This window comes from Quercus lobata, chromosome 5, assembly GCF_001633185.2.
Source record: "Quercus lobata isolate SW786 chromosome 5, ValleyOak3.0 Primary Assembly, whole genome shotgun sequence".
Classification (NCBI taxonomy): domain Eukaryota; kingdom Viridiplantae; phylum Streptophyta; class Magnoliopsida; order Fagales; family Fagaceae; genus Quercus; species Quercus lobata.
This window is the reverse complement of record NC_044908.1, coordinates 78,684,988-78,757,076: the sequence shown is the minus strand read 5'-3', so window position 1 is coordinate 78,757,076 and position 72,089 is coordinate 78,684,988. Positions and strand designations below refer to the sequence as shown.

Sequence of the window (72,089 nt, the reverse complement as noted above, 5' to 3'; positions counted from 1 at the left end):
AAATTATGCTAAAGGCCTTCCTCTAGCTATTGAGGTTTTGGGTTCTTTTTTGATCGGGAGAGGAAAAGAGGAATGGGAAAGTGAATTAGAAAGGCTTAAAGAATTTCCAGAGAAAGAAATCATCAATATATTACAAAGAAGTTTTGATGGACTTCATGAAATAGATAAGGAAATATTTCTACATATTGCATGTTTTTTTAATATGAAGAATAAAGATTATGTGGAAGAAATTCTAGATTATCTTGGCCTTCAGCCTAAAATTGGTTTAAGCGTTCTCATTGAAAGATCTCTTTTGAAAGAATATGAAAGTCTCTTTATGATGCATGGCCTACTACAAAAAATGGGTCAAGACATAGTTCGTAAAGATTGTCCTCAAGACCCTGCTAGGTGGAGCAGATTATGGTTATATAAGGATATTCATAATGTGATGATGAAAAATTCGGTAAGAAATCATTTATTGAACTTGAGCATATACCTTATAATGTTATTCAACATAGTTAAAATTTGAAAATTTCTAACCATCTTATATCTTGCAACTCACCCAATATCTTTTTCTTGACTATCAGGGAACTGAAGCAATTCAAGGCCTAGTCCTAGAGCTTCCTACATTTCCTAAAGTTGAAAAACAACATAAATCCGAAAAGGCAAATTGGAAACTTGAAGTTTTTTCAAAGATGCCTAACCTTAAATTGCTTATAATTAATGGTGTTCACATTTTGCATGCTCCCAAACATCTTCCTCATGGTTTAAAATGTCTTCATTGGAGTGAATATCCTTCAAACTTTTTGCCATTAAGTTTTCAATGGGATGAGCTTGTTGAACTTTGCATGTTCCACAGCAAAATCAAACGACTTTGGGAAGGTTTGAAGGTAAGATTGTTATTTAAGTACTCCTACACATTTAATAAAAAGCAATAAATTATATGGTTTGTGGAACCTAATCTAGCTTTTATTATTATTATTTTTGCCTTTTAACAGCACTATGACAATTTGAAGTCCATCAAATTGAACGATTCCTTGAACCTCATTGCAACACCTAATGTTACCGGAGTTCCCAATCTCAAAAAATTGGTGTTTAAAGGTTGTATAAATTTACATGAAGTTCACCCATCTACTTTAGTTCATAAAAGGCTTATTCTTCTTGATCTAGAAAATTGCAAAAGTCTTAGTAGTCTTCCAAGCAAGTTTGAAATGGAATCTCTTGAGATTCTTATTCTTTCAGGCTGTTCAAAAATCAAGAGAATTCCAGAATTTATGACAAATATGGAACACTTGTGGAAACTTCACTTAGATGGCACTGCTATTACGAAACTTCCCTCTTCAGTTGAACATTTGATTAACATTGCTTCATTGCATTTGGGACATTGCAAGAATCTTATGTGTCTTCCTAGGATCATATGTAGCTTCAAGTCACTTAAAGATATTAATTTGGCTGGATGCTCGAAGCTTGACGGTCTACCAGAGGAACTATGGAATGTTGAAAGTCTAGAGAAGCTTAATGTGAGTGGAGTTGCTTTAAGAGAGCCGCCTTCCTCTGCCGTTACCTTAAAGAATCTTAAAGAACTATCTTTACGGGGATGTAAAGGGCCACCGCCTAAACTATGGAATAAGCTTTACCCCTTTAATTTAATGCCGACTATAAGCCTAAATCCTGTGAGCTTGTTATTGCCTTCCCTTTTAGGTATGTGTTCTTTAAAGAGATTGGACCTGAGTGACTGTAATCTCCAAACAATCCCTAATGATATTGGAAACTTATCCTCAATAACCAATTTATATCTTAGTGAAAATCACTTTAGTTGCCTTCCTGAAAGTATCGCACAAATAACTCAATTGAGGGAAATTTATTTAAGCAATTGCACAAGACTTCGTTCACTGCCACAATTACCATCAACGACTTATCATGTTACAGCAGATGGTTGTACCTCATTGGAAACATTTCCAGATGGAGTAAAACCATTCGATATCACCCAAATACATCTTTTCTTCTTGAATTGCTTCAAATTGGCTGATAATCAAGGTCGGAGTGACATGTTCTTCAAAATGCTATTAACAGTTCATCAGGTCTCTCTCTCTCTCTCTCTCTCTCTCTCTCTATATATATATATATATATATTTATATATATATTTGTTAATTCTAAACATCAGGATTTGTATGTTTCAGGAAATCTGCAAGCAATCTTTAAGATTTAGTTGCATGGCTACCTTTGATATTTTCATTCCTGGAAGTGAAATTCCGAAATGGTTTAACCATCAAAGTGTGGGGGATATAGTGACTACAAAAGTTACTCATCCCTACAAAAATGTGAATATAGAAGTGCCTTCTCGTTCGAGTAATATGTGGATTGGAATCGCTGTGTGTCTTGATTTTTCAAGCCCCAATTCTTTCCTTTCTAATAGAGGGCAATTTTTGGAATGTCGCATTCTAGTCAATGAACATGAAGGTTCAAGATTTTTTGTGGGCCATTGCCCCAGATTGGATCAGATTAAATCATGTCACCTTTGGATGGCCTATTTCCCCTCTCAATCATTTAAAGAGAATGATATCGGATTGAGTCAAACTGATGAGAATGAATTCATACAGATGGAGCTTAGATTTCAATGGGATTCAAATCGAAGCGTGGAGGTTAATAAATGTGGGTTTCGTATGGTATACGAACAAGACATGGAAGATATAAGAGAAATTATATTAGCTCAATCTAGTAATAGCACCTGCATCACTCCATATAAGGGTTTGGATGTTCATCATAATTTTGACAATTCAAAAGAAGGTATCAAATTGAAGCGAAACCGTGGTGAACATGATGGGGTCGGACCTAGTGGTGAAGGCAACTCTAATGATGTCCCTCACTCAAAGAGGATTGAAAGATAGAGAATGTATGGGCTCATGCTAACTCTGATTGCAAGGATTTTGAAGAAGGTGGCCTGGGACTGGTAAGTCATCTTTACAAAGACTCCGTAGCTTCCTATTGGGCATATGTATAACTTTTGTTTTTGTTTTTGTTTTTTTGTTTTTGTTTTTTTTTTTTTGGAATCTTCCTTGTCCACACGATTGTTTACAAGACATCTATAGTCTTTTTTTTTTTTTTTCTTTTTTTGTGGCAAAATGTCATTGCCATTACTAGTTTCTTAAACCATTGAGTGTCAGAAGCTTTAATTACTATGCCATTTTCATATTACCACCTTGTACTAATTTTTCCTTATAAAAGAATAAATCTCCAATTTTTAGTTGATTAGTTTTGAGTCAATTTGGAAAATGACCTATTTTCTTTTGCTTTTGGTTTTGCAGTGAAAATTGTTGGGTTTCTTCTGCTTTTATTTTATTTGGACTCTTTTCCATGATTTTTCATCTTCTTATCCCTTCTTGTTTTGTTCGATTTCAATTATCGTTATTTTTTATTTTTTGATTGCTTAAGTACTCGGCTTAATTTGGGTTAGTTTTGAATCTTGAACTAATGTGGCTAGATAATTGCAAAGACATTGGTTGTATTGCTTAAAAAACCATCCTGATTTTAAATTTCTTTGTATTACATCCCCAGATTGCTTGTTTAACATCCTGAGTAAGCTTACTCTAGTTGAGATTGAAAGTGAATATAGGCTAATTTGGATTACTGAGAGATCAGCAAGATATTCTTGAGCAGGTGCATGGAACTGAATAAGGAAGAAATGCTGCAACTAATTCCAAAGTAATTCCAAAACTGAAGATCATCACTTGGTTTCCCAAAGTAATTCCAAAACATGTGTTTATAGGCTGGCTAAGGGTTCACAACAGATTTTCTACAAAAGATCGAATGCTTTTGTGATATGCTAATCTTGATGCTTAGTGTGTTGGTTTCTAAAAGAAGAATTAAAAGTATGGATCACTTATTTTGTGATTGGTTTCTCGATGAGGATATGGTGAACCATAATGAGCTGCTGCCTAAAACCAAAAATTTTGTTGGCTGAGCATGTTCTATGATGAGAAATCACTTTTGTCTCTAGACTTGCAAACATTGTATTATATTTGGTTTCTGAGGAATGCTAGTATTCATCAAGGCATATAATACTTCATTTCTAGCTACCATTAGTATTGTTATTCCTGGATGTGAAATTCCAAGATGGTTTAGCCATCAAAGTGCAGGGACTACAGTGAATGCACAGGTCACTCATTCTTGTAATAAGTGGATTGGAATGGCTATGTGCGCTGTTTTTTCACTTTATTATCTTCATCAAGAAGTTCTAATGAAGGGCTGTTATATCTCCATCAATAACCCTAGAAATTCCAGATGTTTTGGATTCTTAAATCATAAATTTGTTTAGACTGAATCAGATCACCTTTGGCTGCTCTATATTCACCCTGAATGTTTTTCTGAGAATGAGAGAGCAGACTTGAGTCAACTTGATGAGAATGGAATCATTCATATGGAGGCTGAATTAGATTGTAAACCCACGCTTTGAGTGTAAGAAATGTGGATTTCGTATGGTATACAAGCAAGATATTGAAGAGATCAGAGAAATGATGGCTCAATCTAGCAACAGTAGCTGCATCGTTCCTTTTGAGGGATTGAGATCCCATACAATACCTATACCTCGTTATCATCCTTACGAGGACGTAGATGTAGATGCTCAACATGATTATGACAATTCAACAGAAGGTAGCAAAATTGAGAAAAGCTGTGATGAATGGGGCTGGACCTAGTGGTGAAGGCAGCTCTAATGATGTACCACAGTCAAAGAGGATTCCGTTAGGTAAAAAGGATATATGGCTCATGGCAGCTCTGACAATGGTAACTCTGATTGCAAGCATTCTAAGTAAGGTGGTTCAGGACTAGTAAGTCATCATGTTTCTTTCTATTACAAGTTTTGTTGATTGCTTTTTTTTTCCCCCTCTTTTCTTTGGCATATATATACTTGTATTTTTCAATTTTAAATTCAGAAATTGCATTTATTGCAGCCCCTGATTTAATCACTGTAGCCTTCTCTCTTTGACTTGCTCCACCCACGGTAACAAAGCATACCCCTCTCTCTCTCTCCCTCTCCCTCCCTTTCTGTTCTTCTCTGATGTTCAATGTTCATCTCTTTTTTGAGCTAATCTTTTCTTTGTTGAGTATGTCGGCCTCAGTTGCTCAATATCTACGCTCACCAGTGGTTTATCACTTCGTTCTCACACCCACAGTCAGCAACTCCTTAAGGAGTCGCAAGCAGTGCTGTCTCTGAAAGGTACATAAGTTTTTTTTTTTTTTTTTTTGGTCTCATACCAGAATGCAACATTGTTGTCCCATTTTTTATTTATTAGAATGATAGTTTTGTGTAACTGTGTTTGATGTAATGCGATCAAGACATATATGTTAAAATACAATACGCTATATCATCAATAGAGTAGACCATGCATGGTCCATGGTTTTCTAGCTACCACGATTTTAAGTTTTCCATAATGGGCATAATGTATTCCAATTTATACCATTCATTGTAGCATACAATTCTGCATAATAAAGTTGTAGCAAGTAAAACTACTTCTGTTTTAAAATATTCTAACAATATATGTAAATGTTGGTTTGAATTGATAGGCTTAAATCATGCAATTCTGTTCTTGACAAGTTGCCTACAAGGTGCACATGAATGGGTTCCATTGTAATTTAAAAAAAATGAAATTTGGCCTATTTATTAAGCGTTCTCTGTTGGGTTTACTTTCTTCTATTTATGAAATGGTTTTTTTTTTTTTTTTTTTTTTGAAATCTTATCTTTTTTTTTTTCTGCTTAGCTTGAGTGCAAATTGATTTGGAAAAAATCCCCCATTTTCTTTAGTTTTTTGTTTTTCTATGAATTTTTGTTGGATTTCTTCCACTTTTATTTTATTTGGACTTTTCTCCACAATTTTTCATTTTTTATATTCCTTCTGGCTTTTCTGGATTTCATTTAATTTGTCTAATTTTTTAGTAAATGGTTTAATTTGGGTTAGTTTGAAATCTTGGACTAATGGGGTTAGACAAATGCTATATAGCTTAAAAAAATTGGTCCTGCTGCATTTTTAAGCCAAATGTATAACTGCCCCACCGCAATTCATATCTATTTACTATAACGAATTCTTAAATAGATAGATACAAAAATAAATAATTAAAAACTCTCGTTAAGATGATGGCAGGTTTGTGCATTTTGAAGGATTCTTGACGCTTTCACAATAACTTTGTATGTTATAGTAGCTTCTAATTGCCACAAAATCTTATGCATTTAGATGGTACTTGCAGCTTTTACTGGACAGATTTGGTATTGCTGGAGGCACTTTCTTTGTTATATGTCCCAAGATTGCTTCTTTAACATAAAGAGTAAGGTTAGTCTGGTTGAGATTGGAATTGAAGATATGCTAATTTGGATTATTGAGAAAACAGTGACATTCTTGTGCAGGTGCATCAAGCTGTATTAGGAAGAAATTCCCCAAGTTTAAATGGTGAAGATCATCATCTAGTTTCCCAAAGTAATTCCAAAGCACGTGTTTATAGGCTGGCTAAGGCTAATGGTTAACAACCAAATGTCCACAAAAGATCGAATGTGTAGTGATGGTGTGCTAATCTTGATACTTGGTGTGTTCTTTCTAAAAGGAGAATTGAAAGTAGGGATCACCAGAGATTATGCTAAAGGATGAGAAATCCATTGTGTCTAGACTGGCATTGTGGTCTACTGTGTATCATATTTGGTTTTAGAGGAATGCTAATATTCATCAAGGAAGACTACCTTCTGAAGAGGCTATGGTCAAAATGATCAGGTAGGAAGTGAAGAACAGAGTTGAATTTAACAGTTACTACGATTCTGTTCAAAACAGGAGAATAGTAGCAATTAATGGTCCTTGTTTCTGTTAACTAACAGACTAGGAAATTTCATTTTGTAATGTTTATGGCGTAGGCAGTTTATGTGCTGGTGTTGGATTGTTTGGGTGTGTTTTGGACTGATTGTACATCTATTTCTATTGAAATGAATTGCTCATTCATCCCCCCCCAAAAAAAAGACAAAAAGTTTTACAAAGCTTAAATTATACAAAATCTAATAAAAAAAGAACTTTATATATTGAACAAAAATAATAATAATAATAAACACGCACAAATACATAAAATTTTACAATTTCTTTCTAAGAGATTTTATATTTTGAAATCGTTGCATGATAGTCTAATTATCAATATTGCAAGTTATATCTCTTTCAATATACACAACCAAGCAATTGTTCATGCACAAATCCCCCATTCAATTCCGCAATTCATTCATTATATATTTGTCCATTCTTGTGGTATATGTTTACTTATCAAATATTTTTCCATAGTACTCATAAAAGAAAAAATACAATTCAATCAAAGATATATTTTGGTCCTTGTAATTGTATTAATAAAATTTTTTGTTGTTGTGTCTATAACACTACTCTAATAAGAATTCAACTCAACAATTCAATAAAAAAAAAAATACAGTTTTTTTATTTAACAATTCAACTCAACGTAGTGGTCTTTGGAATTATATTAAGAAGAATTTTGGCTGTGTCCATAGCATTAGTTTATTTAGAATTTAACTCAACAATTCAATCAACAACAAAATAATTGGCATTCACTACCCACTATTCCACTCCCCACTTAAACCATAGTCTATGCATTTATATTTGTCTTGAATGCTTATTTGGAATGCACTTATAAGCCACCTTATTGCTTATTGGTAAACTGTATTAAACTCTGTAATGTAATTATTATTCCTTAGGAATAACCATTTAGGGCATGTTTGGTAGACTGTAATAGGCAATGTAATGTAATAGTTATTCCTATGATTTAGCTTTTCTTTAGTTTGGTAATGTTTTTATTACAAGGAATAATCATTCCTTGTGAATAGTTATTTTTCAAAATAAGGAATAACTATTCATTTTTAAAAGGGTTGTGTTGGGTTAAAATAGATTGACCCCGATTAATTAATTCAATTACCTAAGTCGATTAATTAAATCAAATTACATACAAATCGTGGAGGCACCAACAAATCACCAAATAAATTAAATGCAGCGGAAAATAACTTAACACAATGATTTGTTGACGAATGGGGAAAACCTCTCGCAAAGCAAAAACCCCACCGAGTGAATTTAAGGTCACCACTCCCAAGAATCCATTAATCAATAATCAAGTAGTTACAAGTATAAGGAATCTTACCACTACCCTAACCTATCCCAAAATACCAACCTATAGTTGAACCTTTGCCTCAATATCCAATTGAACTTGATCTTGTAATAGACTTCTTTGCTTTACACAAATCTCCAATCTGTGACTAAGTCCTTTGCACGAATCCTATTACGTGACTAACTCCAGCAACTTGGTTAATTGTTGTTGGCTACAAAGTTCTTCACTTCATGAACAATGAAAATTAAGAAGCACTTAGTTACAAAACCCTAAGGCATTCAAACGCAGTTGCTTTACACAGAGTATCTGAGTTCTAGGTCTTTATTTCTGTACTTAATGACTTTTAAAACAAGTCTTATATATGACTAGGGTTGTAAAGAGAGAAAGCCTAATTATTCAAGTCATCATGGGCCGAATTTCAGATCTGAGAATTTTGAAATCTTAATTCTCAACAGATCGAGCTTCTGTCAAGCTTCTTCATTAATCCTCGATAGTAGCTAGTGTCGAACTTGTGTTGAGATTTACTGAAACAACTTTTCTTCACTTGTTTCTTGGATCAAACTTCATGTCTTTAATAATACCATTTGGTATGTTTGAACAACATACTTCTTGATACATTCAACCCAACTTAGGGCTACATAATTACAAGTAAAGTGCGTTTTGTTGAAAGATTAGCTAATTACATAGAAAATATGAACCTTACAGGTTGTAATAGCTATTCCTTATTATATGCAATGATTTCCAAAATTAATAGATTTCCAAATAAACAAACTTTCCATATATAAATAACAATTATAAAATTAAAAAAATCACTAAAAATATCTCATCTCTCTCTCAAATTTAAAAAATATTGTTTTTAAGGAAATATAATTATATGAGTAAGATATTTTCTAAAATAAATCTTAAGTTTTATTCTAATGTTACAACTTACAACTCGTAATCAAACATACGAATAGATTTAGTTATTCCATTACAACAAATTTTATTCCTAGTCATAAAGATTACAATTCCTGTTGTAATCTTCATTCAGTGTACCAAACGTGCCCTTAGTTGTTGGTTCTACATTCCAAGATCAATGATGGGAGAAGAGTCAAAAGAAACCATTGTGTTGGCGTGTTATTTGTTATGATTTTAGTATTCAAATTTTGAAAATGATAAATTTTATTTAGTTTTTATATTTTTTGTATTTATAAATTGGTTTCTATATGTTGTGATATAAATATGTATATTACTGTGAGTTTGAGAGACAATGTGATCAATTTTTATATTTATTAAGATTAATTTTTAAAATTGATATTAATTGTATATATTTTTTATAGGATAGATATTAAGCAACATATTATATATATATATATATATATATATATATATATATTTATATTCTGGTATTTTAGAAACTTTGACTAAAATATTATGTCATTCCACTATCTTAACACATATTCGGGCTTCTATTACTGTGTAATCACCAAACTAATATATATCTTGATAGGCCAAGAATATATTGACTCCTTGTAATAAATTAACCAATTAATTAGCCAAATTGATTAATTGATCAGATTAACATACAATATGTGTGGCAGCATAAACAAATCACCAATTAAACTAAATGCAGCGAAAATTAAATTGACACAAGTGATTTGTTTTCGAATGGGGAAAACCAACATGGCAAAAACCTACCGGGTGATTTTAAGGAGTTAGTCGTATACTGGAATCCATGCAAAGGAGCTAGTCACAGATTGGAGATTTGTGCAAAGCAAAGAAGTCTACTACAAGATCAAGTTCAATTGGGTATTGAAGTAAAGGTTCAACTGTAGGTTGATATTTTGGGATAGGCCAGGGTAGTAGTAAGATTCCTCATACTTGTAACTGCTTGATTACTAATTAATGGATTCTTGGGAGTGGTGCCTTAAAATCACCCGGTGGGTTTTTGCCTTGTGAGAGGATTTCCACATTTGTCAACAAATCACCATGTTAATTTATTTTCTGTTGCATTTAGTTTATTTGGTGATTTGTTGGTGCCTCCATGATTTGCATGTAATTTGACCTAATTAATCAACTTGGGTAATTAAATTAATTTAACAGTGGTTAATTTATTTTAACCCAATAATTAAGATGTTGTTTTTTTATTTTCTCTTTAAATAAAGCCTAATCCCCTTCAAGCCTTATGGGTCCTTCAACACAAAGATGTGGGAGTTCTTACGCCATCACCACTCTTGTGAGACATACCCATATTGTGCCCTAATAGGGGTTTAGACACCATTTAAAGAAGCAGATAGAATTTTTTTTTTTTTTTTTTTTTGTGTCTAGATATAATACATATGTGTGTATATATATATATATATACACACATATAGTGTGTCTATATATATATATATATATATACACACAGATATAGGAGCAAGGAAAGTAAAGGGCAATGGGGGATGTGCAATAAAATAAATGGGATTGCAAGAATGTAAAGCAAGCAATAAAATCCTAGATGCCTAGGTGGATGGGAGTTCTTCCCCCTAAGGGTACTTCCCATGAATCACCTAGGATGATGGTCCAATACCCATCTAGGATGAACAAGATAAACATAATATACAAACAATAATATTAAAAGCTTCAATTAAAGGGTTAGATAATATATACAAGAACAACATATAAGAGCAAATAAAAACAAGAAGTAAAGAAAAGAGATTTTTATAGATGTGCAAAATGATTACAAAGGTAAAAGGGAGGGACGGGTTTAGTTATCAAGAAACTAAACCCACCCCCAATCCTTACCCAACAAAAAAAAAAAAAAAAAAAAAAAAAAAAAAAAAAAAAAAAAAAACAAGATTTGGAGCAAGGATGGAGCTTTTTGTGTGGGTTTCCTAGAGAGAGAGAGATTTTTTTTTCTTTTTTTTCAATTTCTTACTCAAATCATACATAAATTTCCTACCTTACTTTTAAATCAATTTCTACATGATTTTTCCTAAAATGGGTGGGGGGGGGGGTATTTATAGCAAAAATGGAGGAAAGGGGGGTATTTATAGCAAAAATGGAGGAAAGTGGAGGCTAGCATTGGTGTACCATGGTACACTAATGCTAGCCGCTCCTTCAAAGGGGCAGCTGGCATTGGTGTACCTGGTACACCAATTCCAGCTCCATCCTTATCCTTATCCACTTCATCAGCGCCTCATCAGCATTTTTTGTCTTTTATTTATATATTTAATTTCTGGCCTGATTTTTGCGTGGCTATTTGGAGGCCTTTATGAGCTCCGTTTTCTTGGAATTTTATATGCACAGAAAGCTCTAGATGTCTAGTTTTCAATGATTCTATACTTGTTTGTTTTGGAGCTACAATCTTTATGATATAGCACTCGGAAGGGAGGTGACGCAAAGCTAAAAAATTCTGGACGTCTTCCCTTGAAAAAATCATATCTTTTAATCCAAAGCCGATATTATCGAGCCCTCTTGTTGAAAATTAGCTAAGACCTTGTTCTTCAAGATGGTCCAACCATTTTGTTTTAGTTCTTGCCCAATCGGTACAATATTTTGCGCGAAGTCGAGTCACAAACTGCCAGTTTTTCCTAAAAAAAGTAAAGGTTTTATTAGGGTTTTTTTTTTTAATGTTTTTTTGATATCTTATGTGTTTTAATTCCGATTTTGGCTTGTAAACTATCATTTCTAAGGGAAAAACAAACCCTACAAGACAGTCCAAAATTCAACACGATCTAACAGTCGGATTAATAAGTCAACTTTTTTACCACACCTAATTAGGGTTTTGGTCAAATTTTTCATAAAATGAGTTTTTCAAATGTTGTGACTTTTTGATTCACCGTTCAAACATGTTGTATTTACTTTTTTCCTTTTTGGCTTCAAAACTCATGTTTTTGCACTTTTTATTTTCTTTTTCTTTTTTTCTTTTTTTGGGTCTTTGTTTTGCCGCGTGAATCAGAGTCAGACAAAATACGGTATCAACAAAGACCTTTAGTGGCCTAGGCCCAGTCTCTCTCTCTCTCTCTCTCTCTCTCTCTCTCTCTCTCTCTCTCTCTCTCTCTCTCTCTCTCTCTCTCTCTCTCAAAAAACATTGCATATTCCTTTGAAACCAACAATCACACAATAGAAGCTTCTCGGAAAAAACAACAATTCTCTATAATCTATAAGTTTTCACTTGTTACACGCATCTTTCTAAATCATTTCTTTTTACTCCTTATTTATTTAATTTCTTTTAGCCCTTTAGAAATCTATGCTAATAATTATTGACTAAATTACAGGTTAAATCAAATTATACTAGTTAATTAGATATATAAAATAATCTTCAGTAAGAAACTCATAAAAATTAGATTTATATTAACCTTTTATAATTAAAAATTCTATATAATTACTACAATTAAAATGGACTATTTATAATAAACTTATACAATCTAATATGAAGTCTTTATAAAAATGTTATACACAAGCTAACTTAAATTAAGTTTCGTACTTGTGACTATGGTTTTAGACCGGGACCGTGCATTGAACTATAAAAAAATGAGAGGTTCAAGATTTTTGAGGTCGAACTGAGGTTCAACTAAGGTTGAACCATGATTACGTAATAATTATTTTAATAATTAATGAAATAAAAATAAATTATTTTTTATTTATTAAAAAATAAATTAATTAAATGTACAAAATTTAGCAATATTTATTAAAATAATATAATGTTTAAAAAGATTTGAATATATATATATATATATATATATATCTTGATTAAATAATAAAAAGTAAAGACTAAGAAGAATTTCTCTTGTTAATTTTTAACAAATTTGTACAAGATAGATAATATCTCAAAAGGTTTATTGATAAACTAATTTATTTAAAAATCGTTCAAGAGAAATTAAAAAGAACATTCCAGCATTCCACATGGTTCTTTCCTTTTTGCTGAATAGTCAACATGGCTTTTTAAGTTTTAGAATAAAATAACCAAAACTTAAACCCCACTAGTACGTTTTGCCTCTCTTCCCTAAGAATATAACCCCACTTTACCTTTGTCTCTCTCTCTCTCTCTCTCTCACTTGTTCTGTAGTGACAATTTCTTCTTTCGATGCACGGCTCCCAAGTACGTGACTAACCAATTGCATGGATCCCAGTACGCGACTTCAATCACCAACTAGAGAAGTTTGTTGGCTGCAAAGTTCTTCAGTTCATCCCAACGAAAAAGATCCAAAAGATGCTTGGTCACAAAACCTTACAGTGCACAAACACAGCAACTTCTTCACAAGAACAATGAACTAGGGCAAAACTGTGTCTCCGATCACAAATTTCTTGAACAAACTTGGCTCAACACTTGTGCAACTTGTGTACCCTTTGAAAGCCCTTAAAATAATCCTTTTATATGTCTAGGGTTGTGAGAAAAGAAGGCCCAAAACACATAATTATGGATTAAAGTCAAAACAGAACTGAAATTCTGTTTTTCATAAGCCTCGACAGATACCCTATCTGTCGAGCCACGAGGCTAAACAACTCTTTTAAGCTCGATAGATGGCTAGCTGTCGAGCTTTAATGATAGGCACTTTTCAGCTTGAATCTTGGACAGACTTGCATAGTTTTAACACTTGATCTTGAAACACAGTTGCTAGAAGTGTTAAATACATCCTAGATCTACCAAAATACAAGTAAAGTGCGTTTTGTTGTCAAAAGATTAGCCAATTACATATAATAGTAACATATATTCCTAACAAGTGAATCACATATGTCCTAACAATCTCTCTCTTTGGCAATCCGTGACAAAACCACAACAAAAAAATGAGATATGAGAGAAGTCATAAATCACTAAACTCATGTTCACTTGTTGAATACAATAATATCTATCCTAACACAAACTTTTGAAAAACTTTGCAAGAAGAGAGTTTATGGCAAAAAGACTTTGACAACCTATATTTCTGAAACGCTTTAAACAAAATTCATCAAGGCATCTTTGTGTGAAACAGAAATAATAGATTGCATACAAGTAATAAAAACCATGTGTATAAAGAAAGAAAAGAAACAACACATGCAAGGATAGGTGAAAGAAACATACAACAATATATAAAGAAAATAAGTACAATGTATGTCAATAATGGTCACAAGACCTAAGGTACAAGAATAAATGTATCTAAAATAGAGAAAAGAAGAGAAAAGAAAAAAGATACATGTAATCCTCACTACATCCCTTATAATGCACTCTCCCCCTAACAAAGATCTCCTATGCTAATCCTCCCCCTAAGTATGACTACTCTCATAACCAAAACTACTCCCCCTTTTTGTCACGAATGACAAAGGGTAAGAGTGTCAAGTAGACATCTCATCATCACTGGGTGAGCTAGCATCGCCATCATCCTCATCATCAGAATCAGCATCATCATCATCATCAGCATCATTAGCATCACTCTCATCCGCAGGGACTATAAGAGTGGAAGGCATAGTATAACCATCCATCTCAGCCTGACGTCAAGCAATGTGTCCAACACGGGTGTTCACTTGACACAACTCATCACTGAGAGTGTCGAGGAGAGCATCCATGCACTGAAGTTGTGCCATGATGTCCTCTAGAGTCACTCCACTCATAAAAGAGGAGGGAGTGGATGTTGATGGAGCAGAAGGAGTGGGAGGAGCTGTCATACCAAACCGCCTTGATCGAAACTGTACCTCACTCTGTTTAACGGTAGCATAGTCAATGGCACATATAACGGGGAAATGGTTGAAAGAGGGAAAAGGAACAGAAAAATGGCATAAAATCCGCGTGATAGCGAAAGGGAAAATGAGCTTATCACAAGAAGTCATATCCTTATACACATCTATAATGGAAAGAATAAAATGTAAAGGAAAATCTATAGTGAGGTGCTCTAACAAGGAAAGCAAAAATCGAGCACAAGGCTCTGTGATAGAGTTATAGTGAGAGAGTGGGTGCAAAACAAAAGTCATCACCATGTTCATGAATCTCGGACCTTTAGCAAAGGTCTTACATGGTGTAAATTGACAATTACCCCAATCAAAAGGCACCGCAAAAAGCAAAGATCATCTTGTCTTTGGACACAGTCCTCAAACGCTCACATCCGGGGTAATCAGGATGCTTTACCCTCAGAACATAGAGCACATCCATAACAAGCTACGGTGTGACAACAATGCGCGTACCTCGAACGCGAGTATGAAAGAGAGGTACTAAAGAATCAATTCCATGCATGTTGGAGTAAAACTCCTAAATCAGCACGGAAGAACAAGTGACCGGGATATCACACAGTGATTCCCAACCCCGACTATGAATGACATCGGGTAGGTCAGTGTCGGTGAAGTCCGCCAAAATGATTTGGCGTTCCGAATGAACACCTCGTCGAGAAAATTTCTCTGAGAAGTCCTTTCGGGCATCCTCATCACAAAACCGAATAGAAGAAAGGGTAGGATCAGAAGATGAAGTGGAGGCTCTAGAATGCAAAGGGTTATGGAACAGAGCAGATTTACGTTTTGGTGCCATTGACGCACTAACGTAAACTAGAGAGTGAGGGGGAAGAATGAAACACTCAAAAAAGCTCCAAACATTTCAAATAGAGAAATAAACTGGATGTAAGGTATGTATGCATGAAAATGCATGACCATGTGACATGCAAAATAAATTACATTATGAGCTCAGCCCAATCCAAACCTACCAGCACACAATCAGTTTAACATATATAACACACATCTAAATGCATAAAAATATAGTTATAATGCATGTGTGATGCAATGTATGAGGTTTTAAACTCATTTAATCAAAAACCCATCCCAAAATTTCAACAAAAACTCAACAATTTTGAAAAACCCCAAAATATTTCAAAACCCCTAAAACCTAGGTTTCAAAACATGAAAATGCATGTAAATGAGAGATTCGAAGCTTACCAAGTGAAGAAAAACTTGAAAAAACTTGAAGAAACCTTGAGGAAGAAGTTTGGAGTGAGTGAGAGAGGTTTGGGAGGAGAGAACACGAAGCTATCGAGAGAGAGATCGAGAGAAATGAGATCCGAATTGCGCTTGACCTTTATATAGAAGGTCAGTAAATCTCGACAAATAGAGGTGTTGAGCCATCTGTCGAGGAAGGTGTCGAGAAAAACAACGTCATCAAATACTGCTGTCGAGAAGGTGTCGAGGAACAAAGCAAAGACAGAAGAACAGAAGCTCGATCTATCCACCAGTTGTCGAGAAACTATCGAGGGCCCAGGAACTTTCTCGATCAATCCACCAGTTGTCGAGACAGCTATCGAGATTACGATAAGAAACAGCTTAAGATCTCAACAGAAAGGCCAGATGTCGAGAAGGTATCGAGGTTGCTTAAAAACTGTTTTTCAGGAAGAGAAAAACACATATATGAATGCAATAAAGCATGCAACACAACCAAAGATCCAATCAACATTTTAAACTCTCAAAAACATCTCTCAACAACAATTTCTAAGCACATGGATCCCAAACACACACACAATAAACAAGTCTTACCAAATTTATATTTCAAAAACAAGTCAAGACAGTTTAGTAAGCATACATTAACACATGTAAACCTTGTGATGGCTAAATCACATTGTACCTGCACCTGTATCAAGAGTAGCAAAGAATATTGCGTGTTGTGTGTGAAAAACATCGCAAGATTACATAAGTGTATACATGTTATAACAATTTGAGATATGAGAAAATCACTTTAACTCACACACAATCATAACTGTTTGATGGGGACTATCGCCTTCGAGGTACATCCTATAACTCCTACATTTCCTATAATACACGCTTGCAATCATATTTAAAGCATTTTGATTCTTTTTGCTTTTAATTTTTCTTTGCATATTTTTCTTTTTAAGCAAATCATGTATGGGCATATAAGAGAGAGAAAATAAATACTCAATTATGTTAAGCTAAACATCACAATTTTGCTATGCCCAAGTATACAGATGTTATATTATGATTGGCGGGCAACAATGGTGAGATAGTTATTGATGCCTTTCTCTTAGGATTTTTTAGTCCTTCCCATCAAAAAGAGTGATACAAGTGTTAAGTACAAGAGATTACTTAATCTTACTCATCACAAACAAGAGTCACAAAGCTCACTTGCTTAGTTGTGCATGGAGATGCTCATCTAAGATACAAGAGATACAAAGTTTAGAAAAAATTGTTCCAATGGCCATCCAAGGTACACAAGTACCAACGTATACAAAAAAACACACTGTTTTTGTATTTTTCTGATTTTTCAATTTTTTATTTTATTTTTATATGAAAAACAAAATAAACAAAACTAAAAACAAACAAAAACATGTTAAACAAAGCAAAGCATAAAACTAGACTAACTCAAAACTTGAAATCAAAACACACAAGTAATGCACATACAAAAACAAGTAGAGAGAAAGGGAAAAGTTATAGAATCACTTGGAGTCCTTTTCCTTCCACGCATTGGAAGAACCTTTGCTTTGAATGAACCTTTGAACTGGCGGTGAGGGGGAAGAATTGAAACCGTTCAAGTTTGAAAGGATCATGAGGGCTTTAAGAAGATCTCCAAGGGGAGCAAGAAAGGATTGAAGTTGATTCTGGCTTCTAGATGCTATCATGTCGTTGCTCTGTTGAGTGGCTAACCACTTATAGCAATTTGGTCTAGTATGATTAGCAACTCCACAATAATGACAAAGATGCTGCTTCTTCTATTTAGGCTTTTGAGAGTTAACCTTCTTAGTCCTAGGGTTTTTAGCTTCCTTCTTATCTTGCTTAGGGGGTGCTCCTAAGACAAATTTACCCTTGTCTATGTTCTCACTAGCTAAATCAGTTTTAACATCATTGTTCTCAATTTCAACATTATTACTAGGAGGAATAAAAACAGTAGTACTAGTAGAAGCAGTATTAGAAAAAGAGAGACCATACCCTAAACCTGTTCGATCAGAAGCAGATTTTTGAAGACTGAGCATCTCATCAAGCTTTGCACTTGAAGTCCCCTCCAATTGAGTTCTGACTTGAAACAGCTCCGCTTCAAGCTTCTTGGTCTTCTCAGCCAAGAAATTGTTCTCGAACCTCAATGCTCCAATAGTTTGATTAACTTCATCAAACTTTGTAGAAAGCTCTTCACGATCAAGTTCCACATCGCTAAGCTTCTTGGTGGCCAGCTTATAAAGTTTCTTATGTTTCTCAGAAAGCTTATATAGTTTCTCATATGCTGTATGGATATCATCTTGATCATCCATCTTCTTAAACTTGGACTCCACCAATTCCACTTCTTCATCCACATCTTCAACAATCCCCTCAGTAGGATTGACAGTGGCAGTGAAGACATTCAGGATTTCGTCATCCTCATTGTCGGAATCATCCTCAAGCTCAGTGTCGCTCAAAGTAGCAGCAAGTGCCTTGCTCTTACCCGACTTACCAATCCTTATTAACCCTAGCTCGTAAGTCTGCAAATTACCAACCAGCATTGTCAAATGAATCTTATCAGTGTCTTTTGATTGCTCAATCACTGTAATCTTGGCATGAAATCTCTCAGGTAGAGATCTGAGTACCTTTCTCACAATCTTGGGTTCAGAAATGGTTTCCCCAAGATTGAAAGATAAGTTCACTATGTCCTTGAGCTTGGCATAAAACTCATCAAACAACTCATCCTCCTCCATCTTGATCTCTTCGAAGCTTGTAGTGAGCCTCTGAAGCTTCAAATCCTTAACAGCCTTAGTTCCTTCATAGGTTGTCTAGAGGATGGTCCATGCTTCCTTCGCAATTTTAGTGGAGGATATCTTTTTGAACTCCTCACTAGTGACTGCACTGAATAAAGCATTCAATGCCCTGCTGTTGAAGTTTGCCGCCTTGATCTTGGCATCATCCCAATCGGCCGGCACTTCTATAGGCTTAGTCCAACCTATCTCCACAGCTTGCCACACTTTCTCATCTAAAGACTACAAGAAATCTCTCATACGTACTTTCCAGTATGCATAGTTAGTGCCATCAAATAAAGGAGGTATAATTAATGATTGTCCTCTATCCATGACAAACAAAGGTCAATGGATCAACACAACAAAAATTAACCCTAATCAAAGTGTGCTTGCTCTGATATCATTTGATAGGCCAAAAAAAAATTGACCCCTTGTGATAAATTAACCAATTAATTTAACCAAGTGAATTAATTAAGTTAATTAACATACAAATACATGGTAGTACAAATAAATAACCAATAAACTAAGTATGCAGCGGAAAATAAATTTGACACGGTGATTTGTTTACGAATGGGGAAAATCAACACGGCAAAAACCCCACCGGGTGAATTTAAGGTCACCACTCCCAAAATTCCACTATTATCACAACAAGCGGTTACAAGTAAAGGAATCCCAATACCTTATACCAACCTACATTTGAACCCTTACCCCAATACCTGATTGGACTTGTTTTGTAGTGATAATTTCTCCTTTCGATGCACGACTCCTAAGTATGTGACTAACCAATTGCGCGGATCCCAGTACGTGACTTCAATCACCAACTAGAGAAGTTTGTTGGCTGCAAAGTTCTTCAGTTCATCCCAATGATGAAGATCCAAAATATGCTTGGTCACAAAACCCTACGGTACACAAACACGGCAACTTCTTCACAAGAACAATGAACTAGGGCAAAATTGTGTCTCCGGTCACAAATTGCTTGAACAAATTTTGCTCAACACTTGTGCAACTCGTGTACCCTTTGAAGACCCTTAAAATAATCCTTTTATATGTCTAGAGTTATGAGAAAAGAATGTCCAAACACATAATCATAGATTAGAGTCAAAACAGAACTGAAATTCTGTTTTTCATAAACCTCGACGGATACCCTATCTGTCGAGCTGCTGTCGAGCCACGGGGCTGAACAGCTCTTTTAAGCTCGATAGATGGCTAGATGTCGAGTTTTAATGACAGACACTTTTCAGCTTGAATCTTGAACAGACTTGCATGGCTTTAACACTTGATTTTGAAACACAGTTTCTTGAAGTATTAAATACATCATAAATCTACCCAAATACAAGTAAAGTGCATTTTGTCAAAGGATTAGTCAATTACATATAATAGTAACATATGTTCCTAACAAGTGAATCACATATGTCCTAACAACAAATAGGCCCTTACTGTAAGGTTTACATGCTTGGTCATTGGTGTATCATGTATTGCTATTATATGATTGATTATAATAAAAACACCACCTAAGCATGTGTTCCTAGCTGAGTAGACAAGTAGACAACCACCAAGTCCTACTTAATTTTGATTTTGAATCTCTATTTACCAACAAAAAAGAAATTACTCGATTTATTTATTTTATGTAAACAAATTTTTATCAATTCTTTTAAAGAAAACAAAGCACACATTTGTTTAAAATGGATAAGTAAATAATAATAATAAAAAACTATAGAAAATATCTCATTTCTTTTTTCTGAATATAGAAAATATCTCATTTCACCTTTCATTGTGCTCACATTTGCATTTTATTTAGCTTTGCCTTAGCACTAGCAGACTAGCAATAGGAAACAACGTGTGAATCCCACCTTCAGTCCGCGTGAGAATCTAGGTTGCACCGACACGCCATTTTTGGCGAAGTACCGGTGTCCGACAAGTAAGACTCACCAGACTCCAGTGTCTCTCTCTTTTTTTTTTCTTTTTTTTTTTCACTTCTCCGACACGCCAGTAGTGAAAAAAAAAATCACAGATTTTGACAGATGGACTTACCAATACCATTGATTTTGTGATATACCCTAAAACAAAAAAGCAAGCTTAGAGTCTAAGAAGTCATTACACTGAAAGTTGAAACCCACATCTCAAGTTCTTAACCCACCCTCCCTCTGACCTTTGCCCACTGCCCTTTGTCCCTCACCGGAGCTAGATCGGGCTGATCGGCAAGTTCCATAGATGTCGACACCGTGCCCTATCCCTTCCTCTCTCTCTCTCTCTCGGCGTGGACAACAAGTCTGACCTCTTCTCTTCTCTCTCTCAAGTCCGACCTCTTCTCTTCTCTCTTCTCTTTTTTTTTTTTTTTTTTTTTTTTTTGTTTCTTTCTTTTAGATATTTGGGTGAATGGGTGTACTGTTACTCAAGTGGGTATCCCTAATTTTTCTTCTATATGGATCGAGTTCCATTATGGCGAATCCGATCTTGGACCGGCCAAGGATTGGGCGGTGTACCTAAATTGACACCTAAATTTTTTTATTTCACCTTCAATTTTATCTTTGTGAATTATCAAGATGAGATCACCCTCATGTATAATATAACTGATCTCAAAGCTCTCCCTAAAACTAGATTTGTTCTGCATGAATTAGGAACATTACAATTCCTCACCTGGTCAGAGAGTAGATGGGTGGGGATCCCGTTCACAGTCGAGTTATGCAATAAGTATTTGTTTTGCGGTCCAAATGGTTACTGTGACCCGTATAATGTCAACAAGTTTGTGTGCATGTGCTTACCTGGGTTTAAACCCAAGTCGCCCCGTGATTGGTTCTTAAGAGATGGGTCACATGGGTGCAGGAGGAAGCAAGGAGTGTCCACGTGCAATAGTGGAGAAGGATTCGTGAAGTTGGCACATGTGAAGGTGCCCGTCACTTCAAAAGCACTTGCAAACATGAGTTTAAGTTTGGAAGAGTGTGAGTGAGAGAGTGCTTGAGGAATTGTTCGTGTATGGCTTACTCGAGCACATGTGAGAGTGAAGGGATTGGATGCTTGAGATGGCATGGGGAGTTGGTGGATACAAGAACATTTTCTAATCTAGGACAAGATTTATACATACGCGTGGATGCTGTTGTGCTAGGTATATTTTATTCTTTTACAAAGCTTCATCTTTTGGTCTTTTTGACTTCATATAATGTTTTTGAATTTACCAAATATGTGACACTACCAAATACCTGCCCCAGCAATAATGCATGATGCTAGTTTTTTTTTTTTTTTTTTTTTTTTTTTTTTTTTTTTTTTTTTTTTTTTTCCTTCTTCAGTATAAGAGTTTGTAAAAGAATGAATGAAAAAATAGAAAGAAATTTAAAATTTTGCTAGATAAAGTTGTACTAATTATTTATGAAGGAGCGTTTTGCATTGCAAAAAACATAACAATACATACCATCAATGCAACAATGCAAATCAAAACATAAGCCAGATAAAGTTGTACAAAGTACAAACATCTTTCAAAGTTTCAACTAACAGACCACGTAGCACTCTTAATAACAGAGAAACACACTTAAATGATTATATAAATTCCATTTTTGTATTGAATTCTTCAAATTTTTACAAGAAGCAGCGATGAATCTAATGAACCAGCTATAAATTCCAATTTTGGATGATTCCTTTATCTTTTTCTCTTTTTTTTTATTATTATTATTATTTTTTTTTTTTATAGAACTTCTGGGGCAAAACTTAGATAATGTACATTGGACTCCCCAATTAAATCCAAACATATAGCTACATTAAAATTAGATGTTCTTGGAAAAGATAACATTGTTTGTGTTTTATTGGTTAATGCAATCATGTGTTTAAATTTAATTGGAAACCCAGTGTATTGCATCTAAGTAGATGGTATAAAGAAGCAACCAAGGCAATTTTGAAAGGACAAAGTTTGGCTCCAAACATGTTTGGAGCTATTTTGCTGAACCCATGACCATGATGTAACAATTTAAGAGATCATCCATGTGTAATTTTAGTCGCATGACTTTTTAAATGAGTCATGTAACTTGATTAAATAATACACATGGATAATCTTATAAATCACCATGTAATGAGTTGGAAAAGATACTCCAAACATGTTTGGAGCCAAACTTTGATCATTTTGAAAAATACTAGACTTAAACTTTTTGCCTTTCAATCTATGTATTCCTTAGTGCATTAGATCATTCCATCTGCAGATTCCCTTATCTACCATACATAAATGCAGAAATCTAATACCAAATCAAGTGAAAGAACACACACAGAGCACATGGTCACAGATTCCACTGACTTCTACAAAAAGCACATAAGAGATCACCATTGTAGGTTTGTACCCGATTTTGCAAGCCATTCTTAAGTAGGCAACTTGTCCTTCATAGCCAGCAAAAATATGAAGGACTACTTCCTCCTTTGAATTAAGGCCTTCGTTTTTTTTACTTTACTCCACCACTGAACTGCAACTTGTCCTTCACTGCCAATCAAAATATGAGGAAATGGCTGCTTTAGACTTACACCAGCTTCCACCATTCAACTGTGCCCTTTTTACTTCTCATTACAATTCAAGTTGAATTGCATGTGAATTTTCTAGATTTAGTTGGAATCCAGAGCATTAAGTCATTCTAGTTAATTTTTGTACATGGAAATAAGCATGTATAGTAGATCTTCTAATCTGGTAGGTTTCCAAGGCCACTGCACATCTTTTAGAATGCTTGATATTTTTGCAAACGTAGAACTTGCAGTATGATAGACCACCTAGTGGGCAAAATTGGGGGACCAAAACATCTTCAAAATGTCAATTATCAAGCCACATGAATATCACTCTACCCTTTTCAACTAAAAACTTGATGAATGTCCTAATATTTTCTACAGCCTCATCGATAGCCTCGAGGAACTTTCAATACCCAGAAGGACATACCTCTAAGAAAAGTGATTTTTAAATTGTTAGAGGCCAAAAAAGGCCACCAAGTGGGATTTCCTATCAATGAGGAACTGGAAATTATAAACTTAAATTCTTCCTCTTATTTTCTTCTATTTCATGTTTTCTTTGAGTTATTTGCTCAGTTTCATTTAGATGGGGCTTTTGTGTGGGAATTCATGATTGGAGAAAGGTAAAAGTTTGGCTCCAGTCATTTTTACAGTCTTAGGCTTCAACCCTCGATAGGAAGATAACAGATGTGTGTCATCTTCCTAGGTTGAAGCCTAATTCTTCAAACAATGTTTGGAGCCAAACTATGTCCTTGTAGAAATATGGTAATTTACATTATTTGTTACTTATTTTATGACAGGGAAGAATCAAAGCATTGCTTCCCATTTACCAAACTTTGAAGACACTCCAAGTAAAAGGGACCTTGATGGAACTAGAAATTCAAAATTTCTGGTGTTTGATCTAATAACCATTATTGCAGCCACAAATGACTTCTCTATTTCTAACAAGCTTGGCAAAGGGGGTTTTGGCTCAGTTTATAAGGTAATCTTTGTGAACAAGTCCCAAAAATTGCTTAATCTTATGTCAAGTGTGTAGATGGATTAGAAAGGACATCCTGAATGTTTAGGGTATTCATTTAGCACGAATCTGTTAAATGCAATTAGGCTTGCCCAAATAATACACTAAGTTGAATTTCTCTCAACAATTGTGCACTAAGTTGAATTTCTCACAACAATCTGTTAAATCTGAATTTTTTTATATTGATTTTTTGATATAATGCAATCTGAAATTTAATTTCAGGGTTCACTACAGAATGGGATGGAAATAGCAGTGAAAAGACTATCAAAATATTCAGGACAATGAATAGAACAGTTCAAAAATGAAATTGCACTAATCGCTTAACTTCAACATAAGAACCTTGTGAGAATTTTAGGTTGTTGCATTCACGAAGAAGACAAGATGTTAGTCTATGAGTACTTGCCAAATAAAAGCTTAGACTCTTTCATCTTTGGTATGTCTTCTTTTCCCATGAAGATGAAATTAACTCATCATCACCAGAAAATGGTCCTCCAGTTACAAACATATCAATTCCTACTAGTGAGATTATATACATAACCAAGTAAGCACAAATGCAATCTAATCCAAGTTCTCACATCTTCATTTAGATGAAACAAAAATGACATGTTTAGATTGGGAAAAGTGATTTGAGATTATTTGTAGAATTGCTCAAGGGATGCTATATCTTCATCAAGACTCAAGATTAAGAATTATCCATAAAGATTTAAAGGCCAGCAATATTCTACTCGACAATACTTTGAATCAAAAATTTTCAAATTTTGGTATGGCTAGAATAGTTGGGGGTGACCAAATCGAAGCAAATATAAATTGCATCGTTGGAACATAGTAAGTTTGCCAAATTGCAAAGATATATTTATAGTTTCTACAAAATTACTTGACTAACGTTTTCATATCTAGAAAGAGTACAAACTGCAGGCCTCTCTAAGAAAAATATCTAGAATATCTTTATAACTCTTTATTATCTTGTGTTATTTCTAATGTAATATGCCATGTTCGTGCCCAATGGATCATCTTTAATCTTTCTTTCTTTTTTGGTTCAATAATGAGCATAGCTCAATGGATTCTTTTTCATTGTTTTACGCAGTGGCTATATATCACTAGAATATGCAATGCAAGGACTATATTCAATAAAGTCTAATGTATATAGCTTTGGGGTTTTGCTATTAGAGATAATTATTGGTAAAAAGAATAGCACTTATCATCCTGATGGTCCTCCCTCAAATTTGATTGGTCATGTAAGTACAAGTGCAAACAATGACTAATAAATTCGGCTTATATTATTTAGCTTGATATGATGAATATATTGTCAGCAGATTTAGGATCTATGGAGGGAAGGCAAAGCAATGGAAATTGTTGATCCATCACTAGGTGAGACATACCCTGCTATTGAAGTTTCAAGATGCATTCAAATTAGGCTTTTGTGCGTGCAAGAACATGCAATAGATCGGCCAACCATGTCAGCAATTGTTTTCATGTTGGGTAATGACACAACTATTCCTTCTCCAAAAGAACCTACATTTATTTTGAAGAGTACTTTCAATAATAAAGACAAATTAAATGGCAAAGCAGCTAATTTTGTAAATGAAATAACAATTTCTGAAATTGAAAGTCGCTAAGGGCCTATTTGGTAAGAGTATTTAAATATAGTTTTTTTATTTTGCAATCCATAAAATGATGGGTCCCACACTTGAATTTATTGTTTTGCTAATATTTTCTAAATTCAATTTTCAAAAAACAATATCCTATTTTCCTGATTTAGAATAGGATTTAAAAACGGCTAAGAGGGTGCTTTCAGGATACAGAAAATGTTTTTAATGACATAGTTGTACATAAATTAAAAACTGAACCCCACATATTTGTCCTAACTCTTTTATCTCTTAAATTAAGGGACTTATCTTTATTACAAAAAGAATTCCCACATATGCTTCAAATTTGAAACTTATCATTAAAAAAAAAAAAGTACATGATGAGCTCTATTCCCTTATCATTATCCACCCAAAAAAAAAAAAGTAGTCTCTGAATTCTATATGTTACTTTTTGTAAATATATATATATATATATTTTTTTTTAAATCTCAAAAATAGAAATGGTCTCCCAAACAAGTATTTTTTGTTTTTCGTATTTTGAAAATTTTTCTTAAAAGTGGGAGCCAAACATGTATAATATAAAAATCATTATTCGAAAACTAGTTTCAAGTTCAATTTTTTGAAAATTGTTTTTATACTGTTTTGAAAACAAAAATAAAAATCTTCCTACCAATCAGGCCCTAAAGCACCACTCTTCGTGAAGAAATGTACTAATATGCCATTGCAACATAAGATTGACTTCCTCGAAATCTACTTTACCAACTACACTATTATTTTCTTGTAGAAACCTAGTATGTATAATCATATAATACATCATTGCAAAAAAGAAGAAACTGTATAATACTACAAAAAAGTTCCTATCAAGTGCTTTTTGAAAATTAATACACCAAGAATTAAATGTGTATGAATGTGGATAACTTCATTGGTTTTCCAAACAAGATGTCCAAAGAAGAAAAACACTTAAATCTGTCAAGATTTAGAAAAGGAATGCTAACTGCAGTTTGTACAAGTAAATTTTAATTTGAATTTCAAGGTGTTATAATCAAATGGAATAATCATCTTTTGAATTGTGCTATCAGAGATATGTTAGATATATTAACACAATGTAATAGGCCCAAGCTCATACCTATTTGTACTAGTAGTCTAGGATTCAGTCGCCTATATATAGTCGTTATTATCCATTGTAATACAGGTTATTGTACTACACTCTTACATAATAAAAATGTAACCCTTAAAGGTTTCCTCTGTGGATGTAGGCCGACAAAGCTAAACCGTATAATCCTCATATTCTCGGTGTTTCTATTCTATGATACCTCTTCCACATCCACTCTAACATATATAACATGGTATACACATCACATTGCTAATATATTTAATGTGCAAAGTCTATTAGCATGCTTTGCCTCCTACATGACTAATATGTAACTTAAAAAATAACACCTAAACATGATTAGTGAAAAAGTTAGAACAACAATATATAACTCAAGGGTAGATCATCCTTGGATAGCATGATAAAGTGTGAGAGAAATAGGTAAAAAGAGTTTTAATAATTTCATATTGAGAAATACTTGTACCACAAAATACTTCACAACTTTTGCCACAACTTGCTATGTGGTGAGTTGTGAGTGGTTAAAATGTGGACTCACATGGACCCACTATTTTATCTCCACCACTCACAACTTGCCATGTGGCAAATTGTGGCAAAAGTTGTGAAGTATTTTGTAGCACTAGCATTTTTCTTTCATCTTTTTTGCTTAGAAGGTACAACTCTACTTTTGCGGTCAATTATTTGTGTAGGCCTAAGCACAAATTAATTGTTTGGATTTAGACTTTAATTTGGTGTGAGGTGGAGTGTAAGCCTCAATTCATGGATTCATGATGGGTGGATAGCTTATTCTTTTATAAATGTTGATTCCCTTGTTCAATTTAACTAATTGTTAACCCGTGCAATGTACTTGAAAGTAGTTCTAAGTAAACGCTACAATTTTAGCAAATCAAGTGATTTTATGCCAATTGGTGAGAAAATGAATGTCACTATTTAGTATTAACAAAGCTTTCATAAGAATTTATTAGATGTGCACAAAATGCTTGGGGGTTAGGAGGGGAGAGGTTAGAGTTGTATGGTTAGTAGCATATTAAATTATATACTTCTAATTATCTCAAAAAGTTAATGAATTGGATTTTAGAAACCATACGATAGACTTAACCATGAACTTGCATATTTATTATCCCAAAGGACCCAAACAATATAGTAACATACTCAGGAAATACATATATCCCCAAAAACAGGAATTTCTAAAACTATTGGGTTATGAACTTATGATCTTGTCTTCATGTCCCATGTACATGTTCAAAGTGGTAGTTGTTGTTTGAGAGTTCATGTTTAAGTAATAAGCAACCATTCATAATCTATTACGTTAGAATTATGACAAAAAATTGTTGAATAGTTTGTGGTCTTAAAAACCATTCTATAGTTCACATGTTTTTTGGACATCTTTTGGATAGGTCACTATTATCTAGTTCTTTTCGTCTGTTCCCTTTTATGATAGAAAGATGATTTTATTATGATGTAGCTGTATGGACCATGGGCAAAGGATGGAAAAACAGCTTCAAAATTTAGCCACAGGGAAAATAATTAGTATTATGATTAAATATTTCACGTTAGATAATTTGATTAATTTCAGATATTCTTGTGATTCCACCTCCTCTAACCTACAACATATAAAGTAACCAGTAAAAATGTTGATTTTTTATGATTTTTTTTTTTTTTCTAGAGTTAATTTTGTTAATTCTCTAGCTATAAAGCATTAGTATTGGTGGAGGCATTTTGCTAAAATGCTAAATTTATCATCAAAATATAGCAAAAGTCAAGTACATCAATGGAACTAAAGGCATAATATTTTGCTGCTGAGCTATAGTGCACAACCACGGTAGCTAAGAGGATAAAAAATGTATATAATATTTTATTAAAAGATATATTATTTTATTGTGTTGGTAATGGTGGTTTTTGTTTATTATAATATATATTATTTTATTATGTTATTTATATTATTTTATTGTGTTGAATGTTAAAATAAAACCACTAATGTTGAGTGTTTTATAAAGTAAAATAGTAAAATAAATAAAATAACTTTTTGTAGTGCCAAATTACTAAGTTTTTAACACCACCAATGCTGATGCTCATAAGTAATTAGCCAAACAACAAACGGTGTGTTTGGAAGTTCTTAAAAAAGAGTGTTTGGGAGTTTGAAGGAATAAAATAGTTAAAAGTTAGGAAAAGATGGAGAGAATAGTAAATGGTGAACCATTTCTTTTATATAGATATTTTAAAAATTAAGGCGATAGAAAATAGATATCACTCACCTTTATTTGGACGTTTAAAAAATTAGTCACGAGGGGAGAGGAGGGAATTTGTCATACAATTTGGTAATTATGACCTTCTTTTGTAAAATTTAAATAACTAAATATAAATTGACATCATAAAGACAAAATTGATAATTTTTTTTTTTTGGTTAAAAAAATTGATAATTTAAATTCCCTCGGATCCTTCCTCCCCTAAAAAGAATATCCAAACAATATTTACCATATCTTCCCTCTACTCCCCCTTATAGGCCTCCCCCATGGGCCCCATCCAAACATAGAGTAAGTTGTGCCTTTCACAATTATTTATTTATTTATTATTATTTTTTTTTTTTATTGTTGCTTTATGAATGGGTCTGCTTCTAATTTGTTAGATTTTTCTGTTAAACAGAAAGCAACTATCCTGTAAGAGGCTTATAATTTTTTTTTTTTTTTAAAACACTATTTTGTAAGAGTTGATTTATGAATGACATCTCATGAGCTTTACAATTATAATATATGACTTCTTTTAGAAAATTGACAATTTATTTACAAGATTCTTACCTGCTTGATACAATCGAATGAGGACATTAGAGAAGCCACGTTGCAGAAAACATTCGTGAACAACAAACTCCATCAAAGGAAACAAAGCAAACACCAGACTTTCATTGATTTTTACAATAACTTTTTTTTTTCCTTTTTTTTTTTTTTTTTTGAGAATGATTTTTACAATAACTAGTGCAGCCATTTGACATTTCTTTTTTTTTTTTTTTTAGGCAACATTGAAATCACAATTTCCAACCATCCAAAAGATGCGAAACTAATGTGTTATTGAAACAAGAAAGGTTGAATGACATACCAACCCAGAACCCCCAGCACACAATCTTTTGACCACAATGGCCTACTATAGTACCTGGTAACCACAAGGTAAAAAAGATTATTTAAAAAAAAAAAAAAAAAAAACACACAAAAATAAGGAGAAATGGGGGTTAACCATGTCTATTTATAAGAAGCTTCCTTAAATCAAGAAAATTATCACTAAAACAGTAGTGATAGCCTGCTCACACTGTAGTGAGATGTCAAAGTTGTAAACATGGCACCTTTGACATCAGCAAATTGAGCCCCTACACAAAAACCTACTTCTAAGTTCTATCCAAAAGACTTCCGGTGGTACAGAACACAATCATCCTCCATTTATATCAAGCAACATTGAAATCAATTTTGAACCATTCTAAAGATAAAGAGTTGCAAAAACATGAAAATTTGAACTTAACTAGCTATGATTCCAATACCAACCAATAACCCTTACCTTGCAGTTGTAAGCTATTAACTCCACTAGATGTTTGTGAGATTTGGTGACAGAGAAGAACAAACTCCATCAAAGGAAACAAAGACTGTAAAGACTTGTCAATACTTGCCATATTATATGCATACAATTGATAGCCATTCTCATTCCTCCACCAGCAAACTCTCTAGCAAGTTCTTTATAAAACAAAAGATTTTATCCAGCATGCTGTACAAATATCACAGAGAGTTGGAGAATGAAACACCAACCAAAAAAATTGAAATTTAATGAACATCCAGCCATAGAAGCATAAGACCCATGCTGCAATAAGGAGGTATTTCAAGTAAAATAGTGTAAAATGCAACCAGAGACATTAATAGAGCTCCTCATACTTGTTTAGTCTGAAAATTTTATTAAAATGTGGACACATTTTTTATCATTGATTGCTAGGGTCCTCATATGCATACCAAAAAATATATAATTGAAATGTCATAAAAGAGCAGAGCATATATACAAGCTAATAACTCCGATGATAAATACACAAAAGAATTAATTAAAGAAATTTGATGCATTGAATTGAATTAAAAGTATCAACAACACTACGTTACATTCTCTTCAATAATTCCCCAATAAATTTAAAAAAATAATAATAATAAAAATAAAATAAACAAACAAAACAAAACAAAAAACAAAAAAACAAAAAACAAAACAAAACAAACTTAAGAGAAACCGGAAGGTTTATTTTGCATGACCACATGTCAGCACCATTATTATGACTAAGACAACTAATGGTCATTAAATTACTCTTAAAAAGTTATCAGAAAATATACTAGATTTGATTACTAATGTTAGGAATGCATGGGAAGGCACATAATGCAGCAAAAACAGAACAAAAAACCTAGTTTAGGGGAGGTGCCAATCAGCACTCCATTGTCAGATTGGTCCAAAATTTGCGTGGTGGTTCCCTCTCACTCCCATGCATGTGATCCAATCCTAAGCTGGCGGCATGGAGCTCAGTTGGATGAGAATCAAGGGTTGCAGATGATAAGGCTGGTTAGTTTCAAGTCAGTTATTAGGAGATACGCTAGCTTGAGTTAGTTAATGTTAAGAACATATATCACATTAATCACATGTTTAAAACCATAGGATCACCTGCTGAATTAGTAAGAGCATATGGGGAATTAGTAATCCAATAATGTGGAGCCATGTGGGCCAATTAATTAGGGCTATTGTTGTATAAGTAACGGCTTGTAACTCTCATTAAATAAAGAATACTCATTTGTGTGCTTAGACTTTTACGTAATCTTGCTTGGAGGTAGAGGCTCTCTCAAAGTAGTCTCAATTGGAGAATTTGACTCTCTCTCAAAGTCTCAACTTTCAATCATTCAGCAACTTCATACTTTCTATTCTCTAGATCTTTCATCTACCAAATTCCATCATCCAATCTCAAATCCTAGTTACATTCCCACAGAGAACCATTATTAATCACTACCATTCCTAATGCCTAACCTTCAACTCACCATAATCTCACATTCAACATCAATTCTCTCTCATTTACAAGCCAAATCCAAAACCCCAAGTCTTCAAAACCCTAATTTTCCCATCCTTCCTTATCAAGATTAACTTAAAAGTAAAATCCCTTAAAAACACCAAACCACAATTGTGTTCTTATTAACTTAGAGACCAGCAAAATTACAGTTGAAAAAATAAGACATCACCTTTAAAGGAGAAACAGAATGTAGGAAAAAATTCTTAGGACACCACCCTCGATTGTTTTGATTTGGCAAGCAACTAGTACACATATTCCCTCAAACCAAGACATCACCCACCACTCCCATTCTTGGGAAAGAATAAATTATGTCCATAAAAGACAACAAAGACTCCAACTCCCAATCATTCACAGGTCTTGAAAGATTCAATTGCCAATATTTAAGGCAGCCTGCATACACTTTCTGTGTACATGGGTTGCGATGTTTCTCCATTTTTTTTAATAAAAGTCATTCAAATACCTAGTTTAGAAAACAAATACAGCAGGATTTTAAGAAAGCAAACCAATCATACTTCTCAAAAAAAGCTAATGATAAATCTCAAGGCATTACCTACAAACTCATTTCCATAAAGATGATGGCCTAACAGTTGTTTCCTAACAATATCAACATTCAAATTTGAAAAGTCTAGTATGCAAGCAATCATGAGCCCCAGAGGATGCTTAATAACTACCACAACAATTAATATGACATAGTATATACACAAAGCATCTAGGAATAAAAAGACCAATTCAGAGCCTAAGAAAACTGATGAACCATATTCCAACACCAAAAAAGCATTGTCATATTATATGCATCAATACAGGAACTATCAAGTATAACAACATGGCATGATGAGAAAACAGCTAAATATTACAGAAGACACAAATAATCCAGCTTCTCTTCTATGGAGGTAGAAATGATCATACTTGACTATTTAAGGGAACAAGCTCAAAATCAAAGAACGGTATCCATTCATTTTGAAAGATACAGTAGAGTCAACAATCACCTCTTTATCGTTCTTGTGTTTCATTTATTAATCAGTCACTCCTTTCACCAACGGATTAAGAACCTCTGATGGACTTTGATTCCTGTTAAAGACAAAGACTAACAATTGTTAGCAATCGAGTCAGCTACATGATTTATTTTATCATAAAAAAAATTTCCCATTTTTTTGTGATGTAATTCTTTAGGCTACTTAGTATCTTTTTCCATGAAGTAGTCTTTTCTCAATAAAAGTATTACCTATCTAAAAAGAAAAAGAAAAATCCCAAAAAATTACATAATCAAAGAATTATATAGGAAAAGAGAGAGCAAATAAAATCTACAACAAAATGCATACCACTGAAACAATGATCTGAAGCCCAACAAAAAATTACATAGAATTCTACCTTATCATTCACAACCACCACTTTACTAATACTTTAATAGAACCCATGACTGGTCTTCAAGAGACTTATGCAACCAAAAATTATGACACACTTCTAAGACAGAATTAAGCAAACAAAAACAAATTCATTAAACTATAATTGTTTTACCTATTGTTCTTTTGTGTTGGATCAATCACACTATCACCATCAAGCAAAAGAAGACTCCCTTACAAGTTGCCATCTGAAACACCGCCGGAAGCTTATGACTCTTAACCCTCTTGCGTGTTTTCTTTTCTATGTCATACCAAATAAGATAACTACAATACATATGGCACTCCTCCATCAGAATCTTCTTCCCATTATTCTTGGAACACATTAGAGACTTGCAATACTCAAAAGTTGAACCCACTATACCTTGTTCAATCTCATAAATCCAAGTCCAAGAACTCTCTTCCCCATATTCTTTCATCAACCAAACATCATTATACATCTCATCAACAATCACAATAAAACAGAGCTGTCCTTCCAATACTTCCAAACATGTCACACAAGAAGTGGGTGCTTTAAGTGGCGTTGTAATGACCCGGAATTTCTCCGTGGCAAGATTGAAAGCAACAATATTTTCCGGACTCTGCCCATCCACAGCTACTAACCAATGCAAAGCTCCATTCGAGAACACGAAGTCAGAACTTATTGACCATTCCTTGTTTGGCCATTGATCTTCAATTTTTTTCCAACACTACAACCTAAGACTATCCTTTCCGGGCGTGCCCATGTTAAAAAATCTTACAACCCTCAACACCTTATAATCCTCATTATGTGAATCATACCCAAATGCCAAACTGAAAGGCCAAGAATTTGAAAAACCCGAAGGTTTCTCAATTGGCTCACGAGGCAATTTCCTATACTTCCTTATCAATGGATTCCAAATCGCGATCACTACGCCCTATTGATTATAAATGCAAACCAAATCGTTGCAACAGCTCAAGATGTTGGACATATTCGAACAATGCAGTGGCTGGTAAATTAAAAGCTTGCCGAAGCGATTCTCGTCATGGAAACTGACTGGGAAGAAATCAAAGGGAATACCGGCGTTTTGTTCCTGGACGATGAGGGTGCAATCTGTGTTGGACTTGAAGGAGTGGTGGAGGTGCAGCTTGATGAAATCCTGACCGTTGATTAGGGCGTGCCATCCCTTGGAAACGCATTGAAATCTTACTAGGGGTTTCACTGGACATCGGGAGAGTATGTTAGTGATTATCTCTAGAGGAAGACTATGTTGGTGATTATCTTACCAGCTGTTTCACTGGTAATCTTATGAGATATTGCTAATTGATTTAAAAAACTATTTCATATGATACTTAAGGATGAATTTCCAAACCTATTTTATATTGCCTGAGATAGAGGCCTTTATGGTGGATTACATTTGCTACCACAATGGGCATGTTCATTGGGATATTGTCTTTATCAAACCCTTTCATGACTAGGAGTTGAAAATCCTTCAATCTTTAATTGATCTCCGATATTCCTTCAATATCAAGAATAATTTATCAAACCTAAATGTTGGAACTCCTGCCAAAAGTAACACTTTTGAGATATAATATTTTTTAAGGTTTTTTCTACTAAAAAGTCATGTTTTATGTTGGCTTTATGTAGTGACAAAACTTTATATGTAATACTCCCTCTGTCTCACTTTGTTTGTCTTATTTGAAAAGTCAAACTTTTTAAGGAAACATCATTTATTGTCATGTTTACCTTTTAAAAATGTATAAGTTTCCAAAACTACCCTTAAATAAATTTATCAAAAAATTGAATTATTAATAAAATAGGGGTATAATAGGAACATTAGTAAATTAATGACTTTTAGTTTTAGAAACAAGATAACATTTTGGGACATCCCAAAATAGAATAGAGGACAAACAAAGTGGGACAGAGGGAGTATATTTTATTGGTGATGTTTTGTTTTATGGGTTTCATGTAAGTTGGGGTAGTGTACTTGAGACTCTTCTTGGAGACTAGAAGCTGCATCAACCCGAGATTTCGTGGCCTGTAGGCAACCTGCTCACAACCTTAGCTGCCTGCGAAGTCCACGTGGCAGATGTTTATCTAAGAGTGCATACTTGCACCTCACAACCATCTCACAACCTCAGGGGGTGAATAGGTCACAAGTTGCATGATCTCTGTACTCTACAAATTGAACCAACCATTGTTTTTCTACCAACACACACACATAGTTGTAAGATGTGGCAAGGGGCTTTAGATAAATAATGACCAAATCCTAGAAACCCTAAGTTTGCCAAGAGAGTGAAGCCATTCCTTTGTATGAAAAGAGTTTTTGTCTAGAGAAAACCCAAGTTCTTCATCTCCCTTTTCCATCTCTTTCATTCCATTGATAGAGATTCTGTAAACACATTCCTCATCCACAAACACATACCTATGAGTGAATGAATGAGTAAGGAAACTTGAGAAGCCACAACCTAAATCCAATCTTCATTGGCAGTGATTCCATTGGAGCTCCAAAGGAGGATCTCCAGTAAGCTGGGAGGAGAAAGGGTTTGGTGAAGTCAGTTGCTAGCTTGAGCTTAGAAGGCTCAAGTACATATAAGAGATTGGGCTTGGAGGGTTCATTGTATTCCTTATGTACTGCAACTATCTTGCGTAGTGGAGATTTCCAACAGGTGATCGGAGGAGAGGTTTTTATGCCTGGGGATTGGGCTTTCCTCTTCCATAACACTTGTGGTGTTATGTGTGGTTTGCTCGCCTTCCTCTCTCTTTTTCCTTTAGCTTTCTATATTAACATGCATATGTAGTGTAGTTTGTGTTTTGGAAATTCATTAAGTCACTTACAATTTAACTTTTGATTAGTTTAGTGTTAAAACTAACTTAGCTGTAAAATCTCGTGTTAAGGGTGCTAAATACTTGCTAGGACATATATAACATATTTTCAGTAACTAAATTCATTACCAAAAAAGTGCAATCCCCATACATAAGCTGTGTACAGAAAATACACGCAAAAAGTACAACAGCAAGAATAAAGGAAAACGGAAAAACATTTAGCTAATGTACAAAGAATCCATGAAATCTAATAACCCTCAACCGAGAAGATTACAAGCGACAAAGTTCACTCCTAGAGTCTTCAAAAAGAAATACTTTAGCTTCACAATGCTAATTTCTCGGTCTCAAAGCAGCGAGCATTGTGTTTTCTCCAAAGGAGTCCATTGATCATCTGCAAATTCATTGAACCTATTCTAGTAATCTATGGTCACTGGTGTTTTATTTGTTTGGGATAAATTGGACTAAGCCTAAGCATGCTTTGAATTAGTTGGAGATGGATTTTCATAGCCATCATAGTATTGATATATGGGATGTGATTTCTGTGTAAATGCCCTCCAAATTTTTACATTCTGATGTCGTCCAAAACACCTTTGCCAACAAGCCAATAGCTCTAGGACACTTTTCAACATTACCCTCTATACCCTGAACAAGATGACGACTAAGGTCCAAACTCTCTAGCCAAAGATCTATGAAGTAGCAAGTGATCAGCAATCGCTTGACTTCTTTTCCACATATAACACCAATCAATTACACTAAAGTGTCCCTTTCTCAAAATATCAATTGACAAAATATTCCCTAATGTTGCAGTCTAGGAAAATAATGCAACTCTCAGAGGCACTTCAGTCTTCAAAATACTTTTCCATGGAAAAATAATACCAAATTTTTTGACCACTAAATCCCTACTCTTACCAGACTTCCAACAAAGCAGCCCACTCCCTCTCATTGGGATAGAATAAATTAAATCCATAAAAGACAACAAAGACTACCAACTACCAATCATTCACAGCTCTTGAAAAGTTCACTTCTCAATATTTAAAGCAAACCAAGAACACTTTCCATGTACATCGATTATGATGTTTATCTTTTCTTTTGAATAAAAGTCATTCACATCACCTGTTTAGAAAACAAACACAGTTGGACTTTAAGAAAGCAAAACAAGTAAAAATTCAAGGCATCAGGCACAAACTCATTTCCAAAAAGATGATGGCCTAAAAGTTGTTCCTAACTATAATTAGTATTTACAACCTCGATAAAAAAATTTAAAAATTTAAAAATTTAAAAAAAAAAAAAAAAAAAAAAATCAGGATTGATATTTGAAAACTCTCAAATGCATGCAGATATGGTTCCTTAAGGATGCTTAATAACTACCACAACAATTAATATGCCATAGTATAACACTAAGCATCTAGCTTTATGTCAAGACACCAAACCTGTGCTGTTGTGTGTGCTGTGATGTGAGTGAGATAGCTAAGTGCATGGCTTGTAGTTATCAACCTACCCAAATTCCATTACCAATGTACTTTTAAGTCCTTAAAAAAGTTAGGATTCCCTTGATATCTGAACACCCTAATAAGACCTACTTAGAGCCTAAAACAACCATCCAAGTATACTCCTCCACCTAAAAAACATTGTCATATTAGATATGCAAAAATATTTGGACTATTAAGCACATAAGTTTCATAATAACATTGGCAAGACGAGAGAACAGCTAAATATTCTAGAAGACATGAATATTCTAGCTTCTATTTTATGTAGACACAAATGATCACTTAACTAGCTATTTAAGATAACAAACTCACAAGTATCACATTTTGAAAGATGCAGTAGAGTCCACAATCACCTCTCTTTTTTTCTTTTCTTTTTTTTTAATCACCTCTTTATTCTTCTTGTCAATCACTCCTTTAACCAATTAAGACCCTCTGATGGACTTTGATTTCCTAGCATAGACAAAGACTAACACATGTTAGCAATCGAGTCTGCTACATGAAATTCTTTTTATAAGTAAAAAGAGAAGGAGCAAATAAAATCTGCTACAAAATTCATACCCCTCAAACAACGATCTCAAGTCCTATACAAATATTCGCATAATTCTCCCCTAAAAATACTTTAACAGAATCCTAGACTAGTCTTCAAGAAATTATGCAAGCAAAAAAGATGACACCAAGACTGAGACAAACAATTAAACAGACAAAAACAAATTTATTAAACTCTCATTGTTTTACCTATTGTCCTTATGTGTTGGATCAATCACATTATCACCATCAAGTAGAAGAAGACTCCTGATTCAAGTTGCGGTATGAAACATGCCATGAAACTTTCGAAACTTTATCCTCTTGCGTTTTTTATTTTCTATGTCATACCAAATAAGATAGGTATGATCCCTATACCACTCTTCCATGAGAATTTTCTTGCCATTTTTGGAAAACATTAGAGGCTTCCAATACTCAAAACTCCAAGACACTACACGCTGAATTTTATAATTCCAAGTCCAAGAACTCTCGTCCCCATGTTCTTTCATCAACCAAACATCACTATTCCATTCTTTAACATCCTCATACATCATCATATTCCTAATAATACAGAGCTGTCCTTTCAAATTTTCCAAATACGTCCTCCAATAAATGGGTGTTTGAGGCAGCCTTGTAAAGACCCGAAATTTCTTGGTGGCAAGATCGAAAGCAACAATCCCTGCAGTATTCACCCCAGTAGCAGTTACTACAGTTACTAACCAATGGAAAGCTCCATTCAAGCACACCAAGTCAGAAATATCCTCCACTCCTTATTTGGCCACTGATCATCAAATTTTTTCCAAGACCTTGATCTAAGACTATAAACATTAACTTCGAACTCCTTGCGAGACTCACCTCTATTAGAAAATTCTACAATCCTCAACACTTTATAATCATGGTTATGCAGATCTTTCCCAAATTCTAAAGCAACAGACAAAGGATACTCAAAACCTGAACGTTTCTCTATTGGCTCTTTAGGTATTTCCATGTACTTCCTAATCAATGGATTCCAAATCACCATCTTTCTGCTATTAAAAATAAAAACCAAACCATCACAATAATCGAAGACGGAGGTGGATTCAAATCGTGAAATTGAATGTATTGGCTGGTAAATTTTCCAGGGTTTGCCAAAGTGATTATCGTCAGGAAAACAAACGGAGAAGAAACCAATGCCATCTTGTTCATGCCGGACGATGATCACTTGTTAGTCATATCCAAAGCCTTCATTTACACAAGAATAATAAGCTAAGGCAGGGTGAAATGTCAAAGAACAAACTCTTAAAGCAGTAAATCCAACTCATTTCATTTCAAAACACGAATTCTCAATAATTATAAAATCAACAAATCACAAAGTGCAACAAAGCATTTACTTGCACGTATGAACAAGCAAATGCCGACACATTATGACAAAGATATATTACCAACATTGGAATAGGACACAATGGTGCATAAAGATATCATATAATGCAACATTAATACCTGATTTGTAGGACAGGGATAGAATTGTTTGTCAATATTTTTTTTCTGTTTTTGCAACTAGAACTCGGCAATTGTTGTGTCCGTAGCATTGCTTAACTAGAGAGTTGCTCACCGAGTAATATCTTTCTTCTTTTTTAAAAAGAAAAGAAAAGGAATGCTTAGAATTTAGTTAACTGTACATGCATTATGTTAGAATTATGGCTAAATGATAAAATTCACCATATCCTAACAGCTTAAGCTTTTGGGACAATTGGTAATTTAACATGGTATCAAAGCAGGAGATCCTGAGTTCGATCCCTGTCTTCACTCTACCTCCCATTTAAAATGTTAAATTCCCACTTGTTGGGCCCCCACTTATTAAGGGGAAGTTTAGGCCCACAAGTAAAAGGGAGTGTTAGAATTATGGTTATGTGATTAAATTCACCATATCCTAACAGCTTAAGCTTTTGGGACAATCGGTAATTTAACACATTACATAGAAGATAGACGCGCCTTTACCCCACCAATGCAAAATAGATTCGCCAGAACCTCAGTAAACCATGTTGTCATAAGTTTGTAAAGCATAAGCAAGAAACATGAAAAAATGTCAACAAAGAGAATGGCTGCTGTTGTATTGATGTCTAAAAAAACCAACTCCTTCCAATTTCAAGATTTCATCTGAACCATCCTGCAATTACAGAACCAATCCATATATCAATTTAAAGAATCAGTGACTAATTTTGCAACAATTCAAGCCTAACAAAAGATAATCCTCCAAAAATGCCAAAAAAGATCTGGAAAACCAAAAGATAACCTTTAATAGTTTGTCCTGCTCAATAGCTGCTTCTCTGTCACTCCATATGGACCAAGAGAAGCATAAGTGTTGTATTGGTCCGCATGGAGTGCCAGAGAAGCAGTTATTGAGCAGGACAACCAGTGGACGTAGAAGAGGGTATAGCTGCACAGACTTGCATTTCATATTTATTGCAATTTGAGTTGGTATCCTTTTCATATTTTAAAAGAGAAACATTTAATCCAAAACTCTAATGACTTGCATATCATCTTGGCAGCACTTTTGACCTCATCCAAGACACCAATTTCCTTAATATTGGTTCATTTGTATAATGAAGATTCTATCAAGATTAACTTTACTCAAATTGATGCAATTAAGCTATGATTAAGAGAAGAAATCAGGTGCAGTGGAAGTGGAGTGGACTATTGGCTTAGAAAAAATCACAATCCTTCCAAATGAGAGCCAGGTTTTAATGATGATATTTACAAACGGAGGTTGAAAATAGAGGGATAAGAGCTGTGCATGTGAGTCTGTAAAAATAATTTGATGGCCAAATTTTCAAACAAAATCTTCTTAGGGAAAAAAAAAAAAAAAAAAGGAGAGAAGAAGAAGTAGCATTAAAAATAGATTTGTATGACAAAGCTTTCCATAGATATATGGAATCCATATTACTAATCTTTTCAAATTGCAAGGGTTCACAAGCATTCTTGATGATCCAAACCCAGGACATTACCTTACCAAGCATTTATCTTATACAGTCAAATATTGGAAGATACTGTCAATGAGCTAGGCCAGGGTCTGAGATCTCACATCCATCATCAATTATCTCACTTACAAGCCAAATCCAAAACGCCAAGTCTTCAAAACCCTAATTTTCCCATCTTTCATTATCAAAATTATCTTGAAATCACTTAAGAACACCAAACCATAATTGTGTTCTTATCAACTTAGAGACCAGCAAAATTAAAGTTGAAAAAATAAGGCAACACCTTTAAAGAAGAAAGACAGGGTAGGAAGAAATCTCTACGATGCCACCTTTAAATGTTTTGATTTAGTAAGCAACTCATACACATATGGGACTAAAACCAATGACATCGCCCAACAATCCCATTCTTGGATAGAATAAATTAAGTACACAAAAGACAACAAAGATTCCGACTCCAAATCATTCATAGGTCTTGAAAAGTTTAATTTCCAATATTTAAAGCAACACACATACACTTACAGTAGGCTTGGGTGTTGAGATGTTTCTCTTTTCTTTTGAATAAAATAAAAATACAGTAGGATTTTAAGAAAACAAACCAATCATAAATCTCAAAGCATTAGCTCCAAACTCATTTTCAAAAAGACGATGCCCTATTGTTTCCTAACTATAATTGGTACTAACACCTTTAATCAAAGAAAACATCAGCATTGAAATTTGAAAACTCTATTATGCAAGCAGCCATGAACCCCTAAGTATGCTTAATAATTATGACAACAATTAATGTCATAGTCTATACTATATACACTAAGCATCTGTGCATAATAAGACCTAATCAGAGGCTAAGACACAACCGACCTACTATATTAAGTGCATGAGCTTCACAACAACACTGGCATGATGAGAAAATAGCTATATATAGAGTTTCTCTTATATGTAGGTAGATATGATCATACTTGATTATTTAAAACAAGCTCAAAATCAGAGAACAGAAGGTATTACTTTTGAAAAAAGAAAACTGGTCTTCAAGAGAGTTATGCAACCAAAAATGATGACACCAATGCTAAGTCAGACAATCAAGCAAACAAAAACGACGATCATTGTTTTACCTATTATTGTTCTGTGTTGGATCAATCACATTGTCACCATCAAGCAAAAGAAGACTCCCAATACAAATTGTGGTCTGAAATGACTTGGGAAGCTTCTGAATCTTAACTCTCTCACATATTTTATTTTCTATGTCATACCAAATAAGATAGGTACGATCCTTATTCATAATAGAACAGAGCTGTCCTTTCAACTTTACCAAATACGTCACGCAGTTATTGGGTGCTTGAGGCCCAGAATTTCTCAGTGGCAAGATCGAAAACAAGAATATTCTCCAGACGCCGCCCTTCCTCAGCTACTAACCAATGCAAAGCTCCGTTGGAGGACGCCCGAGTCTGAACATATCGACCGTTCCTTTTTGGGCCATTGATCTTCAATTTTTTTCCAACGTGAGATTTAAGACTATACAACTTGACTTCAAACTCAATCAAAGACTGGCCTTTTTTAGGAAATTCTACAAGACTACAACCCTCAACACCTTATAGTCAATGTTAATATGATCATACCCAAATGCTAAAAAAACCGCGGCTAGTTTCTCTTTACTTTGAAATTCTACAACTCTCAACACCTTATAGTCATTGTTAATCTGAACATACCCAAATGCTAAAAAAGCAGCAGCTAGTTTCTCGGTTCGCTTGGCAATTTCCTGAACTTATTGATAAATGGGTTCCAAACGGTGATATCTTCGCCCCCATTTGTTAGTATAAATGCAAAGCAAGCCATGGAAACAATCCAAGATATTTGAACAGTGTAACAATGGCTGGTAAATATCAGAGGGCTTACCGAAGCGATTCTCGTCATCGTCGATGAAACAAAGGGAGAAGTATTGAAAGGAAATGGCGGAGATTCGTTGCTGGACGTGTTGTTGGGCTCCATGGAGCGGTGGAAGTGGAGCTTGATGAAAGGCCAACCATCACTTGGAAACGCATCGGATTATGAGAGACATCAATGGTAATCTCGAGAGTATGTCGGTGAAAGGATTGACGTATCACTACAACAAAATGTATTTTTAGTGACGAAAATTAGTGAGGAAATATTTTTCGTCGCTAAAAATACAACTTTAGTGACGAAATATGAATTTCGTCACTAATAATGAAAAAAATTATAACATTTAGTGACGAAAAATAAATTTCGTCACTATTGTGATTTGAAAAATGGGCGCCAGTGGAGGGAAACTTTGGCGCGAGTTTAATTAATCTATAGTGACGAAATATTTCGTTGCTAAAAGTTGAAATTTTTAGTGACGAAATATTTCATCACTATAGGTATTACTATGGATAGTATTAGTGACGAAAATCCTTTCGTCACTATAAGGAAGAATTAGTGACGAAAAATATTTGTTACTAAAAATAATAATAGTTTTGCACTTATATATTTTTAGTGACGAAATTACAATTCGTCACTAAAAATATGATTTAGTGACGAAATATGAATTTCGTCTCTAAAAATTTTAACAAAGCCCGGTCTTTAGTGACGAAACCGGAATTCGTCACTAAAGACTTAAAAGCCTAATTTCAATACCCAGCCCACCCAAAAAAAACCAAGAGCCACAAATATTTCAATACGCCATTTCGGTCAAAAAAAAAAAAACATAGAGCCAACCAAAAAAACCCAAACCACCGTCTCCGTTGAGCTCCCACCGTCGCCGATTAAGCTCAGCCGTCGCCGATGAAGCTCAAACCATCGCCGATGAAGCTCCGTTAAGAGCCAACCGTCGCCAATTAAGCTCAACGGCGACGCTTCAGCTCGCCGTTGCAAATAAACACTCCGATACCCACTCCAAATCGCACCGGTGACCCTTCGACTTCCCAGTGACCCTTCGCCTTCCCGGCGACCTTTCCGGCAACCCTTCGCCTTCACGGCACTCTCTCACTTCTTCTTCGTCCTTTAAAATTGAAACAGCTGAAAGAAAGAAGACGACGATGCCTCGCAGCTGACTGCGAACACGTCTGCCGCGTTGGATTCGGAAGATGAAGATGACAATGCCGAGCAGAGACTGATTCGCACTGGTCCACGCATCGACTCCTTCGATGTCGAGGCCCTCGAGGTCCCTGGCGCAGTCAGAAATGAATATGAGGTACTGAATTCTTATTCCTTTTTGGAACTATTGTGAATCACTGTGTGTGTGTTTGATTTTAAGTGTTTTTGTCATAGTTACTGTTTGGTTCATGAGAAATTTCTGATGAGATAAGTAAAGTTTGATTTTACTTTACTAGAACTTAGTGTGTGTTGAACTCAATTTAAATGGAGTTTGGTATGTCTTAGCGATTTGCAAACGTGATTCTGTGATTTGTATGAATCTTTCTTAGCGTTATATGCACTTTAAGGTGGGACTGATATTTGGGATTTTAAGATTTGTCTAAATTATTACTCTATGGAAGAATAATGAGAAATAGCTAAGGAATTGGTACCACCTTATTTTCAATTCTTCATTTTTTTTTTTGTTGAAGATCATTATATGGGACTTGGATCGGGGCTTTTTGGTAACAGTTCAGAGGAATAAAATAATCCCATTATTACAATTTCTTATACTCTATACTTCTCCTCTCTTGATGATTAATTAATTTTTTTAGTTGGAAGAAAATTTATATTTTTATTAGTGCAAACTTGCTTTGATCTTGTACTTTAGTGAAGGAGGAAAGGATTGATTATATAGCAGTTGATTTTTTTTTAAAAAGGGCCAGTACTTATCGTCTTGGTTATGTAAATATAATTGCAGGACTTTAGTATGGGAAGAAGAATTTCACTTGCTTTCCAGACCCTTGGGGTTGTCTTTGGTGATGTTGGAACAAGTCCATTATATACCTTCAGTGTGATGTTTAGCAAGGCACCTATTAATGGAAAAGAAGATGTTATTGGAGCATTATCACTAGTCCTATACACCTTAATCTTGATCCCTCTGGTCAAGTACGTCCTGGTTGTCCTTTGGGCTAATGACGATGGTGAAGAGTCTTCAGTAGCATTTCAAAAGTATGGGGAAAATGGTATGCCTTCAATCACACGACTGGTTTTTTTTTTTATTTTTTTTTATTTTTATAAAGCAAGCCATCTTCACTTATTTTGCTGAAAAGTCATCTTTCGCCTGGTCACGATGGGTCATGGGTCACATTTTGGTGGTGGATCGGATTTGGTGGTAGCTGAAATTTTGTGATGGCTGGCTTTTGTGTTTGTGATGGTAGTTGTTTTGTGATTTGGAGGAGGAAGGTTGAAGGTGGTGGCTAGGTTGTGGTTTTGTTTTTTTTAGTTGTGGGTGGGTATGGTTTGTGGTGGTGGTGGTGGTGGCTAATGGTGGGTTGATTTTGGGTTGGGGTTTACGGTGGTGGCAGGTGGGTGGGTGAGTGGGTTTTTGTGATTGGGAGTGGTTTGAAGCTATCGACGGAAGAGATTGAGATGGGTTTGATTAAGCCAAGGCAGTATTTTGTACATCATACTCTTTGTTCCTTTTTCTTTTTGTGGGTAGTGTAGTTTGCACTGTGGTCAGAATTAGTTCCATTTTGCATAGATCAAGAAAGCTTCAGTTTTGTTGTACCGTTGAATTGGTCGGTATTGTTTCTAATTGAGCTTTGACTTTTAAAAAAAAATAAAAATAAAAAATCTAAAAGAGGGTGGTAATATTGGAAAAAGTAAAATACAATTGCTTTAATGAGGATATGCATTAAAATCAAAATATCAACCAAAAAAAAAAAGTTTCCAGTACAGCATATATGGTGCAAATCGAAAGCTGTTTTAGCAAGTATTGCAGTTTTGGAGAAATTTCATCTTCCAACTCTTCTTTTTGTGGTAAAAGCTCCACGTTAGCACTTCCATTGTTTTATAGGGTCTTTGCTAGGAAGTAGGAACTGTCTTGTCTTGCAAAGTTATACCAGTAGAGCAGTTATTTGAAAAACAGAAGGATTATACACTTACACTAGCAGTTAAAGGGTTCTTTGTGTTTGATTGAATGAATGCAATCGTCTTTTCTTGGAAATTGTTTTTACTGCTAGAGTTGATTTCTAGTTTGCTTGATGTATGTATGTTACAATTTTAGTTATTTCAAGTAAAAACAGCTAGATTCTAACTTCTTCAATCAATTTTTATTTAAAGAGACTTTGTGATTTAGAAATCTATGGTTAGGGTGGAATAGGATCCTCTCCATTTCAAGCTGGTTAAGATTTAATTGTACAAGTTAAATACTTTTAACTCTAAATATCCTGTTTAATACCATGGATACTGCAATATATCATTCAATACACAAACCCATGGCTTAATTAATGGACATATAGTTAAATAGTAATGCTGTCATGACATATGGTACTTAAAGCATGTTAGTTTTCTGGTTGTGTCCTCTAATCATATTTTAAAGGTTAGATGTATAAGATGTGCAGGAACTTGAAAGATCTTTATCTTGGAGGAACATTGCCAACTGATCTTACAAAGCTAGTTCACATAAAGTCTATGTAAGCATTTATATGTTCATTACCTAGTTGTGTAATAATTTCTAGACTGTGCTGTTTATGATTTTATGTTCTTATGTGTATTATTATCATTTTACATTTCCCTGCAGTGTTTTGCGCAATAATTCTTTTACCGGAATTATTCCTGAAGGAATTGGTGAGCTAAAAGAGTTGGAGGTGTTAGATTTGGGATACAATAATTTCACTGGACCAGTCCCAGCTGAACTTGGCAGTAATCTTTCACTGACAATCCTGTAGGTTTTATACTGTTCAATTTTCATTAACTTCATCTTTTCTCTTGTTCTCCTCCTATGCATATGCTAAATCTTTTTACTGCCTACTTTGCAGCCTAGTGGACTATAACAAGCTTCTTGGTAGCTTATCTATTGAGATTCAATTTTAATCTTCAAGGTTTGTTGATGCTTTTACAGCCTTATACTTTTAAATCCTCATAGAATTTCGACTTTTTATGACCATTTGGCTCTCTGGGTCTTCTTTAAAATGTGCTAGTTTTGTTGGGTTTTGATGGATTTGCACTTGTACAGTTATCAAACAATAGGATTTGCATTTTCTGGATTGTTATCAAAGTATATGATGCTTGCCTTTAAATCTGAATTATGATGTTTCTTTATGTTTAACAGATTTTTTTTTAATAGTTTTGATTGCTTTGTTTTATTTTATTGAGTTTACCATTGGTTTGAGCTTTAGGAGGACAAAAGTTTTGTAGGAGTAGGGAGTATTTTAAGTGAATAATGCCCTTATTAGGTTGAGTTTTATCGATTTTGGCAGTGGTTTAAATCTTGACTTGGCCCCTAAAGAAGATGGAAGCTATAATGATATAAGGAGTCTGTTATTGTTTGGCATATTTTGTTGTTGCCATTAGAAAATAATTGGAATGTTGTGTATTTTGAGATGTATTCCTTCTGTAAAGACAAAACGCATTTGTATTTTATGATGTTTTCTGAGTAAATTTTTTTCTTAAAAAAAAAATCCAAATACTTAATTGTTTTAACCAATAAAACACAGTAAATCTTAATGTATTGCATTTAAAGAATTATATCTAAATTTTATCCATAATTTATATATAATATTACATTATATTGGTTAGTGGCTGTATGAGGGTAAAGTGAGTCATTACCTCCCATTAAAAAAAAAAAAAGTGAGTTATTACCGAATGTAGTTGGTGTGTTATTATTATTATGGACAAACAAATTAGTGTTGTGAACCTTTACATAAAAAGAGGAATATAAAACAACACAACTTTATTACAAAGAGAGAGAAAAAACAGAGAACGAATGAAAGTTTTTACCGTGAGTTTGAAGTTTTGAAAGCTTCTAGAAAATGTGTTATAGCTTATAGGTAGAAGGAAGATGAGAGGATGTGGCCTTATATATATAGTAGTGTACAATAAATACAAGTAATGCTGTTTTGGGCAGATGGTGGATATTTTGAAAAGTACAAAAATATCCCCATTGGCCCAATAAAAATTGATGTAATAGTTTAATTTTAATGGCCCTTTTGATCAGGCCCTAAAGTGAAATAAAATAACAGTTCAAAAAAAAAAAGTGAAATAAAAAAAATAAAAAAGGGAAAAAAAAGAAGAGAGTATTTGAATGGATTTAATGCTGCTGGGCCCAAAAATGCCGTGCTTTATGGATTGAAATTCAATAATTATGGGCTTAAATTCTTTTTTTTTTTTGTTTTTTTTTTTTTTGGGCCTCTTGGGTCAGATATGAAAACATTGTCTTTAAAAAAAACAATTATTTATTGTGTGTACACACTACAAATAGTAAGTGAATAAGTCAGTACTAGGTAGGCAGTGATTGTTCATGGTTTCTAACACATCAGATGTTTTGACAGGTTTCCAAGAGTGGCCCTCTTTTCATATCTTCAAAAGGTCGGTAGAGAAATATTTTTTTTTTTGCTTTTTCTTTCATTAATTTTATTTGTTTAGGTTCTCCAGCATATATATTTGTTGTGATTGTTATCACATATATTTGTTGAAATTTCTAACACTTTTGACAAGTCTTGACTTTGACTCCCATTACTCACATGTATCACTATTTGCAAGATTGAAGTACTTATAAATTTAACTTTTCTTTTGCAGGCTAATACACATTGTTTGCAATAACTTTGGATTTTTTCTGAAAGTTGTAAGCTTAGCTTGAGGAAAGTAAGTAAATTTTAGTTAAAAGCTTATAAAACTCTATACTGGATTTTTGGTTAGTACTTTATTTTAGCAATTGACCCACACTACATGGTGTGACATACTCTTAATGCATTGTTAGAAATATTACTTATAACATAATTAATGTTTTTACTTTACGATTTTAATGTAGTATTGTTTTTATATTTGTGCAGATTTTTTATTGGTGGCTTTTAGGAGATTTACTTTTGGCATTACTTGAAGACATATGAGGACATTTTCCGTTAGTTCTAATTATATTATGCTACACTTTTTGTATTGTTATAAAACATCTTGAGTTATTGTATATGTTGCAAACAATTATTGTATGGAAGGAGTTTGAATTTGATACTTGTTTTATTTTTTACTTGTGGAATGTATGGATCTTTTTTTTATAAATGTGTTGTTGAAATAAATATATTATTCAAATGTGAGGTTTTAATAATGTAATAACAGGTTACAGGTTAATATCAAAGCCATGAAAAAAATAAAAACATAAAATAAGTTTTAGTGACGAATTTTTTCGTCACAAATATAGCAACAAAAAATTGTTTTAGTGACGAAAATTTCGTCACTAAATATAGCAAAAATTTGTAAGAAATGGTTTTAGTGACGAAAATTTTCGTCACTATATGTGCTTGGATTTTCTTAAAAATAGTTTTAGTGACGAATTTTTTCATCACTATATGTACCCGAACATAGTTTTAGTGACGAAATTATTCGTCACTAAATATGATTTAGTAAACTAAAGTGTTTTTAGTGACGAAATGTTTTTGTCACTGAATAATGTTTTTAGTGAGGAAAACATTTAGTGACGAAATGTTTTCGTCACTAAAAGTTTTTAAAAAAAAAATCAAATCGGACTTTTAGTGACGAAGTTTTTCGTCACAAGGACTTTTAGTGACGGGGCTACAGTGACGAAATGGGTTTCGTCACTAAAAGTCCAATTTCGTCACTAAAGGTCCTTAGTGACGAAAAATTGGACTTTTAGTGACGAATTTTTTCGTCACTGAAAATACATTTTGTTGTAGTGTATTATCACAATTGATCCATTAACACAAGGCTTGCTCATAGATTCGAATTAACTGAATCAGATTCAGACAACCATGCTCAATTGCCCTGCAAAATACTAATAAGCTAGTACCAGCTTAAAGAGATGAAAGAGTAACCTTAGCAAAGACCCCTCATAGGGGTGAAGGGCGCTGGCTCACCATTTAAGAAGATGGAGTACAGCATAATAGATAAACCGTCCATCGTTTCACAAAAAAAAAAGAAGAAGAAGAAGAAGAAGAAGAAGATAAAGATAAACAGTCCATCAATAATCTAATCCACCTTCCTACAAAGCCCATCTTCCTCGTTGTGTTCTCTAGGAAAAATCACTCCACCCTATCATCAAGTCCGGAGTTAGAATTTTAATTTAGGAGGACAAGATGAAAATAAAGAGCTGAAGACAAAATCAATTTCAATTTTTTTAATTAGTATAATTAAAAAGATACTTAACTAATTAAACAAAAAATTTGATTAACATATAAAATATAATGTAAGTGTTAAGTTTTTTTTTTTTTTCCCCCTTTTGCGTAACATTAGATTTAGTATAAATGTTGTTGTACTTGAGATACTTCATAGGTGACTATAAGTATATTTTTCAAACAAGTAAAAGATTTTTTTTTTTTTTTAAAACAATCAATATATAGTTATTATACAAAATTAAAAGAGCTTCTTAATAATCAAAAGCTAAGAAAAGTATATTACTAGTGGAGCCAAGAGTGACAACCCCATAGCACAATTACGTGCAATTGCAAAGTTGAAAACCATAAGCTTAAAGCAAACAAAAACATATACAATGCAAATACTAAATCTAAAGAGAGAGATATATATATATATTGAGGGGTGGGGCAATTGCCCCCGCTCGCCCTCTCCTTGCATCAGGTTTACTCGTATCGAGCATCAAAACAATATAATCCATTTTAGCCATCCATTATTGGCTCAATATGCACAGTCTCATACAATATTATCAGTTATCACATTATCTATTAAATAATAATTTGATAAGTCAGTATCTATTTACGTCCAATTAATAAATATAGAAGTAGAGACTTTGCTTTTTGAGTTGTCAATCCAAGAATTTGGATCCTTTTATCAAATATCTTTTCATTTCTTCCCTTCCATATTGGCCAAAAAAAGACAAACCAAGAGGAACAATATGTTTCGGCTATTGCTTCATCTTTGCACAATTTGTCTTTTGGAGTAGCCACGGTTGAATTTGAGTTATATCTGATCTATATATTAGAAATTGAAGAGCATTGCCAAACCAAAATCCTATCTTTTTTCCTTAAAATTATAAAAATGGACAACTATATTTTGTCATATTAGATATGCAACAATACTGGAATTATTAAGTGCATAAGTTTCATAAAAAATAAAAAATAAAATAAAATAAAATAAAAAAACATTGGAATAATGAGAAAACAGATAAATATTCTAGTAGACATGAATAATCCAGCTTCTCTTATATATAGGTAGAAATGAGTCCAACAACTGGAAAGTTCTCCAACCTTTGATGTTGCTCAAATCTTCAATAACTTACAAAATTGGATTGCTTTACTAGATATATTACATTCTAAAATTAGAAATGAAGGTTCCAAGGGAAGAGAGAAATCTATACAATCAATAGGAAGGAACAGAAACAACCTTCCAGATAAAATTGATTGCCAAACAAATGACATGCTTTCCCCAGAAAAGTATCATCCTAATCAAGTGTCAGTAATTTCCACAAATGAAATGGATAGATCGTCACTTAAATGCTCCCTCCCTTGCCCCTTCTTTCTTTTGAAATGATGAAGAAAAAAAAAAGGACAATGACGATGCCATGAAAACAAAGCCACCAAGCAGGTTTGCAGGCCCTGTAAAAACAAAGAATAAAAGGTTCACCATATATCTCAAAAGAATGTCCAGAATTATATGCAAATAAGAAAAGAGCAAATCCATTCCTTAGTCCCAAGGCTTTACTTATAATTTTATTTACTGGCATTTCTATACTAATCAGTCTTTGAAAAGACTTATGAAGTTAAGGACCTCAGAATCACCTTATGATGAATAAGGAAAACACCCTAAGGCCTAATCTTTTTCTTTTTTAAAAAGGAATTAATAACATTGACATGATGAGAAAACAGCTAAATATTCTACAAACTCATTTCCAAAAAGATGATGGCCTAAAAGTTATTTCCTAACTATAATTAGTATTTACAGCTTTAATAATTTTATAAAAAAAAAATGTCAGCGTTGAAATTTGAAAACTCTCATATGCACGCAGTCATGAGCCCTTATGGATGCTTAATAACACCACAACAACTAATATGTCATGGTAGATGCACTAAGCATCTAGCCATATAAGACCTAGTCAGAGAGAAAGACAACCAACCAACTATATTCGTCCACCAAAATTAGTCATATTAGATATGCAACAATACTGGGACTATTTAGTGCATTAGTTTCATAACATTGGCAAGATGAAGAAACGGCTAAATATTCTAGAATGCACGAATAATCCAACTTTTCTTATATGTAGGTAGAAATGATCATACTTGACTATTTAACAAAACCAAACAACAGTATGTGTATTATTTTTGAAAGATATAGTAAAGTCCACAATTACCTCTTTATCCTTCTTACTTTTCATTTATTAATCATTCAATCACTCCTTTCACCAACAGATTAAGACCCTCTAATGTACTTTCATTCCTAGCATAGACAAAGACTAAAAGACTAACACATGTCAGCAATGCATGAAATTTTTTTATAAGTAAAAAATTATCCCAAAAAATTACATGATCAAAGATTTATATTATAAAAGAGGAGCAAATAAAATCTACAATAAAATGCATATCACACGAATCTTCAGAGAGTTGTCCCCTATCATTCACAACCACCACTTTACTAATACTCGAATTCTAGTCTGGTCTTTGAAAGATTTATGCAACCAAAAATGATAGACACCAATATTAAGACAGACAATTAAGGAAACAAAAACTAATCCATTGTTTTACCTATTGTTCTTTCTATATCAATCAATTACATTATTGTTCTTCAATATCGACTAATCACATTATCACCATCAAGTAGAAGAAGACTCCCGGTACAAATTGCCATCTGAAACACATGGGGAAGCTTCCGAATCTTAACCTTCCTGTGTTTTTTAATTTCTGTGTCAAACCAAATAAGAAAAGTACGACCCCAGTAGCACTTCTCCATAAGAATCTCCTTGCTATTCTTGGAAAACATTAGAGGATTGAAAAACTTGACATTCTAAAACACTCCATCATACTCAATTTTATAAACCCGAGTCCAAGAACTCCCTTCCCCATATTCTTCCATCAACCAAACTTCATTATCCTTCTTATCAAGATTCACAATAAAACATAGCTTTCCATTCAATACTTCCAAACACGCTTCCAAAAACCCTTCCAAACATGCTTCTAAAAACCTCTCCGCCCCATAGGTGGGTGGTTGGCGCGGCATTGCAAAGTCCCAGAATTTCTCATTGGCAAGATCGAAAGCAAGAATCATCACCGGACCCTGCTTATCCTCAGCTACAAACTCTTTTCCATAAAGATGATGGCCTAACAGTTGTTTCCTAACAATATCAACATTCAAATTTGAAAAGTCTAGTATGCAAGCAATCATAAGCCCCAAAGGATGCTTAATAACTACCACAACAATTAATATGACATAGTATATACACAAAGCATGTAGGAATAAAAAGACCTATTCAGAGCCTAAGACAACTGATGAACCATATTCCAACACCAAAAAAGCATTGTCATATTATATGCATCAATACAGGAACTATCAAGTATAACAACATGGCATGATGAGGAAACAGCTAAACATTACAGAAGACATAAATAATCCAGCTTCTCTTATATGTAGGTAGAAATGATCATACTTGACTATTTAACGGAACAAGCTCAAAATCAAAGAATGGTATCCATTCATTTTGAAAGATACAGTAGAGTCAACAATCACCTCTTTATCATTCTTGGGTCATCTCATGAGTTGGCCAAGCCATGAGATGAGTGGCGAGATGCCCTCTGACACTTGACTCTTCAGTTTCTAGCATGTACTTCTCACGTGACCTTTCATGGGTTGTCCACTCACAAGCCAATCGCGATCAAGTTGTGAGATGCTCTGTTTTTCACAGTTCTTCACCAATTTCACACACTAACCCATTATATTGAATCCCACAAACATACATGGAAATGATTGACGAAATACAATCAAATTTGAAATGAAATTAAAGCCAACATAACATAATTGAAAATAATAGTTTTAAAGTGTAAAGTTGTAATTTACAACTATGTGTTTTTGTTGGCTTTTATTCCGTACCAAATTTGATTCTAATTATGTTCAATCTTTTATACCCTGTATTTCATGTGGGATTTATTTGTAAGGGTTGTATGTGAGAGAGAGAGTGTGTGAAGACTCAAGGCATTGAAGACTGAAGTGTTTTCGCGGGTAGCTCGTGACTTAGCATCCCGCGAAGTGATGCATATGCCCTGCACATGACTGGAATGCAAAGAGTCAGGACAGGATGGAGACAGCTGGTTTTCATGAGTATCTTGTAGGTAAGGCCTTCCCGCAAGACACCCGCAAAATATTTTATTTTACCAGACTGTCATTTCTAATACACACTTTCTGCGCCTACACTATATATACCCACACTACCCACAAATGTTGAGGAGTGCTTCAAAGAGAAAACCCTAGCCACAAACCTTGAGAGTTAGAGATTGTTATACCCACAATTCTCTACACAATTACCTGTGGATTTTCCTCAACTCCTACCTCTCCATTTCCATACCATTAAAAGGTTGATAGCCCAAACACTTACCACACCCTTTCAAAACGTTTAGTAAGGTTTTGGTGCTATTGGGAAGCATTGGAAGAAGCCAGGCATTGGCAGTTACAATCGGGCGTATTGTGGGATCCAGAGAACTAGACAAAACACAGTTTCAAGAAGCCTTGTTGGAGTAGAAGCTTGGAGGGCTTAGGTGTATCACATGGACCCATTATTTTATCTCCATCACACACAACTTACCACGTGGTGAATTGTGGCAAAAGTTGTGAAGTGTTTGAATTTAGACTTTAATTTCATGTGAGGTGGAGTGTAAGCCTCAAGTCACAGATTCATGATGGGTGGATATCTTATTCTTTTATAAAAGTTGATTCCCTTGTTCAATTTAACTAGTCATTAACCCATACGATGTACTTGAAAATAGTTCTTAGTAAACGCTACAATTTTAGCAAATCAAGTGATTTTATGCTAGTTTGGTGAGAAAATGAATGTCACTATTAAGTATTAACAAAGCTTTCATAAGAATTTATTAGATATGCACAAAATGCTTGGGGTTTAGGAGGGGAGAGGTTCAAGCTACATGGTTAGTAGCATATTAATTTATATACTTCTAATTATCTCAAAAAATTAATGAATTGGATTTTAGAAACTCTATGATAGACTTAACTATGAACATGCATATTTAATATCCCAAACAATATATTATTATATTTAGGAAATACATATATCCCCAAAAAAAAAATATTTCTAAAACTATTGGGTTATGAACATATGATTTTGTCTTCATGTCCCACATACATGTTCAAAGTGGAAGTTGTTGTTTGAGAGCTCATGTTTAAGTGATAAGCAACCACTCATAATCTATTACGTTAGAATTATGACAAAAAATTGTGGAATTGTTTGTGGTCTTAAAAACCATTCTATATATAGTTCACATGTTTTTTGGACATCTTTTGGATACTTCACTATTATCTGGTTCTTGTCGTCTGTTCCCTTTTATGATAGAAAGATGATTTTATTATGATGTAGCAGTATGGACCATGGGCAAAGGATGGAAAAACAGCTTCAAAATTTAGCCACAGGGCAAATAATTAGTATTATGATTAAATATTTCACGTTAGATCATTTGATTAATTTCAGATATTCTTGTGATTCCACCTCCTCTAACTTACAACATATGAACTAGAAAGTAACCAAGAAGAATGTTGATTTTTTATTGTTGATTTTTTATGTTTTTTTTTTTTTTTTAGAGTTAATTTTTGTAATTCTCTAGCTATAGTATAATCACAGACAAGTTTAAGCTAGTTTTTCTCACTTAGAGCATTAGTATTGGTGGAGACACTTTGCTAAAATGCTAAATTTATCATTAAAATATAGCAAAAATCAAGTACATCAATGGAAAGGCATAATATTTTGCTGCTGAGCTACAGTGCACAGCCAAAGATGGCTATGCACTGTAACTAAGAAGGTAAAAAATATATATAATATTCTATTAAAAGATACATTATTTTATTGTGATAGTGGTGATAGTTGTTGTTTATTATAGTAGATACATTATTTTATTGTGTTGAATATTAAAATAAAACTATTAATGTTGAGTATTCTATAAAGTTAGGTGGTGAAATAGATAAAGTAACTTTTTGTAATACCAAATTGCTAAATTTTTTACACTGCCAATGCTGATGCTCTTATAATTAGTAATTAGCCAAACAACTAACAGTGTGTTTGGAAGTTCTCAAAAAAGAGTGTTTGGAAGTTTGAAGGAAGAAAATAATTAAAAGTTAGGAAAAGATAGAGAGAACAGTAAATAGCGAACCATTTCCCTTATCTAGGTATTTTAAAAATTAAGTAGGGCGAAAGGAAAATAGATATTACTCACCTTTATTTGGACATTTAAAATATTAGTCACAAGGGGAGAGGAGGGGAATTGTCATACAATTTGGTAATTATGACCCTCTTTTGTGAAATATATATATATATATATATATATATATATAAATTGGCAAAATTGATAATTTAAATTCCCTCAAATCCTTCCTCCCCTAATAGGCCTCCCGCATCCAAACTTAGAGTAAGTTCTGCCTTCCACAATTTTTATTTTTTTTTATTTTTTATTTTATTATTATTGCTTCATGAATGGGTCGGCTTTTCATTTGTTAGATTTTTCTATTAAACAGAAAGTAACCATTCTGTAAGAAGCTTATAATTTTTTTTTTTTTTTTTTTTTTAAAAAACACTATTTTGTAAGAGTTGATTTATGAATAACATCTTATGAGCTTTACAATTATAATATAGGACCTGTTTTAGAAAATTGACAATTTATTTACAAGATTCGTACCTGGTTGATACAATCAAATGAGAACATTAGATAAGTCACGTTGCAGAGAACATCCGTGAACAACAAACTCCATCAAAGGAAACTAAGTAGAGACCAAACTTTCATTGATTTTTACAAAAATTAGTTGCAGCCATTTGACATTTCTTAATACCACATTGAAATCACAATTTCCAACCATCCAAAAGATGCGAAACTAATGTGTTAAACAAGAAAGATTGAATGACATACCAACCCATAACCCCCCAGCACACAATCTTTTGACCACAATGGCCTACTATAGTACCATGGTTGAGAGTCGTAAATAACTAGAGTTGAAAAGCAACATGTTTGACAAAAAAAAATGTACAATATATGTTATCGATGTTAAATGCTTCATTTCATTTTCTGTTGGGCTAATACAAGCTGAATAACTAAAAAAAAAAAAAAAAAACTGGTAATCACAAGGTAAAAAAGATTTTTTTTTTTAAAAAACACAAAAATAAGGAGAAATGGGGGTTAACCATGTCTATTTATAAGAAGCTTCCTTACACAAAGAAAATCATCACTAAAACATAAGTGATAGCCTGCTCACACTGTAGTGATATGTCAAAGTTGTAAACATGATACCTTTGACATCAGCAAATTGAGCCCCTACACAAAGACCTACTTCTAGGTTCTATCCAAAAGACTTCTAGTGGTACAGAACACAATCATCCTCCATTTATATCAAGCAACATTGAAATCAATTTTGAACCATTCTAAAGATAAAGAGTTGCAAAAACATGAAAATTTGAACTTAACTATCTATGATTCCAATACCAACCAATAACCCTTACCTTGCAGTTGTAAGCTATTAACTCCACTAAATGATTAAGTGTCAGATTTGGTGACAGAGAAGAACAAACTCCATCAAAGGAAACAAAGACTGTAAAGACTTGTCAATACTTGTGCCGTATTATAGGCATACAATTGATAGCCATTCTCATTCCTCCACCAGCATACTCTCTAGCAAATTCTTTATAAAACAAAAGATTTTATCCAGCATGCTGTACAAATATCAGAGAGAGTTGGAGAATGAAACACCAACCAAAAAAATTGAAAATTAATGAACATCCACCCATAGAAGCATAAGACCCATGCTGCAATAAGGAGGTATTTCAAGAAAAATAGTGTAAAATGCAACCAAAGACATTAATAGAGCTCCTCTTACTTGTTTAGTCTGAAAATTTTATTAAAATGTGGACACATTTTTTATCATTGATTGCTAGGGTCCTCATATGCATACCAAAAAATATATAATTGAAATGTCATAAAAGAACAGAGCATAAATACAAGCTAATAACTCCAATGATAAATACACAAAAGAATTAATTAAAGAAATTTGATGCATTGAATTGAATTAAAAGTATCAACAACAGTATGTTACATTCTCTACAATAATTCCCCAATAAATTTTATATAAAAAATAAATAAATAAAAATAAAAAAAAACCTTAAGAGAAACCAGAAGGTTTATTTTGCATGACCACATGTCAGCACCATTGTTATGACTAAGACAACTAATAGTCATTAAATTACTCTTAAAAAGTTATCAGAAAATATCACTAGATTTGATTACTAATGTTAGAAAAGCATGGGAAGGCACATAATGCAGCAAAAACAAAACAAAAAACCTAGTTTAGGGGAGGTGCTGATCAGCACTCCATTGTCAGATTGGTCCAAAATTTGCATGGTGGTTCCCTCTCACTCCCATGCATGTGATCCAATCCTAAGCTGGCAGCATGGAGCTCAGTTGGATGAGAATAAAGGGTTGCAGATGATAAGGCTGGTTGGTTTCAAGTCAGTTATTAGGACTTTAGGAGATACGCTAGCTTGAGTTAGTTAATGTTAAGAACATATATCACATTAATCACATGTTTAAAACCATAGGATCACCTACTGAATTAGTAAGAGCACATGGGGAATTATTAATCCAATAATGTGGAGCCATGTGGACCAGTTAGATTAGGGCTATTGTTGTATAAGTAACGGCTTGTAACTCTCATTAAATAAACAATACTCATTTGTGTGCTTAGACTTTTACATAATCTTGCTTAGAGGTAGAGGCACTCTCAAAGTAGTCTCAATTGGAGAATTTGACTCTCTCTCAAAGTCACAACTTTCAATCATTCAGCAACTTCATACTTTCTATTCTCTAAATCTTTCATCTACCAAATTCCATCTTCCAATCTCAAAACCTAGTTACATTCCCACTGAAGAACCATTATTAATCACTACCATTCCTAATGCCTAACCTTCAACTCACCATAATCACACATTCAACATCAATTCTCTCTCATTTACAAGCCAAATCCAAAACCCCAAGTCTTGAAAACCCTAATTTTCCCACCTTTCCTTATCAAGATTAACTTAAAAGTAAAATCCCTCAAAAACACCAAACCACAATTGTGTTCTTATTAACTTAAAGACCAGCAAAATCAAAGTTGAAAAAATAAGACATCACCTTTAAAGGAGAAACAGAATGTAGGAAAAAAATTCTCAAGACACCACCTTTGATTGTTTTGATTTGGCAAGCAACTAGTACACATATTCCCTCAAACCAAGAAATCACCCACCACTCCCATTCTTGGGAAAGAATAAATTATGTCCATAAAAGACAACAAAGACTCCCAACTCCCAATCATTCACAGGTCTTGAAAAATTCAATTGCCAATATTTAAAGCAGCCCACATACACTTTCTGTGTACATGGGTTGTAATGTTTCTCTTTTTTTTTTTTTTTTAATTTTATTTATTTATTTATAATAAAAGTCATTCACATCCCTAGTTTAGAAAACAAATACAGCAGGATTTTAAGAAAGCAAATCAATCATACTTCTCAAAAAAAGCAAATGATAAATCTCAAAGCATTAGCTACAAACTCTTTTCCATAAAGATGATGGCCTAACAGTTGTTTCCTAACAATATCAACATTCAAATTTGAAAAGTCTAGTATGCAAGCAATCATGAGCCCCATAGGATGCTTAATAACTACCACAACAATTAATATGACATAGTATATACACAAAGCATGTAGGAATAAAAAGACCTATTCAGAGCCTAAGACAACTGATGAACCATATTCCAACACCAAAAAAGCATTGTCATATTATATGCATCAATACAGGAACTATCAAGTATAACAACATGGTATGATGAGGAAACAGCTAAATATTACAGAAGACATAAATAATCCAGCTTCTCTTATATGTAGGTAGAAATGATCATACTTGACTATTTAACGGAACAAGCTCAAAATCAAAGAATGGTATCCATTCATTTTGAAAGATACAGTAGAGTCAACAATCACCTCTTTATCATTCTTGTGTTTCGTTTATTAATCAATCACTCCTTTCACCAACAGATTAAGACCCTCTGATGGAGTTTGATTCCTGGCAAAGACAAAGACTAACACGTGTTAGCAATTGAGTCAGCTACATGATTTATTTTATCATAAAAAAAATTTCCCATTTTTTTGTGATGTAATTCTTTAGGCTACTTAGTATCTTTTTCCATGAAGTAGTCTTTTCTCAATAAAAGTATTACCTATCCAAAAAGAAAAAAAAATCCCAAAGAATTACATAATCAAAGAATTATATAGGAAAAGAGAAAGAGCAAACAAAATCTACAACAAAATGCATACCACTGAAACAATGATCTGAAGCCCAACACAAAATTACATAGAATTCTCCCCTATCATTCACAACCACCACTTTACTAATACTTTAATAGAACCCATGACTGGTCTTTCAAGAGACTTATGCAACCAAAAATTATGACACACTACTAAGACAGACAATTAAGCAAACAAAAAAAAAAAAAAAAAAAAAAAAAATCATTAAACTATAATTGTTTTACCTATTGTTCTTTTGTGTTGGATCAATCACATTATCACCATCAAGCAAAAGAAGACTCCCTATACAAGTTGCCGTCTGAAACATTGCCGGAAGCTTACGAATCTTAACCCTCTTGCGTGTTTTCTTTTCTATGTCATACCAAATAAGATAAGTACGATACCTATGGCACTCCTTCATCAGAATCTTCTTCCCATTATTCTTGGAACACATTAGAGGCTTGCAATACTCAAAAGTTGAACCCACTACACCTTGCTCAATCTTATAAATCCAAGTCCAAGAACTCTCTTCCCCATATTCTTTCATCAACCAAACATCATTATACATCTCATCAACAATCACAATAAAACAGAGCTGTCCTTCCAATACTTCCAAACATGTCAAACAAGAAGTGGGTGCTTTAAGTGGCGTTGTAATGACCCGGAATTTCTCCGTGGCGAGATCGAAAGCAACAATATTTTCCGGATTCTGCCCATTCACAGCTACTAACCAATGCAAAGCTCCATTCAAGAACACCGAGTCAGAACGTATCGACCATTCCTTGTTTGGCCATTGATCTTCAATTTTTTTCCAACGCTGCAACCTACGACTACACAACTTAACTTCAAACTCCGTTCCGGGAGTGCCCATGTTAAAAAAGCTTACAACCCTCAACACCTTATAGTCATCATTATGTGAATCATACCCGAATGCTAAACTAATAGGCCAAGAATTTGAAAAACCAGAAGGTTTCTCAATTGGTTCGCGGAGCAATTTCCTATACTTCCTTATCAATGGATTCCAAATCGCGATCACTTCGCCCCATTGATTGTAAATGCAAACCAAACCGTTGCAAGAGCTCAAGATGTCGGTGGACGTATTTGAACAATGCAGTGGCTGGTAAATTTCCAAACGCTTGCCGAAGCGATTCTCATCATGGAAACTGACAGAGAAGAAATCAAAGGGAATACCGGCGTTCAGTTCCTGGACGATGAGGGTGCGATCTGTGTTGGACTTGAAGGAGCGGTGGAGGTGCAGCTTGATGAAATCTTGACCGCTGATTAGGGTGTGCCATTCCTTGGAAACGCATTGAAATCTTACTAGGGATTTCACTGGTAATCGGGAGAGTATGTTGGTGATTATCTCTAGCGGAAGATAACACATCACGGTGGTTGGACTAGTGAGAGTATAGCGGTTACGGTTAGAGTTAGGGATTTGAATTCCTTTCTCTGAAAGTTGGAAATGAAGTAAGGAAGAGAGTATTGATCAATTTTTTGTTATGGTCCGTTTGGAAGGAGGGAATGGAATGGAATGGAATGAAAAAAAAATATATATATTTTTAGAATATTCTTCCCTTCTCTTGTTTGGGAGTTTTAACGGAAGGAATAAAAAGTTTATTCCCTTGTTTGGGAGTTTAAGTGGGAGGGAATGAAATGGTTATGAGGAAATGCTCATTCCTCCATTTTCCCTCCAAACCTCAAATTTTTGTTCCCCTCAAAATTGGGAGGGAATGGGTTTAGGTTTAATGAAATTTTTGTTAAAACCCCTAAATACCCCTTTAATATCAACCATTCTTTTCTCAATCAACCGTAAGAAAAAAAACATAGTTACACGTTATTGCTTATTTGCTACAAAGTGAAGCTATTGCTGTTTCGTGAGACACCATTGAAGCTACTGCTGTTTATTCTTTGACTGCTGCAACTTTTTGGTTACTGCTCACAAGTAAGTCTTTCTTTTTCTTATGTTTTTACCGGTTTTGTTATGTTTGCTTCCTACTTCATGTCTTGTCATATATTTTCTATCTTTTTTATGTGTGAGAAACTATTTTTCATTACTGTCTTGGGATTGTGGATTGAGATTGATTCATTAAAAAAAAAAAAAATTCAAAACCCGTAGAAACACGTTATGCCAATGTATACAACTTATTGGGTAATCTTATTTTTGGTCTGGCCCTTAAAATTCAATTTGCTATTGCTTTTATGTGTTCCAATGAATCATTGATTCTTCTCCACAACCCGTTCCCCAATGAATAATTGATTCTGTGTGCATGTGTTTGGACTTGATAGAAAACAAGATAGGGTGGATGTCTTGGGATTGTGGATTGAGAATGATTCATTAAAAAAAAAAATCAAAACCCGTAGAAACATGTCAGTGGTGTAGGAAGATCTATTCTTTATCAAGTCTTTGGAAGATAGAAATTAGTTTAGAGCGTGTGGAAACCGAAGTTGTTGGAAGGGATTTTTTTTTTTTTTTTTTTTATTATGGTACTATAAATTAGCCACCGTTTATTTTGTTTTTGTTGGGGAATCTAGACGTGGCATAATCATGGAGACTCTCAATGGTACGTATATTGTTTTTAGAATTTAATGTGCTGGCAAGAGTTTTGTGGGCTGGACTTCAAAGCGTAATTATAATAATTGTTGCTGATAAAGATATATGCATAACATGTTAGTGAGTAAGAGAAGAAAGGTTTTAGTTAGTTTACAAATTTTACACTCATTTGGGGCTATCCAAATAGTGCTATTTGCCTTTCATGTTAGGAGATATGCTCTGTTTTTTGGTCAAGAAACAGAGTATTTTTAAGTCAGCCATATTTTCATTAGGCAAGGGTGAGGATTAGAGAGAGGGTTTTTGTTAGATGATATTCCTCTCAGGTTAATGGATTTAGTTTAAGCTAATATATGTCCAACACTCATAATACCAGCAATCAAAGAGCACACAACATGTCAGTTCAAAGTTAACATGCAATGGGATGAATGTTAAAATCTTCTACCAAACCAAGTTTAAAATTTTCTCACCACTTCAGCTCAAAGTAGTAGGTTTGTAGCCATTGGCCCAACGAGTCATTATACAACTTTTCAAATATGTTGTTATATTTTTTACACTTTTTCATTGAGTTAATCTCATAGTTTATTTTGAGTACATTGATTAATTTCTTGAATTGTAAATAAATACAATGATTAATGTCTTCAATTAATTTTTATTTAATATGAATTAATTATCTTTATTTTTTTATTTTTTTATTATATAGTTTTTTATTTATTGATGCAAACTAATATTTTTTAGATTAATTTTGTTTTCAATCTTATCTTGTAACCTTGCCACCCCAAACTAAAATCCTGACTCATAATTAGTTAGGCTAATAACGTAACTATTTTTTAGAACATGTACCCATTATTTTCTAAGTTGGACTGATAACATAACTATTTTTTTTACTTAGATGGACTTGAATGATGAGGTACTTAAGACCATAATTTTTTTGAACTTTATGCGGAAACTAGCCTTGGTTCATGCTGCATGCCGTTATTTGTGTTACATTATCCATCAAAGGCAACGACTAAAAAGAAGTCGTGTTCCCCACATTCCTGCACAATCAACCATAGAAAGACAAAAAGTTTGTGATGAACTAATGTCTCAACTTAGGAATAGTGAAAAATGCTATGATGTAATACGCATGGGTCCACAAGCTTTTCAAGGTTTGTGTGACATTTTGAGGAGAGATGGTGATCTTCAAGACACACAGCGTGCCACAGTTGAAGAGCAAGTTGGCAAGTTTCTTCACATGCTAGCACATAATCAGACGACTCGTACAATGTCCTTTTTTTGTCATTCCAGTGAGACCATTAGTCTCCATTTTCATAACGTGTTAAGATCAATAATTATGTTAGAGGATCAATTCCTTCGACAACCTAATGGAACCCAAGTGCCACTTGAAATACTACAAAGTAGTAGGTTCAACCCATATTTTAAGGTAAATATATCATGCATATAATTTATATTTGATAGTATTTTAGTACAAATATATTTTAAGGTAAATGTTTTTGAGAGATAATGTTAATCTCAGGATTGTATTGAGGCACTTGATGGAACACATGTTCGTGTCAAGGTGCCTAATGAGGATGCACCAAGATATCGGGGTAGAAAGGGTTACACAACACAAAATGTGTTGGCGGCATGCTCATTTAATTTAAAATTCACATACGTATTACCAGGTTGGGAAGGAACTGCTTCAGATTCAAGAATAATAAAGAATGCTTTAACTAGAAGCGATAACTTAAAAATCCCACAAGGTAAATTTAATTCAAATACGTATTAGGGTGTATTCTTTATAATTAAAAAATTTGTAGTATATAATTAATGGTTGTTATTGTTTATTAGGTAAATATTATCTTGTTGATGCGGGATACATGAATAGAAGTCGTCTGATTGCACCTTATAGGAGAGTGCATTATCATTTAAAAGAGCACTCTGTTCGTCCCCCTGAAAATGCTAAAGAATTGTTTAATTTGCGACATGCGTCATTGCGCACTGCTATTGAAAGAGCATTTGGTGTACTTAAAAAGAGATTTCCTATCATAACAAGTACTATAGAGCCTAATTATTGTGTTGACACCCAAAATGAAATCATTTTAGCATGTTGCATACTTCATAATTATTTAATGGGTGTCAATCCTGATGAAAGTCTTATTGCTGAAGTTGATGAAGAGGTTTTGCATTCTCATCGTGAACGTGTAGCCCCTACTCCAAGAGAAGATGATGAGGATGTTAGGCAAGGAGATATTATAAGAGACTCTATAGCATTAGCCATGTGGCAAAACTATGTCCAAATGTGATAGCTTTTGAGTTTATTGTTGTCATGTCGTTTAAGAATATGCTATGTTTCAATTACTTAGACCTAAATGTTATGCAAATTTCTCTTTTCATTTTAATATTGCTCTCTATCTTTTGATAATTAATATTAATATTTACACAATATTTTACATGTGGTTTTTGTTCTATTAATTATAGTATGGGTAAGATATCAAAAAAGAATGGTGGAGATCCAAGCAAAGAAGTACAATGGAGTAGTGTTATGGATGATGCTTTAGTGGATGCGTTTTTACATCAGGAGATCATAGGTGGTAGAGTTAATGGAACTTTTACCTCTAAGACATATGATGACATAGTGAAAGAGTTGGTAGAAAAATTTGACATGGAAATTAACAAGGATAAGGTGAAAAATCGACTAAAGACACTGAAGAAGAATTTTCATGAATGCTATGACATATTTAAAGATGGATTGAGTGGTTTTGGATGGAATGATTCTTTAAATATGTGGACAGCTGAACCAGAAGTTTGGGAGCCACTCATAGTGGTAAATTACCATTTTTTGTGAGTTTAATTTTGTATTTCATAATTATATCTGTTGTTTAACCATTTGTCTTGGTTTGTAACAGTCTAAACCTGCAGGCAAAAAGTGGATGACAACACCTATACCCAACTACTCTAAGATGGCACAACTTTGGGCTAAAGATAAAGCAAAAGGTGATCATGCTGAAACTGCAAAGGAGAAATGTGCTAGGTATGCTGCATCGACCACTATTGATGAGATTGATAATTTGATATCTCAAAATGAAGTTTCTTTGGAGAACTTTGAAGTGGAAGATGATCAGAGATCACCAGAAATTAATGTTGCACGTTCTCGAGTGTCATCACAAGATGCAATGTCTTCTAAAAGCAAGAAAAGACGACTGACAGAAGATGATGAACTCGGAAATGTAATTTCCCAGTCATTTGATAATGTATCAAAGGCAATTGATAGGGCGACTGAGGTTATGGCAAAGTGCTTTTCAAAGTCATATGGAGCAGAAGTTCACGCAGCTTTGGGCCTATTGGACTTAGATCCAATATCAAAGACTGAGGCCTACATATTTTTGATGGAAAATTCAACATATAAGGAGATGTTCTTTGGTTGCCCAGATCATGAGCGCAAATGTGTCTTATTGACACTAATGTCTAGGCCTAAAAATTAAAAAAGTGTGGGATTTTTTAGCCAACCTTAGTTTTGGAATGGATTATGTTTTTTTGTTTTGGCAAGACTCATTACCAGAGTTTTTTTTTTTTTTTTTTAAGATATTTATTTGCATTGTTAGACAATATTTATTTTGTTGAGAATAAATATGTGATGCGTGAATTGCTTTACAACATAGAAATATACATAACTTGTTTTTTAGCTACAATAAAATTTTCTTTTTTCTTTAAAGAAATTGGGAGATGGAGATGTATTAAATTATCAAATCTATTGTAAAGCACACTAGCCAAGAAAGATTCAATCTAAAACTAGCAGGCCCTAAAAAAAATTTTCAAATTGAAATAAAGAAATTGTGCTATTGTCAAATTTTCATGCCATTATCTTCATTTGTTAAATTATTGATTAGCATGATTATTTCTATTCACCTTGACAAAACTATATTGTAATTCAATAATCTAACACAGACCCAATTGTGGCTAACTAGTTTCACATCATCCACTAAATACTAAACATTTCAAAACAATTATAAGTTCTCATTGATTATTTTTTATGTTCTTTAAAATGAGGGGTATAATAGTAATGTTATTATAAAATGATTCTATTCCATTCCTTCCAATGTCACTTCCAAACGGTGTTACTTACTTTCCATTCCATTCCATTCCTTTCCATTCATTTATTTTATAACATCCAAACAAGATTTTTAAATTCCATTCCATTCCATTCCTTTCCCTACTAAATCCATTCCATTTCATTCTATTCCATTCCATTCTTTTAATGATCATTCCATTCCTTTATAAACTCCCAAACGGACCCTTAATGAAACGTTGATGCGCTAAGCACTTTTATTAATGGTGTTAAAAATGCTAAATGCTATTTTTTAAGCATTTTTAACGCCTCAAATCATTAAAACTTATCTTCGGAGCATTCTCGTCAATTCTTCTATAAAAAAATGTCATTTTGAGACACCAAAAGTTTACTTTACTATTTTACCATATCATTAAACAACATCCCATTCATCAGATGTTTTATTCTTTATTTCTATATATTAAAATAATATCTACAACTCATTTAAATAATATATTAAACTCCTACCCGGTTCCTATCATCATCATCAACAACAACAACGACACAACCACCACTGCCACAACAACACCGATAGCCACAACCAGCACAAGCCCACATCCACCTTATTTAAAAAAAAAAAAAAAAAAAAAAAAAAAAAAAAAAAAAAAAAACCACCACAATCAACCCACAACCACTACAATTACTCACCAATATCAGATCAGCTCAAATTGCAGCACAAAAACAAAAAAAAAAAACAAAAACAAAAACAAAAAACCCACAACCAGAGAGAGGTAGAGTGAAAGGCGAACAAAGAGGAGAAGGAAAAGGGATCTACCACCACCCACCATAACCAAAACCCAAAATCAACCCACAACCGCCGCCACCCACCAACATTAGCCCATCACAACCCATTAAAATCAACCCACAATCACTCGCTGCCGAATCCACCATCAAATCACAAAAAAAAAAAAAAAAAAAAAAAAAAAAAAATCCCACAGCCATAGAGATCGACCTGGCTTGAAGCTCCGACCATGGGTTGCTGTGGATGTGGTGGGTCGGCTTATGGCATTTGGGATGGGTCGGTGTGGCTGTGTTGGTGGTCGAGTTCGTGGGTCATGGCTAGGTGGCGACTTGGTGAGCTCTGCTACTTGGTGAGATCGGCAACGGCTTGATGAGGACAGCGGTGTGCTCTAGAGAAAGGAAGAAAGGAGAAGCTGAGAGTGAGAATGAGTGAGGAAGAGAGACTCAGGCAAATGGGATAGAGAAAAGTAAGAATTAAAAAAGGAATAAAGTGATGAGAGAGGAGAGAGGAGAGAGAAGAGAGAATAATAAAATAATAAAATTTATATAATTGTTGTCTGTACGCTTCTATATTTGAGACGGAACTGTTCACTCATACCAAATATTTTGACATTTAGAACACCTCATGAGAGTGATTTTTTGGTGTTCGGTGTGTCAAGTGCAAAATATTTGGCATTTGACACACCTGATGAGAATGCTCTTATCAAGGGTGTCAAATCTTAAAAATTTTAGTAACTTGCTACAGTGAGGTTCTATTACCTCACTGTAGCAAGATGCTACTATTTTTTATTATTTAATTATCTCTCTCTCTCTCTCAACATCTCAAGTTCGTGGGTCTTAGGCGTGGGCGGGATGTGATGTTGGGTGTGGTTGGGCTGTAGTGGTTTTTCGTGAATCGTGGGTCTTTGCGGTGGTGCATGGTGGATCTCTGCGACGGATCGGTGAGTTGGTTTTGCGATTTGATATAGATGAGTTTTAATTTTAGTGGTTTTGATTGATTTTGGTGGGTTTTTAATTTCGGTGGCTGGGTTCGTGGGTTGATCAGGGTAGCTTTAGGTGCTGGGTGTGGGTTGATCAAGATGGTTGAGAGATGGGTGTGGGTTGATCATGATGGTTAAGAGATGGGTGTAGGTTGATCGGGGTGGCTTTGGGTGTGGGTTGATTTCGGTGGGTGTGATTTGATTTTTGATTTTTGATTTTTTGATTTTGGGTCTTTGTTGTGTGATTTTGGGTCTTTCTTGTGATTTTGTGATTCTTTCATTTGTGATTTTGTGGTTTGTGATTTCGGTGGAAGTGGTTCGTGATTTTGTGATTTGGTTGGTGGGCTTTTGGGTCTTTGTTGTGATTTGATTTTGGCTAAGTTTTGGCCATGGTGGTGGTTGTGATTTGATTTTGGCTGGGTTTCAGTAGTGTGCGTGGTTGGAGGTGATGAGCTTGAAAAGCTTCGACCATGGAGGTTTAGAAGGAGAGATTAGTTTAAGAGGGAGGGCTCGAAGGGAAGAAGGCTTTAAGAGCAAAAGATCGGAGAGAGGAAGAAGGTTCTAGAATTGTTGGGTTGAGAAAGAGAGAGAAATAGAGGGATAGAGAGGAAGAATAAAAAATAATAAAGAAAAAATATTTAAATGAAGTGGTAAAAAAATAGAATTTTTGATGTAGGTTGTATTGTAAAGTGATGTGTTAAATGTTATAAAGTTGGATTTTTAGATGCTAAATGCTAAAATTTTTACAATCTTTGATGAGAATGCTCTTAATAGAAGTTAGAAGTCTTCAATCCTATCCATAACAATGTTATTTCCTTTTCTACCAAAAAAGAAAAAAAAAAAATCCTTATTTCTAAAAAAAATAAACAAATAAAAAATTAAACCATAAATTGATAAAAATAAAAAATAAAAAATCTAACAGGTAAAAAATCCACACTAAATAGTAGATAGATACAAACTACCCAAAGTAAAATAATAACAATAACTAGCATCTTTTTGGGTTTAGTATTATAATTTTTCCTTTATCACAATTTGAAAAAATAGATGGGATTTCCCCCCCCCCCCCCCCCGAAGAGAATAGAATTCCTATTTTAATAGTTTAAAAAAGAATCGTGGGATAGTTTCCTTTTTTTTTTTTTTTTTTTTTTTTGAACATGGGTAGTGGGAAGATATTTTTATTTTTTATTTTATTTTGTGATAAACATTGACTTTCTAGTGGGTAGTTAATAATTAGTAGATTTTCTTCTTTTAACTTTTATCTATTTATGGTTTTAACCTCATTTCTTATTTTCAAGAATAAGGATAAATTAATTAAATTAAGGGTATTTTTAGAAGTGAAAAAGACAATAACTAACTTTCTGAATTATCATAATATATAGAGAAGAGATAATAATAAAATCTTCCCACTACCCATGTACACAACCAAAACTACCCCACATTCTATTCAAAAACGAAAAAAAGATAAAACCTCATCATGCAAAAACTAATTGCAACTTCCTAGAAAACACCTCCCTTTTCTTTATTCTTCTCTTCCCTTTCCCAAAGTTGTGGAATGCTGTTAGGAATCTATATTCAATGTAATATCCTAATAATTGCTACAGTTCCATCACTTCTAGTTAGTTAGTTACACATATTAGACCCTTCATCAATTAGTTGAGATTAAGAAGAGTTATGTAGGATTTGAGCCAATTATCTTAGACCATGTAGACCAATGACATTAGAGCTAATCTTCTATAAATACATTATTGTAATTTAACATTAGATATTGAAGAATAAATCAATTATGTTAGGGTTTTAGACCACAATTGTCTCAAATTTAATCAACTTTTAGCCAAATGAATAATTAGATTTATTATGGTCTTGATTAAAATGATTAACACATCAAACAAGCACAGATCACATGAACACCAAGAATGATGACCTAGGAAAATTTTTGAAACTATGGTTTCAAAGTTAAAAACTTGGGGAAGTTTTAACCTAAACAAACCTCAAGATAGCATTTTACTAATAGAATCGAAGTTTGAACAATAGACTTAACCCTAAATCTATTGTTACCTCATGTAGTACTTATTGGCATGACCACACGTAGATCCGAATCCACGAAATCTTCTATTATGGAAACTATTGCACACAAACTCTCTTGTTTATGACTCTAAGATCTCCACTCAAAGATTTAAGATCAACAACTATGGTTAACTAATTTCACACAAACTTCCCTGTTTGTGACTCCAAGAAATCCACTTGAAGGTTTTGACCAGCAACTGTTGTAGACTAGATTACTCTATGGCTTCATATATATCTACACTATGGTAGTAGAAATACCGTGTTAATTTTTCTCTATATACTTTTGAACTTTCACGGGATGAATAGATGGAGGCTTAGATCTACTTTGAGAGTCTCTAGTATAGTGAGATTGAGAGAAACTTGGTTATACAAACCCTAACCACACAAATGGTGATTTCTCTCTCTGAAAAGCCTTCTAGGGATGGCTTATGATGTCCTTTAAATAGCACAACAAATGGATCACGAATTGAGCTTGAAACGAAAAAGTTAGGGACTTTTTCATGTTTAAGATTTTTACCGATATCGTAATCTCGATTGATTGAACTAGGTGTCGAGCTTGCAATCGAAAATCTCGATCGATTGAGCCAGGTGTTAAGCCAGTGGTCAAATTGACAGAAACTTTGTTTTCTAACTCTGAACTTGATTCTTTCTTGATCTGAACTTAGGTCTTTGTCTTGGACTACGAAATACACCTCTAACACACTCAAGACTCACCAAAAACGCTATAAATGGATTACATTTGATCACGATTTGCCAACCTAAAAATATGGACTCTAAAATCTCCCATTTTGGCAATCCGTGACAAAACCCAACTACAAGGAATGACCCAAGTTTACAAAGAACATCAATTCATTAACTCACTTTCATGTTGTCATGGTTTTATGTCCTTAAGGTGTTGTATTTGGTAGCATCAACACTGCAAGACCACTGCTGAGGCACTATGATTCTTGTCCTTAACTGCTCTAACGTCAAATCTTAGACTAATAGACTTGTAGTACA

The 72,089-nt window shown here is 33.9% G+C and overlaps 6 protein-coding genes, 1 long non-coding RNA gene and 1 pseudogene across 14 annotated transcripts in view; 5 read left to right on the top strand and 3 right to left on the bottom strand.

The window, feature by feature from the left end:
• Window positions 1–1,695, top strand: part of LOC115991215 (TMV resistance protein N-like) — a 5,092-nt gene extending 3,397 nt beyond the window's left edge. Inside the window, exons 2-5 of the mRNA XM_031114956.1 lie at window positions 1–442; window positions 567–869; window positions 978–1,499; window positions 1,681–1,695. The exon at window positions 1–442 is cut by the window's left edge and continues 651 nt beyond it. Of these exons, the coding sequence (XP_030970816.1) occupies window positions 1–442; window positions 567–869; window positions 978–1,499; window positions 1,681–1,695 (1,282 nt within the window). The remainder of the gene's footprint in view (window positions 443–566; window positions 870–977; window positions 1,500–1,680) is intronic.
• Window positions 1,696–21,292: 19,597 nt separating this feature from the next.
• Window positions 21,293–25,839, top strand: LOC115991214 (annotated as a pseudogene).
• Window positions 25,840–30,166: 4,327 nt separating this feature from the next.
• Window positions 30,167–43,217, bottom strand: LOC115991906. Its single transcript, XR_004092369.1, has 3 exons — window positions 43,018–43,217; window positions 32,969–33,050; window positions 30,167–30,661 (listed from the first exon to the last, which is right to left on the bottom strand). It is a non-coding gene; the product is annotated as an uncharacterized LOC115991906 (long non-coding RNA).
• Window positions 43,218–43,917: 700 nt separating this feature from the next.
• Window positions 43,918–49,067, top strand: LOC115991905 (leucine-rich repeat protein FLOR 1-like). 4 transcript variants are annotated; one of them, XR_004092366.1, is made up of 8 exons: window positions 43,918–44,311; window positions 44,954–45,218; window positions 46,599–46,670; window positions 46,778–46,921; window positions 47,016–47,078; window positions 48,528–48,564; window positions 48,775–48,840; window positions 49,029–49,067. XR_004092366.1 is itself a non-coding variant. In XM_031115887.1 (4 exons), exons 1-4 carry the CDS (start codon window positions 44,265–44,267, stop codon window positions 47,068–47,070), a joined length of 318 nt encoding a protein of 105 aa, XP_030971747.1. In that variant the 5' UTR covers window positions 43,918–44,264; the 3' UTR covers window positions 47,071–47,305. The 4 variants fall into 4 exon arrangements, 1 of the variants encoding a protein (XP_030971747.1); XR_004092367.1 differs by having other exon boundaries at window positions 46,582–46,670; XR_004092368.1 differs by lacking the exon at window positions 46,599–46,670.
• Window positions 49,068–52,758: 3,691 nt separating this feature from the next.
• LOC115991904 (F-box/kelch-repeat protein At3g06240-like) lies at window positions 52,759–54,150 on the bottom strand. The gene is made up of 2 exons (XM_031115886.1): window positions 53,878–54,150; window positions 52,759–53,485 (listed from the first exon to the last, which is right to left on the bottom strand). The coding sequence occupies exons 1-2, from the start codon at window positions 53,886–53,888 to the stop codon at window positions 53,158–53,160; spliced, it is 339 nt and encodes a 112-aa protein (XP_030971746.1). The 5' UTR covers window positions 53,889–54,150; the 3' UTR covers window positions 52,759–53,157.
• On the bottom strand, window positions 53,560–62,155 carry LOC115991903 (F-box protein CPR1-like). 5 transcript variants are annotated; one of them, XM_031115883.1, is made up of 3 exons: window positions 60,916–62,155; window positions 60,368–60,449; window positions 53,560–53,877 (listed from the first exon to the last, which is right to left on the bottom strand). In XM_031115883.1, the coding sequence occupies exons 1-2, from the start codon at window positions 62,052–62,054 to the stop codon at window positions 60,395–60,397; spliced, it is 1,194 nt and encodes a 397-aa protein (XP_030971743.1). In that variant the 5' UTR covers window positions 62,055–62,155; the 3' UTR covers window positions 53,560–53,877; window positions 60,368–60,394. The 5 variants fall into 5 exon arrangements, with proteins under 5 accessions (XP_030971743.1, XP_030971741.1, XP_030971744.1 ...); XM_031115881.1 differs by lacking the exon at window positions 53,560–53,877 and adding an exon at window positions 57,065–58,066; XM_031115884.1 differs by lacking the exon at window positions 53,560–53,877 and adding an exon at window positions 57,065–58,035.
• A 2,189-nt stretch (window positions 62,156–64,344) lies between these two features.
• LOC115991213 lies at window positions 64,345–65,503 on the top strand. Its single transcript, XM_031114955.1, has 5 exons — window positions 64,345–64,438; window positions 64,559–64,641; window positions 64,735–64,807; window positions 64,883–64,960; window positions 65,049–65,503. Exons 1-5 carry the CDS (start codon window positions 64,345–64,347, stop codon window positions 65,501–65,503), a joined length of 783 nt encoding a protein of 260 aa, XP_030970815.1.
• Window positions 65,504–65,679: 176 nt separating this feature from the next.
• On the top strand, window positions 65,680–66,682 carry LOC115991212. Its single transcript, XM_031114954.1, has 2 exons — window positions 65,680–66,024; window positions 66,107–66,682. Exons 1-2 carry the CDS (start codon window positions 65,680–65,682, stop codon window positions 66,680–66,682), a joined length of 921 nt encoding a protein of 306 aa, XP_030970814.1.
• Window positions 66,683–72,089: the final 5,407 nt, after the last annotated feature.

Coding starts and splice junctions, on each gene's coding strand:
- LOC115991903 (XM_031115883.1), bottom strand. CDS start 62,054: ATGTGTTATCTTCCGCTAGAGATAATCACCAACATACTCTCCCGATTA. Junction 60,450..60,915: donor CCAACACAAAAGAACAATAG/GTAAAACAATTA, acceptor TGTCTTTGCCAG/GAATCAAACTCCATCAGAGG.
- LOC115991905 (XM_031115887.1), top strand. CDS start 44,265: ATGTCGAGGCCCTCGAGGTCCCTGGCGCAGTCAGAAATGAATATGAG. Junction 44,312..46,598: donor CAGTCAGAAATGAATATGAG/GTACTGAATTCT, acceptor TAAGATGTGCAG/GAACTTGAAAGATCTTTATC. Junction 46,922..47,015: donor AATCTTTCACTGACAATCCT/GTAGGTTTTATA, acceptor CCTACTTTGCAG/CCTAGTGGACTATAACAAGC.
- LOC115991212 (XM_031114954.1), top strand. CDS start 65,680: ATGGGTAAGATATCAAAAAAGAATGGTGGAGATCCAAGCAAAGAAGTA. Junction 66,025..66,106: donor TTTGGGAGCCACTCATAGTG/GTAAATTACCAT, acceptor GGTTTGTAACAG/TCTAAACCTGCAGGCAAAAA.
- LOC115991213 (XM_031114955.1), top strand. CDS start 64,345: ATGGGTCCACAAGCTTTTCAAGGTTTGTGTGACATTTTGAGGAGAGAT. Junction 64,642..64,734: donor GGTTCAACCCATATTTTAAG/GTAAATATATCA, acceptor TGTTAATCTCAG/GATTGTATTGAGGCACTTGA. Junction 64,808..64,882: donor GGATGCACCAAGATATCGGG/GTAGAAAGGGTT, acceptor ACGTATTACCAG/GTTGGGAAGGAACTGCTTCA.